The sequence below is a fragment of the Aquarana catesbeiana genome, linkage group LG02, assembly GCF_042186555.1.
Source record: "Aquarana catesbeiana isolate 2022-GZ linkage group LG02, ASM4218655v1, whole genome shotgun sequence".
NCBI classification, from domain to species: Eukaryota; Metazoa; Chordata; class Amphibia; order Anura; family Ranidae; genus Aquarana; species Aquarana catesbeiana.
In genome coordinates, this window is record NC_133325.1 from 544,115,667 (window position 1) to 544,187,755 (window position 72,089).

Genomic DNA, 72,089 nt, shown 5'->3' on the forward strand with positions numbered 1-72,089 from the left:
CAAATTAATATTTATCTAAGAATTACTTTTTTGTTTATCAGTACCGAGATAGTCCACCACAAACTTTATGGGTTAAAGTATATGTTTGGCCAGCTTCAGCAACTGTCCTCATGCTTTTCCCCCTCCCCTTCTCCTATATAATTTATGGATGATGGTACTATTTTATGCCTGGGTTTAGGCCTTGTTACTTGAGGCTATACTCAAAAATTCCCCAGTCAGGAGGTTGATAATAAACATTACCTTCTGTTTTTCAGAAGCGAATGCAGCGGGTCGCATTTGGAAATATATGCAACACTGGTTAAGAAAACCTCTGTAATGGCGGCGATCTCCATTAAACTTGGGTGGGTGAGGTATATGTGCATTAGCATCATCTCGGGAGCATAGTTCCAGCAATTGTTTTTGCAGAGCACAGATCTCTTCGTGTTGCTTTTTCACCACACTTTCCAGTCCGGCAAGTTTTTCTTGGTAAGTGACACCGAACTCCTGCATCTCTGCAATTTGCTGCCTGAAAGGAGCCACAGCATTTGCTATAGTGGCCTCCATGTTTTAGACCAGGTTATTCTGTCACGATCATGCGTCAAGCTCGAAGACCAGTTGCTCTAGCAGCTGCAGGACTACCACCGACCAGGAGGATAGATACACAGGCAGTCACCTCGGAAAAGGGTTTTTACAATTTTTAATTCTATTCTGAATAAACAATGCTAAAAATACAAAACGAATTCAAAAAACGAATTGGTCCATTGACACCATATTGGACCAATTCGTTTTTGGAATTTGTTTCGTATCTTGGGCATTCCTTTTGTAGATTATGGATTTTGGGAGGGACCCCATGCAATTTAAAAAAAAATAAATAAATAAAAAGTTGACATGGGGTTCCCCTTAAAATCCACATCAGACCCGAAGGGCCTAGTATGGATAAGAGGGTGATCCCACAGTTTTTTTTTTCTGAATTTTTATTTGGCGGCAACTCTATGAACTCTGTTTACATTCAGCTGTCAGCAGGAAAACCCGCTGATGAGTCATGGGTTTTTAGGGATGCTGCGGCTGACTTCCTGGTGGAAGAAGAAGAAATAAAATGAAACTAAATTAATTTTAACTAAATTCATTACTATTGTAATTCGGAGATTTGGATACAACCGACTCTCCAAGTAACCAAAAATTTGTCTAAATTTAGATTCAGACCGAAACAAATTGCAGATGCTGCCTAGCTGTAGCATCTGCCGGGCTGTGGCCTGTTCCAGTGCTGTCCGGCAGCCCTCAGTGACAGGCAGCACACAGAATCTGGGTTGAGGGCTCACTTGAGCTGGCTGTGAAGTGTGTTCTGCAGCGGCCTGTTGCTGTGCTGTCCCGCAAAAAGCGCACCACAGCACAGCAGATGCGAAGGGGAGGTCTTTAAAACAGACCCAGAAGCCGGAACAGGAACTGGATGAGGGCAACAATAAAGCCTGTGTAACCGCCCCCCCCCAGTAAATTATTCATTTGGTTTCTGCCATTTCTCCCTGGTGGGTGAGCAGTGATGTGTGAAAACTGCATACTACAGCCCTGAGTTCCCAGCCAACCCCAGGCATTGGGACACGGGGCTAATAATTCCCAATGAGCAATACGAGACCCAGGGCTTTTTGGGGGACTACACGGGGCTATACCCTAGGTCAGCCCCCTACCCCTCCTGTTGCTGTTGTTGATAAATTTAACCACTTTAAGACTGGGCCTCTTTTTCAGACTCGGTGTTTACAAGTTAAAAATATTTTTTTTTGCTAGAAAATTACTTAGAACCCCCAAACATTATACATTTTTTTCCTAGATAATAAAATCTCCATTTTTTTTAGATAATAAAATGGCGGTCATTACAATACTTTCTGTCACACCGTATCGTGTCACTACCGACAGCTCCGGTAAGCGACGGAGGGCACTGGATCGCGGCGGGAGGGGGGCCCTCTCCCGTTGCCGATAAAAGTGATTTTGCAGCGAATCCGCGGCAAAGACCACTTTTATCTTGTACCGGACTGCCGGCCGAACATGGGGATACCGGGGTTGTGGCAGCTAGCTGCTGCCATAACAACGATATCCGTCCTCAAAGTAGGGATGTACATCGGCGTGCGACGATCCGGAAGTGGTTAAATAGCTTTTAGATAAGGTTCTTAGCACACACAACATACAGGGACATTGAAAATAGTAGTGACATAAACACACACACTTTGAACTGGATAGTGCATCCAGTTCAAAGTGTGTGTGTTTATGTCACTACTACATAGTGTTTATGTCACTACAGCATTGTAGTTTCATAGTTGGTAAGGTTGAATAGACACCAGTGCGGTGTCTATTCAACCTTACCAACTATGAAACTACAATGCTGCACATGTAGCATGTGGTCTTGTCTCAGCAGAAAGTCTCCTCTGCAGCAGCACATGTCTCTCAGGCTCACTCCTCCAGCAGTGGAACCAACAGCAACAACTCAACCTCTGTATACAACAGCACAGTATGCACAGTGGCCAATCTTTTACTCCATAAGGCCCAGAGCAGTATACACAGGCTTTCAGGTTAACAGCTGTCTGTATGTAGTCTTGGGCTGACTAGCATACAACCCAGTCTAGCTCTTTGCTCTCCTGAGCACACAAGGAAACTCTTACCAGGCTATGTGTAGCAGCATTCTCTGAGTCCTGTATGCAGACTCGCTGGGCTCCCAGTGCTCTCTTCCCAGATTCCAGAGCTCTCTTCTAAATCCCAGAGCATTCCTCCCAGATTCCAGAGCTTTCTCCCAGCACCCAGAGCTCTCCATCCCGATTCCAAAGCACTCTTTTAGACCCCCAAGCTTTCCCCCATAGCCACGTGGGTCCCCACTTTTCTCCTTGGCAGGGTTAAAAGTGGCCATCAGCAAATCCAGGTCCTCCTGGCTATTTGGTAGGGGTGGGTCCTGATCCTTGCCTGCACTAACAGACAATCGGTGCTCAATCCTTCCTTTTCACCCCTGTGGTTGCCATTCAAGCATACTGCAGTGATTATTCTCTGTCATTGTTACTGGACTAGATTTAAGGAACCCAAAAAAGGACGTTAATCTGATATTCACCAAATATTCACAACAGGTGAATCTTCCTGATGCATATGTTTGCCATTTCTCTGCATATTATGAAAAAAAATATATTAAGGGTATTTTTAAAAACAAATTGCCAAATGAAGACCCCATATGTGAAAATCATTTTTCCAAACTGTTAAAAGTTATTGTTGAGTAAACTGGTGCATACCAAAACATCACAATTTAGACTAGTCGCCAAGGTTTTGATCACCGTGGGACTTAAAGGGGTTAACCCATTCACTGCCACCAACATCAAGGGTTACAGCTGCACAGGACCAATTGTAGCTGGCCAGCTTAGTAACACTTACGTCAGCTCCATTCCCTTCCACTATAAGTTCATGGAAGCTTTAGTGACAGTTCACTTATAGCAGAAGTGGCCCTTTGATCTTGCTTGATGTGGTCTCTAGATTTGACAGCCCTGCAGTGTGTCCTTTACTTTGTTGCCTGTCCCTGATCCTCCCAGATGTGTGCCTGCAATCTGTTTGCCTCCACAGCTGGCTGTTTCCTGTGTGCCCTTCGGTCCTCAACCTCGGCTAAGCCCCCCTCCCCACCGGTATAAATAGCAGGGTAGCAGGTAGAGGATTAAACCATAAGCACACAGTGGGGAGGATCAGAACTGTTTGGGATGGCAACAAGTATTGGTAAGTATTTCTCATATATTCACCTATCCCCTGACTTTCTTTTGGGTATGAACATGGGGAGTAATCATTATTGAGCAATATGGTGTTCATTCATAAATAAATAACATGTATACTATCCTCTCCCTTTTGTGAATGAACATGGAATGTTTACTAGTAAGTGCAGGAAGGCAGAAAAAATATAAACTAATACAGTAAATAACAAAAGGATAAACAAAACAGCATCCTCACATACACATAACATACATATACATGTGCACTACACACTAAAGCCCCATCCACACCAGCAGGCAGACATGGTGCTCTGTGTCAGCATGCTGCAGTGTGTCGTTACAACCCATCACAGTGCTTTCATTTTTCATTTTCTTTAAAGTGCAATCATTCAACCTGTAACGCATTGCCACTCATTGTAATGCACCGCAATGCAAAAAAAGTATACCTGCATCATTTTATTGCGATACAAACCAATGCAGCACACACCATCATGGGCGTTACCACAAAATGTAAGTGTGCCAACCTCCATGTTTTTAGCATACGTTGCTTGATTACAGATTTGTGTAACTTTAATTTTCACAAATCTGCAAAAAAAGGTACAACTTCAAATGTACAAATAAACTTGTTTTGATTAACATTTGGGACAGAGTGACAGCTTTCAGGGTCGCTGCTGAAAGTAAACATAAGGACTCTAGTTGATGTCATTTACCACATATGGTCATGTCCATATTTGGTCAATAACGTCACCTGGGATATTCCGGTTTTCCTAGTTTTAGCTGTAGTGAAGCAATTTGTATTATTTTTTTGCAGATAATGTTCAAGACCCAAAAAGTCCATAACCTGATCCTGTGTTTTCAATTTATTTACACATGTGCACTATAAATAACACTATGAACAAAAGGTTAGATAAAATATATTTAATAAAAATACAACCCCTTCTCCTTTTAAATAAACAAACATTTACATGTAAACATATTATATTACAATATAAAAAAAAATTATAAAAAGTCTCTCAATCAATAAACAACTCTGAAAATAAATTCTGTGTCCAGCACAGAAAAAAAAATTGTATTCTCCCACAGCAGATCAACTCCTGTTCTACACAAGGCACTAAAGCCACAGCATTTTCTATACCAGTTTGGATTAGTAAATTACTTGTTTTGCACTTTCCTCCATTTCCTATGCCTGCAAATGGTGGGTTTATTATTGGTACCCAGAACAATGCATTATGCACAGAGCAACACAGATCTACCTCCTCATTTCTAACTCTATATTTAATGCTATAATAGAGCTATATTTTCTGCAACATACAGTCTTGACACAATGTCAAATATATATATATATATATATATATATATATATATATATATATATATATATATATATATATATATATATATATATATATATATATATATATATATATATATATATATATATATATATATAATTTCTTTCTTAAATAAGAGCTGAAAAAAGTACCAATTAGAATCCAGTAAATCGGCAGCTGATCACCATTTCACATTTCATTGGTTAATCGCTGTGAAAATGAAGAGCGATACTTGATGATTGGCAACTATATTTAATTACACTTTGCACATTACTCTTTGGGCTTAATCTAATAAAGAGTAGGGAATGTTCATGTTGCTCAGGGGTCTCAAAGCTTTTAAAAACAATAGGGCCGGTTCACTGTCTGTCAGATAAATAGAGGGCTGGACTGTGGCCAGTAGTAGTAAAAAAAAAAGCCTGTTAGTGGAATAAAAAAAAAATGCCCCAGTGTCAGTGAAAAAATGCCTTTGGATATCAGTGTCGGTGGAATTAAAAAAAAAAAAAAAAGGTTCCTGTGTTGGCGGTCAATGAGAATAAAATCGGGATTTGGAAACTCCCCCCACATTGCCAAATTGGAGAGGCCAGACTTAACGTAATGCATAAAGTGAAGCAATGTGCAATCATGTGCAGGATGAAGTAAACATTGCTCAGCTACATGAACATTATCTGCTTCTTTAGTAAATCATCCCCTCTAACATATTAGGCCTTTGACGTTCTGTAGAAATACAGCTTCCACTATGGAATATGGTAGCTTACTACAATTTAATATTTCTCTGGAGGGTAAGAGACACAAACCTAGGGAATAACAGAGGTCCTTAGGTAAGATCATTTAAAGTGGAACTGAACTAAAAAAAGTGAAGATTTACTATGGTATAGGGAACATTTAGAAATGTTAATTGTGCCTAAGCAGTACTTTAAAAAATATCTTTTGTTTGGGTTTCCCCTTGAAAAATAGCAGTGTAAATTTAGTAAATGAGGGTGCCAGGGCATTCCTGTGTCAAAACTAAAATAACTGTATATCTGCAGTGGGCGATCCAAAGCACTGCTGCCTCTGACTGCTAGTTTTAGGAGATTTGGTGTAAGATCTGGTGATGTCATTACTGTTCTGCTCACCGTTCTCTTTGCTGGGGGCTCTGACATAAGGAAGCAAAACCTCGCCTTTAATAAGATGGCCACCTGCACACAGACACATTATGAAACAAGGCAAGTCAATAGGGGTGGGGGGGGGGGGGGGGGATCAGCAGCTGGGAAACCAAATTTTGGTGATCAGTCCTTTGTCCTCTGTCAACCTTGTTTTTGTGCACAGCTTCTAGAGTTCAGTTCCTCTTTAAATCCATTACCATAATAAACAAAAAAAAATTCTCTATCTCAGTGCATCTTATCCAGAAGATACAGAAAGATAGTATGCCAGTCAGGCTTTGCATCCCCACCAACTTCAAGTTCTATAAGATTCTCACTTGTTTAGTGCTTATGTGGGCGCACAGTATAAGATACAGGTCAAGCAACAGAATAAACTGCCTACTTTACTCACATATTACCCAGGTAATGGGGGAAAATGGACTTCTGTTACTTCAGAGGCTTTATATTTAAAAACAAAGCAAAACAAATTGCTTTTCACAAATTGTGTATACATATAAGGACTGACATTTCTCTTGAAATACTGATGTATATAATGTTCTCTTTCTCATACAGAACAGTATCTGTTTCTTTTCCTGTAGATATCTGACAACCCCTATCCATCATAGAGGTGATATCAGCAGTAAAAGAAGTACATAAGAAAGCAAATAATTTGCTGCATAATGAAAAGCAGGCTGGAAGATGTGGTAGCCATTGGAAAATGGCTAATAATATAACAATAATACTAATAAAACCACAAACATATTATATATATCCTATTAAAACGTTCTCATGTGCATCTTTAAGAAAACATAATTCCTTCTGCTTCTATGATTTCAGTTACAGGTTATAAAACCAACAGGTGTCATTCAATTTTTTTGTCTGAGCAATCTGCTTCTTCTCAAATTACAAAAAAAAAAAAAAAAATGTGGTATTTACAGAAATATGACCAGCATTATGGGCCGCAATAGTATTTCTTGGGTAAACTCTCCGCTATATACATAACATTCTCCAGAAAATTAGTTTACTTGATACTGTCTTACTTTTCCAAGCAATTCCTCTGTGAAGCTTTTCACAATACATGTCATAGCATGTCAACGGGAAAAGTTTACCAATAAAATATACACAACTGCATAGCAGATACTTTTCACAGGAGAATGATAGTTCCCTCGGCCGAAGGTTATTTCTTAGCTGTAAGCCTGTCACAGGAAGAAAGGCTGCCTTAGGCTTTGTGTGAAGCAGGGTGCGTCTCCTTTACATGTATTAACCTCGTAGACGACAAGACAACCAAAGCATAATATACCACACGGCAACAGGAATTTGCAAGTTCACTCCTCATGTGCCATCTGGACAAAACGGGCTCTGGCGGTGAACAACCTCTAGGAAATCCTTCCTTGAACAGTCAGATCTGTCCTCTGTAGAAAAAAACAATGGTCAATGGCTGAAAGTGTTAATCTAAATTGTGTTTACTCAGCCAGCACTACCTGGAACTAGACATTCTTCACACAACTTTTGTGAGGGAGGTTGCAACACTCTCTGGGTTAATTCAGTTTATGCTGCAATATGAACTGATCTTTAATATTCAATGTCTACAGTCTTCAAAAACATGTTGTATACCATTTCTGTGCAGACATCATACACCTTTAGGGCTTTCACACAAGCAACAGTCTCTACCACCCTTTGAAAAGCTGTTTTTTTGTATTTTTTTTTTTAGTTAGTTTGATGGGGAATTTCGTACTGAAATATGTGTGCGACCATGAGCCAAGTGTTTGGCCTGCAGTTGCAGTGTGGTCTCAATGACCCCACAGCCACCTGTTAAATTTGCAGTGACTGCAAAACAAAGTGCTGTGGTCAAGGAACGTGTACCATCCATAATGTTAGGATTTAGTCAGGTGGTTGAGGAGGGAAGGTGGTAAAAATGCAGCTCAACCCCCTGTTTTAACCATCTCATTGCTGCCAATGTGATATGCCTTTGCAGGTCAGTTGTAAAACCACAGCACTGGGATTGATGTCCTTCACTGCAGATGTTGGTTCTGGTAGCATTGGTGTTTATAATCTCCAATAAAGTCAGCAGAGCAAACATCAACAGCCTTATTCAATAAAAAAAGTGCAAGGATCAAGCGAAGAACCCCTATGGCCACTAACATAAATTTTCTTTACTAAATAAGCTGAAAATATTGAGCAGCTTCTGTATGTATGGTAAGGAGAGAGAATCACTTAGGTAACTTTGCAGCTATTGATGTTCACACCAGGACCACATAGGAAAGGATTTTTAAAAGTCATTTTTAAATACATGATGTCAGCATTTTTCTCTATTCAAAAAAAGGGAGATCAAGGGGCTTCTGCCACAAGTCACCTATTTTTCAGAAGAGCACGGCATGACCATGGATGTCAATTTTTAACACCTTGGGGCAGATTTAAAAAAGGAGAGGGGATATTGAATCTGTTATGCTATGCAGTATTTGTCAAAACTGGAGTCTGTATTTTGCAGCCAATTCATAAAATCCTATCTACAATGTTGGGCCTGTGGCATCTCACTAAGTTCTCCCTGCCTATAGCACTGCAGAGAGAACTCCATTGACATTCACGTGACTGGGCTCTTCTCCTGGCAATTTTTTTTACAACTCCAATCCATTTTTTATTGTTCTTCAGAGACTTTGAATTCCCGGAGCAGCAGTATGCAATAAATATTTGCACTGTATTTGCAAATATGAATATAGAGATACTTTAAACCTTGTTATAAACCATGTAGCTTTGTTCTAAACCCCTTACAGATACTGCTGCTGAGGAAATACACAGCTATGGTAAAACCAGTGTTTTTTTAAGCAGGCCATAGACGGAGCAACTTTCTTCCTGCAACCAAGGGGAAACCGTCCCCACCCGGAGAACACAGTGATTACTGCTAGCGGCTATATTAGCTGCTACCAATACAAAGAAAGACCCATGCCACATCCAAAAATTCTAGTAGAAAAGAAAGAGGGGGTTACAGGGATATACCCTGCTAGTACTGGACTTTAAGGGTATGACATGAAACAAGAATCATAATAAAAGCTATATTTTATTTACATTTAAAATTCGAAAGAGATTTAGGAAATTACATTATGATATAAAAACCATCAAAAAATGTACTGTAATATGATACAATGAATCTTTTAAAACCTTCTATTACAATTATATCATATAAGCTTGAGGTGTACAGGTAGCTTAAGCCTCCAAGGGTCAACGCGTTTTGCCTAATTGCGTAGCTACTGCAAGAACCATAGGTTGAGTAATATATTCTGCATAGTATGACATGAATACAAATTAATATTAACATAATTAATTTCATATTGCATTTAAAGTTATTTTGTTAGTTCAAAACTTAATCAGATATAGCCCTATAGCGACATATGGAGGCATCAGAACGTCTGTGGGGCGGACACAGGGGTTATAGCTCCTTATGAATAACCTAAGGCATGTGGATCAATATTAGCCAAGACAACCCTAATAAAGGATACATAGATAGATGAGTGCACTTGTACTATGGCCAAAGGATGCCACAATGTGGGGTCCCAACCATGAGGGACCCCACACTGTGGCATCCTTTGGCCATAGTACAAGGTATATATGGTATTATTTTGATGGAGTATACCTGTTATTGGGTTACCCATATGATATATCGTTTCAGACATTTTCATGTTACGATCATATAGGAGCTTGGCTCTCCCAAATATTGTGTGTGGACTATCCCATCTGCTCAGACGGTGGTGGTGGCCGACTGTATTAAGACTATATACGACTCTTAATTTGATTGATACGTTCTTGCATAAACTTTGGTATGTGGTAACAGATTATTGAGCCACTATACTGAGTGACAAAATGTAAATGATAGAGATAGAGATGATAGAGATAGAGATGATAGAGATAGAGATGATAGAGATAGAGATGATAGAGATAGAGATGATAGAGATAGAGATGATAGAGATAGAGATGATAGAGATAGAGATGATAGAGATAGAGATAGAGATGATAGAGATGATAGAGATAGAGATAGGGATAGAGATAGAGATAGTTCATTTTAGTGTATGACTGCGAGATACTTTCCCGAAGAAGCAGGCTATGTCCCGTGAAACGCAACCTGTGTTTCATGCCACAGCGAGTCTCTCATCCCCCCATAGCCACCCCCTGTACTTGGAGGTAGTGGGAGCCATCAAAGATTAAAACATCCCTAGTGAGTATATGCTCCCTAATGATTTTATGCTCCAACATTATGTCTATGCTTGGGCCCAGGACCTTTTCGGTACCCCTTGTGCCCATCTGTAGGCTACCCTACAAAAACTGCCCTGAAACTTTCCTTTTCACAAGCACTTACTAGCAACCTTCCTAAACCTGTTCAATCCCATACTTTGAATTTAGCACCTAAAGCCAACACTACACACATCTTCACAGATGGAAAAGGGTGACGATTTTTTAGGACAACTAGCTACACCCACAAACACACAAGAGAACAAGAAACTAACAGGGAACCTAGACCCGTTTGTGGTCAAGGTGACCCCGAACACCTAGGTCTTAACATCATTATTCTATCATCCAACCCATTCACTCCAGCAGAGTATGAGCTCTTGAGTCTAGGCTTAACGTTCTGTCCCACACAAAAAATAGACAATTGTGAAATGATAAAAGGCATTAACCTCTTTGCACGCAAACTCACAATCGAAATAAAAACAACAAGGCTATGTTAGATCAGTGGAAAAGCTCCACAACTAAAAGATTTTCATGCATTGCGGGATTTCATGGAACTTCTGGATGAAAATGAGGGCACTCTTTCAGAACAGACCACATCCAACTCTCAGGATTTAACTGACATTATTAATATTATTATTATACAGGATTTATATAGGGCCAACAGTTTGTGCAGCACTTTACAACATGACATACGACCTTTATCTCCTCCCCCCGAATCAGGACCAAAAGAAATTGGACATGTTTCCACCGTTACAAACAAACCCAAATTTGTGGGTGTTTGACTCAAGTCTGTAAATAAATCACAGAAATTTAGAATAAAAGCTATTCTACCAGTAACTTAACGCAAGCACAAAAGGAGGTGTACGCTCACTAAACAAAGAGATAGTCATTAAGCCCTCAGATAAAGGGGGGAAATAATGGAAAAAGACCAATATGTGTTTTCAGATTCTGCGAAACCAAGATTGGTATCGCAAGATTCCGGTTAGTATGGTAGAAAAATTTCAAAAAGAATTCGGGCAGGTCCTGATAGATGCATATCATCAGGATATTATTAATAAAGATCTTTACAAATCAATCCTGGTTAAATATATTAAAATACCTGTTTTATACTCTACTGAAGACGCATAAAAATCAAACTCAACCCCCAGGTAGACCTATAATATCAGGAATTGGATCCCATACCGAATTGGCAAGCCGTCTGGTTGATGGTTATCTACGTCCCCACGTGATGTCATTACCATCATATATTCAAGACACCCCAGATTTGTTGAAACACCTGAAGGGTGTAATTCTCCCTTTGGAAACCCTACTGGTGGTCATTGACTTCAAAGTCTTATATAGCAGCATACCCCACTCAACAGGAATTAAAATCATAAGTGAATTTCTAAGGGAAAGAAGAAATGATTCATGGAGATAGTCAGTTTACCCTTACAATGTTGGAGCATATACTCACTAGGGATGTTTTCATCTTTGAAGGCTACCACTACTTCCAGGTACAGGGGGTGGCTGGCTATGGTGTTGTGCCCCCACCTATGACAACCTGTACCTGGGGGGGTGAGAGTGGTCCTTATTTACAAATGATACATTCTTGAAATTTTGGGACTCTATACTGCTGTGGCTAAGACATATTGACGATGTCATCCTATTTTGGACAGGTACAGAGGGAAAGTTTAACCCCTTTCCGACCGCCACATGCCGATATACATCGGCAGAATGGCACAGGTGGGCAAAATGGCGCACCCGTACATCCCTTCGTGTAAGCTGCCTAGCGGGCTTGCGCCACGTGAGCATGCCCATGGACTTCAGGTCCACGATCGCAGCAAGGAGAGGCAGAACGAGAAATGCCTATGTAAACAAGTCATTTCCCTGTTCTGCCTAGTGCCATGACAGGGATCTACTGCTCCCTGTCATCGGGAGCAGTGATCTCTGTCATGTCCTAGGTAGTCCATCCCCCCCTACAGTTAGAACACACTGAGGCAACACAGTTAACTCCTTGATCTCCCCCTAGTGTTTAACCCCTTTCCTGCCAGTGACATTAGTACAGTAATCAATGGCTATTTTTAGATCTGATCACTGTATAAATGTCAATGGTCCCAAAATAGTGTCAAAAGTGTCCGATCTGTCCACCGCAATCCTGCTAAAAATCGCAGATCAATGCCATTAGTATTAAAAAAAAAATAAAACTAATAAAAATGCCATAAATCTATTCCCTATTTTGAAGACGCTATAACTTTTGCGCAAACCAATCAATATACGCTGACTGCGATTTTTTTCACCAAAAATATGTAATAGAATATAAATCGGCCTAAACTGAGGAAGAAATTTGTTTTTTATATATTTTTGTGGGATATTTATTATAGTAAGAAGTAAATAATATTGCCTTTTTTCCAAAATTGTCGGTCTTTTTTTGTTTATAGGGCAAAAGATTAAAAAGGTGATCAAATACCACCAAAAGAATGCTCCATTTGTAAGGAAAAAAGGACGTCAATTTTGTTTGGGTACAGCGTCGCACGACCGCGCAGTTGTCAGTTAAAGTGGCGCAGTGCTGTATCGTAAAAAATGGCCTGGTCATTAAGGGCGCAAATCCTTCCGGGGCTGAAGTGGTTAAGGAGTTCATGATGGCCCTTTGATGACAAAGATTTTAACTTAAAATGCACCATGGATTTTCATCCACGGGTAGTGAAATTTTTGGAAATTCAGATTACAAAACAGAATGATGGCTCCCTTGATACAGCACTCTATCGAAAGCCTACAGCAGAAAACACTCAGCTTCACGTGGAGAGTTTCCATCCAAAACCATTAATACGCAGCATCCCGTTTAGCCAATATCTCATACTTCGGAGAATATGCTCTAATGAAAGTGATTTTGTCTCCCAGGCTAATGCTCTGGGAAATAGATTGCTTCAAAGTGGATATTCCAGAAGCTGTCTTAAAAAAAGCCTTTAACAAATTTAAAAAAACTATCTAGGGAAGAAGTACTATTTAAAAAGAAAGAAAAAACAATCTGATGTGGTCCGTCTGATTTCCTCATTTAACAAACAGCACGGGCAGGTGAAACACATTCTCCAAAAACATTGGTATCTCCTAACTAATGATCCTATCTTAAATAAGAACTCCAGAGACAACCATGATGTGACTTATCGCAGAAGACCCTCAGGGATAGAGTAACGAGAAGCCAATTTGAACATACACAAGTGTCTGAATTCAATGACGACATCCGTGGTACTTGAAAATGTGGAAGTCGTGAGTTCTGTCCATGGATCTTCCAAAATCAAACACTATCTCCCCTATGGTAAACTCCATGCAGTCCCTCACCATGTCAACTGCCAGACTATTGGCATTGTATATATCATAGTTTGTGTTTGTGGAGCCTTTTATATAGGCAAGACAAAACGTCCCTTTGGGCGCAGAATCAAAGATCATACATACTATATAACCACCAATAAGCTCCCCACACCTATTGGCAGACATGTTAACATTACCCATAAATGGGATACAAGTGTCATTAAGTTTGCTGCGTTAGAACGCATTATACCAGACCCCAGGAGGGAGATGTTGACAAGAGGATTTTGCAACGTGAAACCAGGTGGATACACCTTATACATGCAATGGTGCCATTAAGTTTAAATGAAGTTATCAGCTTCAAACCTTGTCATATCCTCACCCTGGAGGCTGTGCTGGCTACTACATTAGTTAAATTAAGACATGCCGCTGACACGATGATACTGTATTACTTTATATCATTATTATGATGTAATACCCCATTGACATTGGTGCATATAATATACCCATAATAGATTCAGTGTCAAGTAAAATACACAAAATGTGGTTTGATCCATTATGATGCATGCTTATTGTCTGCAGATTACCTATATACTTTGTTATATGCTTCAAAATTAGAGCTTCGGCTTTATGGAGGCAGATGGAGACATTGTAGTCAGTTTGGGCAGACACCTGTTCCCCAGAACTCCACTGTGGGAGTGCTTGTTGAGCCTTCCCCTCCAGCGAACCTCGGTGCTTACTCCACCTCGAGCACCTAGCAGGCTTTGGGTCGTTTGCCGCCCCATTGGGCGAGGGAATGCAAGCCTCCGGATCGTGACGGCTCCCCTGCGAATCCGCTTATGCGCATGTGCGGGTGTAAATGGGGACGTCATCTTCCGGATTTTCGGCTGGATGTTCACACAGTGTTCGCGGGGGCTTATATAAGTTCCTCTACATGTGGTCCTACCTCGCTGGTGGCATCATTGTATGCATCTTGTGGGGGGACACACAGTAAGTAACCTTTGATCTTCTGGATACCATCTTTCTTTATTGACTAATCTCTTTATGTATACCATATCCTTCAGGTGGTTGGCTATTGCTTCATAACCAATGGATGTCTCAGGCTGCATTCACACTTCAGCGACTTGAATCGCAGACAGATTTGCAGCAAATCTGCCCACGATTTGAAAGTGCTGATGTGTGTATGGCAAAGTGAAGGACTCGCATTTGAGAGGTCATTGATTTACATTACACCTCAAATCGCAATTAGCGGCAACACGCATCGCGGGAAGCATGCTGCCGGAAAGTAGCTCCTGAACTGAGTTTTTTGGGCGACATGCCTTCCACAATGTGTGTTGCCGCAAAAGCAGCATGATTTATCGCGGCAGACCCACGCTATGATTTGAGATGTCATTCAAATCAATGGCATCTCAAATGCGAGTCCCGCGATTTGCCATTCACACATTGGCGCTTTCAAATCGCGGGTACACATATATATATATATATATATATATATATATATATATATATATATATATATATATATATATATCTATATCTATCTCTAGATTCATGGGTATTTATCTGGTACATAGCCCTCCTTTGGGTGTTTAAACACTATATAACAACTATATACATCAAAGGAAAATCCTGGGAGTCATACATCGAAAACCACCTGTTTAAAAGTATGTATTCATATTCACCCTGAAGTAAATCTATTGGGTCCTTGGTCCTTTAGACTACTGAGATATAGATTATATATATATATATATATATATATATATATATATATATATATATATATATATATATATATATATATATATATATATATATATATATATATATATATATATATATATATTTTCAGTGCACTCATCTATGTATTCTTTATTAGGGCTGACTTGGCTCATATTGATCCACATGCCTTAGGTTATTCATAAGGCACTATAACCACAGACGTTGTGATGCCTCTAATATTTCGCCATATGTCGCCGTAAGTGCTGTATCTGATTACTTTTTGAACTAACATAATAACTTTAAATACAATGTGAAATTAATTATGCTATTATTTTGTATTCATGTCATACTATGCAGAATATGATACGCAACCGATGGGTCTCGAAGAAGCTACGCAATTCAGCAAAACGCACTAACCCTTGGAGGATTTAGCTACCTGTACACCTCAAGCTTACATAAGTGTAATAGAAGGTGTAAGGTTTATTGTATCATATTACAGCACATTTTTTGATGTTTTTATATCATAATGTAATTTCCTAAAGCTCTTTTGAATTTTAAATGTTGTAAATAAAACTAAACCTTTTATTATAATGATTCTTGTTTCATGTCATGCCATTAAATTCCAGTACTAGCAGGGTATATCCCTGCAACCCCCCTCTCTCTCTTTAGCCGCTAGTAATAATAACATGTAAAATCCAACAGGCTGATTGTACCCACTTTGATCGAGCGATCAACTTGGGTTCATTCAGCCTGCCCATACATGTTCCCTGCTGAACTGGCCGAGATTTGAACCATCTATGGCAAGCTTTAGAGAATGATCCCCACTGATGGATAAACAGTGATAATAGCAGCATAATGACAAAATGGGACAACATGTCAATACTGCAAATAAAGCTTTTTTATGTATGTTAACAAATAGGACTTACCTCTACATTTATACCTAAACAGTCTCAGGTTCACACTGCAGGAGCTAGGGGCCTAAAAATAAGAAGGCATATTGGCGTTGTTAAAAAGAGTAATGCGTGGCAAAAAGAATGTACATGTAGTAATACCTTTCAAACAAATAAATGAAATAGAAAATTCACTTACCTCAGTTCATGCAACTCTTGTACTTGTTCTCTATTCAGCTGTCGTATTAGACGCTGTATGAAAAAAAATAAAAAATAAATAAAATATATATATATATATATATATATATATATATATATATATATATATATATATATATATATATATATATATTTGCAAATTCTTTAGTAAGATTCTACAAACAAGTGGTAAACAAAATATTAATTTGTATGGTTGGAGAACACCAAAGGCAAAGAATTAATGAAGATTTTGATTTTTTTTTTATGTTTATTTTGTCTTTATTGGGGAGTTTTTCCCTCAATACCTGCCATGATGAGGAAACATAAAACATGACAGTTGTTCAAACTTTTCCCTCCCCTTTTTAAAACTAAAAATATGTTTTGGTGGGTTCTTGTGCTTTAACTGTACTACAGTGCAGAAAGCATATTACTGTAATAAAAAGGCGATGAATGTACAACGTAGAGACACATCTCACTGTCACACACAGTGGAGCTCATATTCCAGGGGCAACGTACACTGCAGTGATGGGGTGACACCCAATGCATGTATAATCATGTTCTCTACATATTTATTATATGAACTAGGAAGCTAATGTGAATTTGAGCCATGTTTTAACCCCCCCCCCCCGCAGATGGGTTTTATATGACAGTCACAATGCTTCACTCATGACCACGGCAAAAACTACCACACAGGACGCGACCCCTTCATGTGTACGGGGAAGCTCTGCAAATGCCCTGAACGCAGCTATGGCACACATTTGTAAAAAAAGAGGTTAAAGCAGGTGGTGAGTGGGTGTCACATTGGGGGTGATTTACTAAGGGCAAATAGACTGTGCACTTTGCAAAGTGCAGTTGCACCAGAGCTTAGTAAATGGGCATAAGCTCTGCTGACTTATATCATCCAATCGTGTGCAAGCAAAAATGCATTTTTTTAAATTTTCCTTGCAAGTGATTGGACATTCTTTGCAAAAGTGAAGTTTTACCTCATTTACTAAGCTCTGGAGTAACTGCACTTTGCAAAGGGCACAGTCTATTTTCCTTTAGTAAATCAACTCCATTGTCTCCTCACCGCCTGTAAATCGCCTCCAAATCTAATTGCCAATCACTCTTCAGAGGAGCAGTAGATTTAGACGCAAGTCTACATCTACCCTAAGAAAAATAACAGATAGCGAAAGTTATCTGTTCTCTAGGGCTTACATCACCAAAAATATGTTAAAAAGTATGATCACGAAGCCTATGGCAGCTAGGCTGTTTATTTAGCAAACAGCACAAAACTATGATAAACATCTCTCTAAGATAATATGCTCCCACACGTTCTGCTGCGCATAAGATGATGCGGGTAATTCAAAAGTGATTCAATGTAAAGGCTTAATTACACAGGCGAACAGTCCCCTGAAGTGGCTGAGCTGTGTTTAGGTGGGCCATAGAAAGTAAATAGGAACACATTGACTGTACGGACTTGTATGCACAGCCAGGTGTGACAGACGCACAGGGACAGGTCTGGATGCACATGCTCTGCGTCGGGGCCCATGCACCCATCCCTGCGTATCTGTCAAACTTGGCTGTGTGGGTGACTCTGGACAACCGGTGCACTCTGTTTCTATGGGCCACCTGCATGCAGCTCAGAGGTGAAAAAAGTAAACAAACGGCTCTGCCTGCTGCACAGGAATGAGTGCCCATATGAATGACCCCCAAAGCTGAGAAAAAAATAAACATTTCATAAAAAAGATAAGTATATATTGAATTAAAAATTGCAACATTCTTCTGTTAAAATAAAATAAAAAGTAAAATTTGCTACATATACGTTGTGAGCTAGAAGAAAACGTTTAGACAGTTTAAGGGAACAATCAAACACAAATCACCTAGACTGACTGTATGACAGTCCTTACCCCCACTGATTTTAACCGCTCTAATACTTAAAGCAGAGTTCGGCCTTGTGGAAATTTTTTTTAGACCAGCAGCTACAAATAGTGTAGCTGCTGACTTTTACTATATGGACACATACCAGTTCAGGGAGCCCGTGATATCAGCACCCCAGACGATCTTCAGATCAACTGTTGGATGCTGCCGCCGCCATTCCAAGTAAGGGAACCTGGCAGTTAAGCCTTTCGGCTTCACGCCAGGTTCCCTACTGCTCATGCGCAAAGCCACAGTCCGGTCTCCTAGAAGTGGGGAAGGGGACCTTTCAAAAACAGATCCCCTTTCCCCGCTCCCCCCTAAAAGGTGCCAAATGTGACACCGGAGGGGGGGGGGGGGAGCAATTAAGTGGAAGTTCCACTTTTGGGTTGAACTCCACTTTACGTTCTGCCCAAGCTAGGTATATGTATTTGATTCTCCAGTTTTTTCAAATATCTGCATATACTGCAACCAGGTTTCAGCTTTCACTGCACTTTTCAAAGCATACATTATGGTTGGCTGCTAGGGGTAACTGAATACAGCATCATTACACGCAAGGAAAGTATTTGCAGACTAACTCCTTAAAGGGCCACAGAACTCTAGAACCACTAGTAACTTTTTCTATGCAGGCATCATGTTTACCTGGTCCTTCACTCCATGAAATGCTCTTTATCAGTGATAATTCCACAGATATTTATCATTAAAAACACCAAAGGCTATGCAATCAAATGCAAAAAAATCTACACTATAGAAACCTCACAACCAGATTATGCTTTGTAGAGTCCAAAAAACAAATTACCATCAACTGTGGAGGGTGTGTTTCTGCTATACGGAAAGTATTCAGACCCCCTTAAATTTTTCACTCTTTGTTATATTGCAGCCATTTGCTAAAATCATTTAAGTTCATTTTTTTCCCCTCAATGTACACACAGCACCCCATATTGACAGAAAAACACAGAATTGTTGACATTTTTGCAGATTAAAAAAGAAAAACTGAAATATCACATGGTCCTAAGTATTCAGACCCTTTGCTGTGACACTCATATATTTAACTCAGGTGCTGTCCATTTCTTCTGGTCATCCTTGAGATGGTTCTACACCTTCATTTGAGTCCAGCTGTGTTTGATTATACTGATTGGACTTGATTAGGAAAGCCACACACCTGTCTATACAAGACCTTACAGCTCACAGTGCATGTCAGAGCAAATGAGAATCATGAGGTCAAAAGGAACTGCCTGAGGAGCTCAGAGACAGAACTGTAGCAAGGCACAGATCTGGCCAAGGTTACAAAAACATTTTTGCTGCCCTTAAGGTTCCTAAGAGCATAGTGGCCTCAATAATCCTTAAATGGAAGATGTTTGGGATGACCAGAACCCTTCCTAGAGCTGGCCGTCCGGCCAAACTAAGCTATCGGGGGAGAAGAGCCTTGGTGAGAGAGGTAAAGAACCCAAAGATCACTGTGGCTGACTGAGCTCCAGAGATGCAGTCGGGAGATAGGAGAAAGTTGTAGAAAGTCAACCATCACTGCAGCCCTCTACCAATCGGGGCTTTATGGCAGAGTGGCCCGACGGAAGCCTCTCCTCAGTGCAAGACACATGAAAGCCTGCATGGAGTTTGCTAAAAAAACACCTGAAGGACTCCAAGATGGTGAGAAATAAGATTCTTTGGTCTGATAAGACCAAGATAGAACTTTTTGGCCTTAATTCTAAGTGGTATGTGTGGAGAAAACCAGGAACTGCTCATCCCCTGTTCGATACAGTTCCAACAGTGAAGCATGGTGGTGGCAGCATCATGCTGTGGGGGTGTTTTTCAGCTGCAGGGACAGGACGACTGGTTGCAATTGAGGGAAAGATGAATGCAGCCAAGTACAGTGATATCCTGGACGAAAACCTTCTCCAGAGTGTTCAGGACCCCAGACTGGGCCAAAGGTTTACCTTCCAACAAGACAATGACCCTAAGCACGCAGCTAAAATAACGAAGGAGTGGCTTCACAACAACTTGGCTGTCCACCAACGTTTACCATCCAACCTGACAGAACTGGAGAAGATCTGCAAGGAGGAATGGCAGAGGATCCCCAAATCCAGGCATGAAAAACTTGTTGCATCTTTCCCAAAAAGACTCATGGCTGTATTAGATCAAAAGGGTGCTTCTACTAAATACTGAGCAAAGGGTCTGAATACTTAGGACCATGTGCTATTTCAGTTTTTCTTTTTTAATAAATCTGCAAAAATGTCAACAATTCTGTGGTTTTCTGTCAATATGGGGTGCTGTGTGTACATTAATGAGGAAAAAAAATGAACTTAAATGATTTTAGAAAATGGCTGCAATATAACAAAGAGTGAAAAATTAAAGGGGGTCTGAATACTTTCCGTCCCCACTGTACTTGATATTTTATGTGATCTTTCATGTCTTCATACTGCACAGTTATTGGTAATTGTTGTTGGTCTGTTAGGTAAAATCTGACTGTTTGTGGTATTCTTTGTATATATGTTTACTATGTAGTAACTGCTAATATGGAGAGTATGTGAAGCCAAAACTTTTTTTTTAATCTTATGCCGCGTACACACGATCGGTTTTCTCGTTGGAAAAAGATATGACGGCTTTTCCGACAGGATTCCGCTCAAGTCTGCCTTGCATACACACGGTCACGCAAAAGTTCACTGAAATTATGACCGTCAAGAACGCGGTGACGTACAATACTACGACAAGCTGTGAAAATGAAGTTCAATGCTTCCGAGCATGCGTCAAATTGTTTCAGAGCATGCGTAGGGATTTTGCGCAACAGAATTGCCACAGACGATCGCATTTTTGGATAGGAACTTTTCCCCGACGGAAAAATTGAGAGCATGCTCTCAATCTTTTGCTGGCTGGAATTCCGCCAGCAAAAGACAGATGGAGCATACACAGTCGCATTTTCCGATGAAAAACTCTCATCTGTCTTTTACGGGCTGAAATTCCGATCGTGTGTACGTGGCATTAGAGTAGAGTAGGAATGGTTTAAACCCCTCTCGGGTTGTTTAATATGCCTGTGTCGTGCTGGGCAAACTGTCCACTTCCTGTATAGGAGACAATCAGAAAATGAGAGAAAAATCCCTCCAAATTTAATGAAATTCCCAACTTAGAGTGCTTTTATAGGAACACGTGTCCCAGCTGGAGGATTTCCACCCCACTTCTTGCTCTGTGACAACTCCTAAAAGGTTGGATTTCCCATCTTTCTGTGACACTGGTCACCATAACAAATACACAGGTGAATCTCCCCAGTGGGGATCTGACAGGGGCTTTCCAGCTATATCCAAAAAACAAATTTGCTTTTTTATACAGTTTAATAAGCGGAAGCACAAAGTTTAGCAGATCTTGCCCTGCAACAATGTAGCTGCATTTAAGATAAAATTGTTGAACCCTCTGAGTATTTAAAATATTCCTTTCAAGTATGGTGTACATAAAAAAAAATAAATAAAAATGCCCATTGTCACTCACCCGATATCGATACACGGAATACAGAAGTCCACACAGAAACAATATTGCCAGAATGCTTGGAATCATGACCAGGAATAAGTTGCTGTTCTGTCTTCCATGGTGACGCTGTTCTGTTTCAAGGATAGGGAGTGGATTAGAGCCATGAACAGGACCAGCACCTCTATTTGCCCTGTCCTCAGATATAAAAGCAGCTAAATTTTGCTCTAGTTGCTGATTGTTGTATGTGTACCCTCCCTCATGTGCTATTAACTTTGGATGTAAAGAAGCCTCTGAAGGTAGTGACTGGACTCCAGAGACAGGGGGAGGCATTTTAGTATCAGAGCTGGCAGGCTTAGTTGTTACCACAGCAGGGAAAATGTAAGAGGCAGCCCAGCCAAGGTTTCTGATCTCATTTTTCTGTTGCATAGCTTGAAGAGATTTAACGGTAGGAGGGATGCTTGAGGTTAGTTGAAGCAGCATTGTAGTACGGTCATCACTCATCAGAACTGGTTGAGGATGTGTTGATACATATACTTTTAAAGTCTTATCCACATTTTCAACAGAGCGTCGCACTTTGGTTACAGTGCTTGATGACTCTACGGTGGGCTCCGTGCTGGGCTCATAATATTTCTGAAAGTTTGACACTGAACTCTGTGAAACAATATTGAGTTCTGTCGTTTCCACTAACTCACCAACAACGGGTTCTGTGACAGAAGTTACCGGTAATTCTCCTGTTTGCTGAGAAAAATCTTTGTTCAGAACTGTGTTAGTAGTAGACAATGTTTCAGCATGTGAGCCATCAGTTTTTAAACTTGCCATGTTGAAATGCTCAGGATATGTCCTAGTTTGAGACAAACTCGTGGTGTATGCTGATTCAGTGATACCATTATTAAATTCCATGCCACTGAATGAAATGTCCATTTTGGTACGTGGAGACTCTGGGCCTGAGACCAGACGATCTGTGGTGGCAGCATGCAAGTGATCCATGATGGTGGTTAAAGTCTGTACTTCAGTTGGTGGACTTGTTAGGATGACTGATGACAGTTCTAAACTCTCTGAGGAGCTCTGTTGAGGATTTTCTAAATCAGTGCCACTCGTATACTCTGTAATGGAAACTGTACTGAAGGGGATGATGGATGCATATGGGCTGCTCTTAATTTCTGACAAGTTGCTTAGGGATTTTTGAGTAGATGTAGCAGAAGCAATGGGTGTTGTTGGGGAAGGACAAGCACACTGAGGACCTGCAAGATTCAAAGAAAGAGGTAGAGGCTTTGATAAAGCCCTGGTCTGTACAAATACTATAGAGATGTTAAAGTGGTACTGAGTTTGTTAATGTGACACAACAGACATGTTAGCAGCCTTGGGTAAGTTATGATGAGATCAAAGACATGTTAAAAGAAGCAGTGGATTTGTTAATGGTGCTAGGTGCAAGTCAAACATTTGGGGCCTTATTTACTAAAGTGTGAAGTACAGCAAAGTGCATTGAAATTAAGTTATGCTGGGCAGAATGTATAGTTTATGTAGGAAGTCAAATGCTTTCATTTCAATTCAGATTGCATTTTAGATGTGTTGTAGACGAGCTGACTCTTACCAACTTCTAAGCTACCTCTGCGTTCCCACTGGTGTGTATGGGGAGTAAAGCAGTTATGAGGCAAACACATGTCTGTGTACAATACCTAGAAATGTGTGTACTTTTTCAACATCCAATTGATTGTAGAGGAATTTTTAAAAATGTAAGTTGCTTCTTTTTTACCTTGGATTGGATGTTTGAAGTGAACACGTTTTAGCTCACTTTACATTTTAGGAAATCCAGCAAAGGATCGCTTAAGCTTACTGTACTTCAAGTTTTAGTAAATCAGACCCAAAGACCAACATCCAATATTCAATCTTGTATCATGTTTTAACACTTAAGCTGAAAACAGTATTGGTAAGCATAGCTCTTGATGGTATTATCAATCTTACCTTTTGCCGAATGGTCATATTCTTCCTTGCACATCCGATACTCCTCAAAACAGTTAACTTCAGATTCTAAATTTGCGGTAAAATCTCGAAAAATCACAAATGACGTTTTTATTCTTTCCAAAAGCTGGACAGGGTTCAAATCAATGTTACGTGAACAGGATACTAGGTCTTCCTAGTAAATTAAATAAACAGAGAAATTTTATTTTAATTACTAAATAATAGTTGCAAGGCACACATTTTCATGTTTCATTTTCAACGTGAAATATACAAAGCTAAGAAATATTAACATACAAGCTGTTCACCATGAATTTGTTTAGGATATACTTGTGTCGCTCCTTTTAGAACGGTTCCATAGTACAGAAGGGAGGCGACTTGTCAGGCGGCTAGGTCGCCTGACAAGTCGGCCCTGTGTGAACCGGCAGTTAGTACAACAGAATTTTTTTGTAACCTTGGCCAGATATGTGCCTTGCCACAATTCTGTCTCTAAGCTCTTCAGGCAGTTCCTTTGACCTCATGATTCTCATTCTCTTATATAGACAGGTGTGTGGCTTTCCCAATCAAGTCCAATCAGTATAATCAAACACAGCTGGACTCAAATGAAGGTGTAGAACCATCTCAAGGATGATCAGAAGAAATGGACAGCACCTGAGTTAAATATATGAGTGTCACAGCAAAGGGTCTGAATACTTAGGACCATGTGATATTTCAGTTTTTCTTTTTTAATAAATTTGCAAAAATTTCAACAATTCAGTGTTTTTCTGTCAATATGGGGTGCTGTGTGTACATTAATGAGGAAAAAAAATGAACTTAAATGATTTTAGCAAATGGCTGCAATATAACAAAGAGTGAAAAATTTAAGGGGATCTGAATACTTTCCATCCCCACTGTATATACACACTAATATATATATATATATATATATATATATATATATATATATATATATATATATATATATATATATGTTTGGGGGTTTCAAGTAATTTTTTTTAGCAAAAAATATTGATTTTAACTTAAGAAGTGTCAGAAGAAGATTTAGACTTTAAGTGGTTAAACTTCCTGCATTTACACTTTGTTTAAAACTTGGCAGATTGGTTATTTGTTTACACAGAGAAGTTTATCCTTTTGATCTAAGAAGGAAGTTAGTTGTAATGTTTCAAGTTCTAAACTTGGCAGAATGCCCTGATGCTTTCTTTTGACAGCTGAGTGAGCAGATAATCTCTCCACTTGTTTATATGAAAGAATCGGCAAACTCAGCAGGACAGATCGTCAGAGGGGGTGAATCGAGATCACGATTTTTTAACGATTAATTGTGCAGCTCTAGTTCCAAGTAATTTTCTACCAAAAATACAGATTTTAACTTTGTAAGAAAAAGGTTTAGTCTTTAAGTGGTTAAACTTCCCTCATCTACAGCAGAAGTTCATTCTTTGATCTAAGAACAAAAAGTAACAATGTTTATAGTTATCTACCAGCACTGACAATGTTGTGATAAACTTGGCAGGCTGCCCATTTTTTTCTTTTGACAGCTAAGTGAGCAGAGAACTCTCTACACTTGTTACAATGAATCTGGAAATTCTGATTCTGAGATTAATTGTGCAGTTCTACTCTGGAGTCTATATTACTTTTAATACAAGAAAGTATTTTGCTAGCTTTAGAAACTTGGCATTGCATGCTATTAAGTCCATGATATACTAGAACACCCAGATCCTTCTCCATTATTTAGCATGCGTTTAGATTTCAGTGCATAACTTAACATTTATCAACTTTAAACTGTCACACACAGTTGTCCAAATAGTGCATTGAAGCAGAAGTAAACTCTAAATCAACATTGATTATTTTTAATCTTTATGCTGCTAGCATTAGTAATTAGATAGGAAGGTACAGTATATTTTTTAATCTTTATGCTGCTAGCATTAGTAATTAGATAGGAAGGTACAGTATATTATATTTACTTGTTTCAACCTTTTTTTTTTTTTTTTCCCCATTTCTTCAGTTGCTTCCTGGTTTCTGACCTAGGCCGAAATTATGTCATATATCACAAGAGTCCTCATGGGCATTATTTTTTTTCTTTCAAATGCAAGAGGGGAGGAGAGACTTCTGCGTGCATGCCAGTGCTAAAGGCAGATGGATTTTAGGAACTAAGTGCTACATGAATCATCTGTCCTTACTCAAGATGGCTGTGGCTAGAAATGCTGGGTGGGGCAGACAGTACAGTTACAATCTAATTCAATACTGGAGGAATCAGAGGGCCCTGCCCACTAGAGCTTACAATCTAGAAGGGAGGGTCAAGTGATACTAAAGGTAATAACTGTGGGGGGCGATCTGATGGAGAAAATAAATGTTGTAAGGTGGGGGCAGAATAGGCTTCTCTGAAGAGAAGGGTTTTGCAGGGATCATCTAAAAAGCACATAGCTCTATCATCTATAAACATAGAAATTGTACCTTTAATCCCCATCTCTATATTGTTTATAAATAAGTTAAAAATTAAGGGTCCCAACTCCCAACACTGAACCTTGGGGTTCACCACAAATAACCTTTTCTAAGCAATATGGAAAGAACTTTACCTGTCTTAGGTCATCATTCTCATCTATACATTCCTGAAATCTTTGATCGTATAGGTCATTTAGCCTCTTAGTATAATTATAACTTTGTGAATTCGGTTTAAATTCAAGTTTTTCCAAAAGAGTAGAAAGCTGACTGATAACTCCTCTCTTGTAGCAATAGTCTCCCTAAAAGAAAGAAGCATGTAAAAATGTAATTACAAACTCCATCCAAATTCTGTATGTGGGTTTGTACACTGCCCCTGTACTGACACAGTATTCCAACAAAATCCCCAAAAAGTTTTCCCGCCTTCTGGTAAGATTGGCCTGAACACTAGATTATTCGATCCGCAAAGAGAAAGGTTAGTTTGAATAGTCCTGTGTGGTCACTGAATATATGACAAATAAAATAAATAGAAATCCATTATATAAAGCTGAACCTCACCAGAAATACCTGATCTTTACTTGAACAGAAGTGAAACTGTGCTCTGTCCATGTAGGCATTAAAATAAATGTGCTGCTTTGCCCTGCATTGGCAAAGCAAAGGTTCAGTAAAAGAGTAACATAAGAGTATAAAGGAAATGTGAACTGTAAGTATTTAATTGAATACTGAAGAGACCATTGATCACTCCCACCGTAAGACTGAGAGATCATCCACAGAACTAGGTGTGTCCTAATTTCAAAAACACGGATACAGTTTGACAAAACAAAATGTTTTTTAGGGCTTGATCACACTAGTGGTTGGGGGGGGGGGGGGGGGGGGGCTGGGGGCAGTAAAACCCTGTGGCTAAGCCGTGCTTCTACCAATCCCCAAACGCTACCCCCCTTTACCTGCAGTGGTCGGGTTTTACAGTGAGCAGCAGTAAATATATGTGCAGGACAACACATATCAAACTATAACACAAACGATGCAGCGCTTAAAGAATTAATACATACCATATACTTGATAGAATATGCAAAGGTTAACAATAAATCATAAATAGTGTAAGGAAAGTCGATAACCCCTTCCCACCAACGGTACACATATAAGCGGCCTTACTGGACTGGGCTATTTTCTGTGGAGCTGCATACCTCTCTTTGCGATACCAAAACAGATGACTCCTACAATGCTTTTCACAATCGCGCATGCGTGGTGATGTCACAACTTCCAGCTCCGCCCTACATGTTTCGTCTCACATGATGTCATCAGGAGCACGAGTATTGTAGGACTCGTAGTCTGTTTGGTGCCAATTGCTGTATCTCACTGAGGATTTTACACTATGGGAGCTTGGTGCTCTTTGTTTCTGTCTTCCCGGAGCATCGGCCTGCTCGGGGACTTGTGAGCAGGGAGTGACAGAGGATTCTTGTGTGCTGCAGTTTGATGACTATCATACACAAATGCGATGTCACATGTCATTTGGTAAGCTTATATGGGTGATGTTTACAGTGAATGTCACAACTTTCTTAGCACTGTTTTGCACTATTTATGATTTACTGTTTATCTTTGAATATTCTATTAAGTATACAGGTTTTACATATGCCGCAGTAGGAATTATTTGCTTGCATTGAAAAAGCTACAAAAAGGCTGTGTTAGACCTGCAAAGGTCGATCCATCTGGTAAGAGGCAAATCCTCTTGTGTGCAGTGGAGCACAGTGTATTTATATAGGATCACAAATATATTCACGAGGAATCACCTCTAAATGACTGTTGGGAATTTATGATCACACTATCTTGTGTATGGGACTTTTTTCATTTATTTAAACCATGGACTCACAGTTTAATTATTTCACTCTGAAAAAAAAAAACTTTATAATTGATGCTATCAACGATTTTTTAGCACTGTTGTTTTGGATAAGCGCATATACTTTCTATACAAGGAATTATACCCCGTTTTTTTTTTTTGCAGGCATAGAGCCCGCTGAATGCAACCATTCAAGTTAATGGGCCACTCTGCAAACTCCACGTAACTTCATGCAACACAATTGCGGCTCGCTAGTGTGGTGATCAAGGGGTTACAGCATGTGGTGAATACAATGCCTTCTCACCTCCTGTCCAATGCTCTCTGAAGAGTGATCCGAAGTGAAGCGATCTTCAGAGAGCAAAGCTTGTGTGAGCATGGCTATGCTTCAGCAAATTTTTGGATTTACATCAGTTAAAAAAAAAACAAAAAAACCAAAAAAAAACCAAAAAAAAAAAAAACAGTATTCCCAAATAAGCGGGGTTTATGATCAGGGTGAGTGGACTTTAGTATACTGTCTACACTGGGCAGTCATAATGTGGTCCACTACATCTTTAGGAAAGCAGTCTATTTGTGTTACAATGCAGAACATTTTGCCTATGCAGACAATATGTACATTTTTAAAAATACTTTGAGAACTGAGCTTTGTCAAACTCACCACTATTTTGTTGTCCATTAATTTCATTTTCACAGAGCAAGGCATTTCTAACTGGGCATCAATCTGTAACAGAAAGAGAACAGTTACAATCAAGAGTATTATGTCACTATCACATACATAGTGATATTTACAACCACTGTCGCTTGGTTAAAAAAGTAACACAGCTCCTCTAGCAAAAGAAGAGGCTTTATGTTTTCATGTCCTATTACCCATTCCTTTGATTTTCACTTTGTTTTAAGAGTTGTGGCCGCCTGAAGAATCTTTACATTCAACACTTTTATTCAACACATCCTCTACTGTGCGCTGTGGTTAGTTCCACTAACCCCTTTGTCACAACTGTGTCCTATAAAGACATAGGGTGTGGCAGAAGAGGGGCGGCTGGATGGAGGTTGTTGTTCTGCATGAGAGCCAAGACTGGAGGAATAAGCAGGGGGATAGGCAAGTATAAAGCCTCTTTATGTCAGGTGTTGATTTGTGACAATTTTAACCTCTTGTTGACCTCATGCCGCAAGAAAGGTGGATTTTATAACCCAGCTGTGGCATGAGGCTCCGTGCTGAGAGCACGCCTCACTGCATGCTCCCAGCACACTGTCCGAGCTGTCACTGACAGCTGTCATTCAAGGCTTCTGATCGGAAGCCAGTGGGATGGACACAGCGGTCAGATACAGAAGCCGTGTTAAAGGGTTAAACAAATGAGTATAGTAAATGTGCTTAGTGATATGTGATCAAATTTATAACATTACAGTAATAAATCAAATAAAACATGACATAACAGTGATCAAAGTGATAAGTCAATGCAAGAAATAGCAAATAAAGTTTAATTTGGGTCACTCTTTCTTGAAAAACAGCATCAATGTGAGCACCACCCTGTGGTGAAAAATAGTGTTTATTTCACTCAATCCAGTAAATCTTCCAAAGTATGTGAAGAACCTGCTCCCACAGTAGAAAACATCCACTGACCCCCCAAAGGTGTCTTCTGACCTTTAATATGGGTAAAATAACAATGTTTGTCACACTAAGGCACTCCCAGGTGTAAGCAGGGATACTGATGTAGGAAAGTCAACCATTGATGTAGGAAATGTGACCATTCACAATAATTAAATTGTTGTAAATGTTGACAGCATTCAACCGATATATTGTATGGATAGGAAGTGGGGGAAATGGTGAGGGGATGATGTTGCTGGTTTAGAACATTAAAATAATTAAAAAATTACATAAAAATTAATTAACTGGTGTAAACAGACCAAGATGTGAGAGTCCATATATCCTGGGGAAGGAGCACGCAGGAGGAAGGAGCATGCATGCTCCGAACGTGAACTTTTCCTCCTGCGCCCTCCACATCAAGCCTGGGACACCGGAAGCCACCGGCGCCGCTGAGCTCCATAGAACCATGCTGTACTGAAGCCGCCCTGGACGCCTGTGATAGCTTCGCTTGCTACGAACGATGTGCCCACAAACCACTGCTGTCCAGTGAGTGCAAATATTTGTGATTAAAAATTGCTTTTCCAACTACTACACTCAGATTGGCACTGCTCTTCTGTTCCTCACCTTCAATATGGACCTTCTCAACAAAGGTCAAACACGCGTGTTAAAAAACATCAACATTCAGATAAGTATCAGGCCTTGTATAACTATGGCTTACCCTCTAAGATTGGTGGCTCCTGCTCTGTGACAAGGAGGGAAGTTTGGTCTTATGATGCTGTTGTAAGTGCTGTACTAAGATGTAAGATATATCTCTAAACCTCATCATGCTGAAAAAATGACCTAAGCTATAAACATATTTGTTTTGAAATATGTTCTCAATTGTATTATCTTGCATTTCAGAGTGGTACTTTATCCCTGATGAAGATACATAAAATGTAAAGATTTGAAACGTGTTGGAAATTCCAGTCCACGGAATAAGCCGATAATCAAGGATCTATGGTTGTACAGTGTAAACTAGTTTGGGGAGTAGCACTTGATATTTTCGCTCACATCAGTGTAGTCTCTGCTTGTTTTTCATATTTTTTGTTACTGTGAATATGTTTGGTAACAGATTTTAATCAAGATGGATTTTATGAACTTGTAATAAAGCACATTTTTATATGAATGCAAAAATTATGTTTTGCTCATGGTTGCCTTCAAAATACCATTAGAAGATAATAATGCAAATATGACTGTAACAGGGATGGTGGCAACCATACAACCTTTGCTAAGATGACTTCTCTTTGGTAGTATCATGATTCTTCCAAATCACCCAGAGTTTCAGCCCAACTCAATTATCACTCAAAGGCCAGCTTCATGAATCAAACAGCCGGACTAACCCAAGGGAATAAATCCCCAATTTTAACTCAAAGGGAAAGCAGAAAAATCCATAGTGTTCTCTGTATACATTTTAATAACATATATGAAATAAAACAATAAAGATTTGACAGGGGATCTAATCCCTCTTCCCTTTGCTAAAAAGTTTTGCCTTTAGTTATACCTTAGGACTGTTTTGAGCAGTTCTTGCAGAGATCTGTAGCAGCTACCAATCTTATCTCTTCCTATCTGCAGCCAGCTATGGACTTCCTGCCACAATTAGCTGCAAGACACGTCTATACAGCTACAAATCGCTGCTGTGCCATTTTCATTAGCAGCTGCGTTGACTGACATGAGCAGCTACAGACGCCAGTAATTCTGTATCCAACTATACTAAAAGGTCATTTCTATGTGACAGAGCTACAAATTACTACAATTACTGTGACAATGACATTTTATACTTTTTTTTCCTTACCATCTCATCCAGGTAATTTAGATGTTGATCTGTAATAGGAGATAAACACTTCTTCTCAGCCTGGGCACATGTGGCCAAATATATAAAAATAAGAGTCACACACAAGTAAGCCTGGTATAAATGCAGAAAAAGAATTTAAAGATTAGCTGACATGGGTGGGAGGAATCTGTAAGAGAACTTTTATCAATAAAGATGATTTCCACACAGCAAAAGTTTACAAATTCATGCCTGACATAAAACTGTATATCTAAAGCTAGCCATACCTATGTTTCCTCTATACACGTCATACAGAACAGATAGATGAATCTCCAGCTGCGGCTATCGTATTCTGACAGCCACCACTGGCTGTCAAAATATTTAAACAGACACTGCATCAGGTTGGATGCAGCTGCTATTCGGCTGACAATTTTTGACTTGGTTCCTTGGATTTTTCAACTGAAGGATGTCAGGCAGAAGAGTGGTGGCAGGGCCACCCATGTGGCAAATTTTGGTTCAAAACAGATGTTTTCTTTTTTTTTTTGCTGTCTGTCCCATTGGGAAGACCTTCCTTTTGATTCCTGTCCTGTAGACACAACGGAAAGTGAAAGCATGTCTTTTCTGACGGAGTACCCTCTTACAAAAGTTATCACCAGAACAAGTATCCCCATTGAACAATTTTCCCTCTATTGCTGTTCAAGTGACAAATCAATATTTGGGATTTTCAGCAGTCAGAAGGACAAATAGAGAGAGTGGGGACACAGCAATAAAAATGTGGTAAGAGTACAACCCCTCACTACTCTTTAGTAATGTATCACACAGAGTGAACTAGAGCTGCACGATTATTAAAGAATCAGACCACGATTCTACCCCCTACCCCCTCACGATCTTAACACAGAATTTTGCCGATTCAGTGCAGAAAGTTGTCTGCTCACAGCTGACAAAAAAAAAAAAAAAAAACACAAGCAGCCTGCCAAATTTAGCTTAAGCCTTAGATGGAGATAAAGAGAAATATTGTAACAATTTAGTTCTTTAGATCAAAGGAATGAACTTCGTTCTGTAAATGAAGTCAAATTAACCACTTAAAAGACAAAACCTTTTTCTGACACTTGCTTACAAATTAAAAACAGTATTTTTGTTTTACTAGAAAATTACTTAGAACACCCAAACATTGTATATATATATATTTTTTTTAGCAGAGACCCTAGAGAATGAAATGGCGGTTGTTGCAATATTTTCTGTCACACTATTTGCGCAGTAGTCTTTTGAACTTAATTTTTTTTGTAAAAAATACACTTTAAATTAATTTAGAAAAAGAAAAACAGTAAAATTGAACCTTTTTTTTGTATAATGTGAAAGATGATGGAATGCCGCGAGAATCGTGACCTTTATTCTAAGGTCCCTTTCACACTGAGGAGTTGCAAAACCGCGATAAAGACGCCTAGCACTAGTGTTGCTCTATCATGACCAGAGAGTGCACCCTGATAAGTTCCGAAATTACACTCAGATGAGCATCGCAACGCAAGTCCCAACCCCAGTCCCCATAGTCCCAAACCCCTAACCCCAACCCCAGTCCCCATAGTCCCAACCTCCTAATCCCAGTCCCCATAGTCCCAACCCTAATCCCAGTTCCCATAGTCCCAAACCCCTAATCCCAGTCCCCAACCCTAATCCCAGTCCCCATAGTCCCAAACCCCCAACCCTAATCCCAGTCCCCATAGTCCCAAACCCCCAACCCTAATCCCAGTCCCCATAGTCCCAAACCCCTAATCCCAGTTCCCATAGCCCCAACCCCCTAACCCTAATCCCAGTCCCCATAGTCCCAAACCCCTAATCCCAGTTCCCATAGCCCCAACCCCCTAACCCTAATCCCAGTCCCAAACCCCTAATCCCAACCCCCTAATCCCAGTCCCCATAGTCCCAAACCCCTAATCCAAAACCTAATTCCAGTCCCCTTAGTCCCAAAGCCCCAACCCTAGTCCCCAACCCCTAATCCCAGTCCCCATTGTCCCAAACCCCTAATCCCAAAGCCCCAGCCCTAACCCCAGAAACCCCTAATCCCACTCCCCATAGTCCCAAACCCCTAATCCAAAACCTAATTCCAGTCCCCTTAGTCCTAAAGCCCCAACCCCTAATCCCAGTCCCCTTAGTCCCAAAGCCCCAACCCTAGTCCCAAACCCCTAATCCCAGTTCCCATAGCCCCAACCCCCTAACCCTAATCCCAGTCCCAAACCCCTAATCCCAACCCCCTAATCCCAGTCCCCATAGTCCCAAACCCCTAATCCAAAACCTAATTCCAGTCCCCTTAGTCCCAAAGCCCCAACCCTAGTCCCCAACCCCTAATCCCAGTCCCCATTGTCCCAAACCCCTAATCCCAAAGCCCCAGCCCTAACCCCAGAAACCCCTAATCCCACTCCCCATAGTCCCAAACCCCTAATCCAAAACCTAATTCCAGTCCCCTTAGTCCTAAAGCCCCAACCCCTAATCCCAGTCCCCTTAGTCCCAAAGCCCCAACCCTAGTCCCAAACCCCTAATCCCAGTTCCCATAGCCCAAACCCCTATCCCAGTCCCCATAGTCCCAAACCCCTAATCCCAGTCCCCATAGTCCCAAAGCCCCAACCCTAATCCCAGTCCCCTTAGTCCCAAACCCTAATCCCAGTCCCCATAGTCCCAACCCTAATCCCAGTTCTCCTAATCCCAGTCCCCTTAGTCCAAAGCCCCAACCCTAATCCCAGTCCCCATAGCCCCAAACCCCTAATCCCAGTCCCCATAGCCCCAAACCCCTAATCCCAGTCCCCATAGTCCTACAGCCTCAACCCTAATCCCAGTCACCATAGTCCCAAAGCCCCAACCCTAATCCCCATAGTCCCAAACCACTGTCCCCTTAATGTCAAAGCCACAACCCTAGTCCCCATATTCCCAAACCCCTAATCCCAATAGTCCCAAACCCCTAATCCCAGTCCCCATAGTCCCAAACCCCTAACCCTAATCCCAGTCCCCATAGTCCCAACCCTAATCCCAGTTCTCCTAATCCCAGTCCCCTTAGTCCAAAGCCCCAACCCTAATCTCAGTCCCCATAGCCCCAAACCCCTAATCCCAGTCCCCATAGTCCTACAGCCTCAACCCTAATCCCAGTCACCATAGTCCCAAAGCCCCAACCCTAATCCCCATAGTCCCAAACCACTGTCCCCTTAATGTCAAAGCCACAACCCTAGTCCCCATATTCCCAAACCCCTAATCCCAATAGTCCCAAACCCCTAATCCCAGTCCCCATAGTCCCAACCCTAATCCCAAACCCCTAATCCCAGTCCCCATAGTCCCAACCCTAATCCCAGTCCCCATATTCCCAAACTCCTAATCCCAGTCCCCATAGTCCCAAACCCCTAATCCCAGTCCCCAATTCCCATAGTCCCAAACTCCTAACCCCAACCCTAATCTCAGACCCCATAGTCCCAAACCCCTAATCCCCATAGTCCCAAACTCCTAATCCCAACCCCCCAACCCTAATCCCAGTCCCCATAATCCCAAACTAACCCCAACCCTAGTCCCAAACTCCTAATCCCAGTCCCCATAGTCCCAAACCCCTAATCCCAACCCTAATCCCAGTCCCCATAGTCCCAAACCCCCAACCCTAATCCCAGACCCCATAGTCCCAAACCCCTAATCCCAGTCCCCACAGTCCCAAACCCCTAATCCCAGTCCCCACAGTCCCAAACCCCTACTTAATTCCATAATGATAATTTAATGTAATTATAAAATTATGTACCTAATGTATAATGTAATGTAATTATAAATTAAATATAAATGACTCACAAAAATATTAACAAGTGAATTAATTATAACATGCCTGTAGTTTATTGATACATCAAATACGAGAGTAGAAGGCTTTAATATACAGACAATTCAAAAGAATATGTATTCAGAAATATAATTAAGCCTATAAATAGCATTTATTAGAAGGGTGCACCAGCAGGACTCAAAAAGTAGTCCGCAAATGCATCCCCAATTGTGAAACCCACTCTCGGAAAACAAACATGAAGGAAATCAGCTGGTTCCATATTGTGCGCCAATGTGTCTTCAAAATTTACACCATCTCTCTCCCGTACCAAATTATGTAACACACATGATGCCTTTATTACTTTACATGCATTTTCCACGTTTAGGTTTAAGAAAAATTTGCCATTTGTTAGCTAGTATACCGAAAGCACATTCACCTAGTCTTCGTGCCCGACACTGTAATTGAATATTCTCTTTCGGGTATCAAGATTTCTCAATGAGTAGGGCTTCATTAGATGTTCATGGATAGCAAACATGTCATCAGCTTCAAAAACAAACAGAATATCAAGACCCTCTGTTCCGGGCAATGGTCGGTTTTCAGGCAAATCAAGTTGATTAGAAGCAAGACGCTTTCTGAATTTAGATTTCTGGAAAACAGTGGAGTCTGCACTGCTCCCAAATGATCCTATATCAACATAAATGAATTTATAGTCTGCATCTACCAGAGCCATCAAAACAACTGAAAAATACTTCTTGTAATTAAAGTAATGACTTCCACTATGGCATGGTTTTATTAACCTAATATGTTTGCCATCTATTGCTCCTAGACAGTTAGGAAAGTTAGTCTTGCTCAAGAACCGCTGGGCAACATCTTCCCATTTCTCTTTATTTAGAATTGGCATGAATGTATTTTTCAGATTCCAGATTGCATCACATGTTTGCTTTACAATTTCACTATTCCAATTCAAAATTCATAATGCAGTGATGTGCAAGTATTTCCTGTGGCAAGATATCTGTAAAAAGAAAACAATTCATTTTATCTTTCAGTGCGAATGATCAAGATACTCTGGAAACCTATGAGAGACCATTTTAGAAGAGAATTACTAAAACAGCAAAATGTTAGAAGTGGATCTAGCGGTAAATCGGGGAGAATGTATTGTCATTTCTCAGAGCTACAATTTTTGAAGCCTGTGATGCAGCAGAGACAATAAGTATACTTTTATACATTGTTTAAAAAGGTTTGTTTAAAAGAAATGTATAGAAATAAATAGCAATAATCGTGTAGCATTGTCTAATCATTTATATTTTCTTTAGAACAGAAAGCAATTTCAGTATGGATACAGAGGAAGAGGAGCTGAACCAAACCCAAGAAAACGAACATATCAACGAGCCACAAGCTTTTGATGAGGAAGATGAAGGAAATACTACAGACAGACAATACACCGGAGCCACCAATACGAAAGGGAATCAATAGAGCCAAACCAAAATTACAGCAGACTCAGGAGTTTGATGTGAAAAATCTGATTGCCTCCCAAAAAAAAAAAAAAAAAAAAAAAAAAAAAAAAAAAGGGATTCTGGTGAGATTAGTTCTTTCACCAGAAGTTTAATCCCACAAATTGAAAAAGTGGATCAGGGATTACAATGCGATCTCCGAATAGACATTATGAGACTTATTCAATCCCATCAGCAAAGATCATGTCCACAAGTGTCCGCTCCCAGCCGTACAAACATCTCAACCCACACCACCATGGTGGATATGGGAATCAAATGCCAGAAATATCTTACCAAAATCGGGGCTTGTTCTATCATCCTTCATGTGGACCTAAAGTGATGTCCATGCCCCCCCCAATACAATTCTAGATTACAGGCTGGGCCATACGAAATGCCCCTCAATTACTGTTCCCCAATTCAACATCCTCCTCCTCCTACCCCTCGAGAGGATTCACACCCTCTCCCGTTTTATCAAGACCTATAATTAGATATAGGTTACACTAAAATTTATATATTTTTGGAATAAAGTTTTCTTAAAAGTTTGTTAATTAAGTTTGTTAATCAAGTTTTAATAAAAGGTTCTTGTCATAGTTTGTTTCTATATATTGATTATTTGAAAGAAAAATTTATATAATAAAGTTTTTATATTTAGAATGAATAGTTTTACAAACTTCTAATATATTTTGGAGTTATGTATATTGTGCAATAACATTTTATGCATATGTGCAATTACAAAAAAGCAATACATATAATAAATGTTCATAGTTGTTCAAAAAATGTTCATAGTTGTTCAAAAAATGTTCATAGTTGTTCAAAAAATGTTGAGTTCATGTATTCTGAATTTACATAGAAATGCGTTAATTCATAATATAGATTACCTCAGCGTTAGACGTAATTGTTCACATGGTGTTTTTGCATACCTGGTATTGGTATCCTGTCTCAACAAGGCAGGTGTCAACAGATCAAGAAGATTGTCAAATCTATTGAAAGAAAAAGATTTATTGTTAAAATGGTTGTTAGGGACCATAAGGACTGGGATTAGGGGTTGGGGACTGGGATTAGATTTAGGAGTTTGGGACTATGGGGACTGGGATTAGGGGTTTGGGACTATGGGGACTGGGATTAGGAGTTTGGGATTAGGGACTATGGGGACTGGGATTAGGGTTGGGATTAGGAGTTTGGGACTATGGGGACTGGGATTAGGGTAAAGAGTAGCGGGATTGGGACTAGGGACTAGATTGGGATTTTAACTTACTTTTCTCGGTTTGTTGCTTTCTTGTTAAGGAACGCCAGTTTTGAATATGAAGGTCAGCCACTGCATTCCATCCAGCCCATTTCTTTAATCTGTTGGCATACCAATCATGTTTTTTATCCCACAGTTCTGGGTGACTCCTCATTGTATCAACGAATTCTTCAGGTTCTAAAGAGCCAGAGGGTCTTTCTGTTCTGCAGACTTCCTCAGCTGTAGGCTGCATCTCCATATCCTGCTCCATCATTTTAGTCTGTCTCTCTCAGGTCTCCTCTCCACTTCTCAACCGAATTTCCTGGTATCCCAGCATCCTCCACTGTACTGCAGTCATGTGACCTTCCCACAGCTTATGGGCGGTTTTCAGACGGTTTTACAGCAGTTCCCATTCATTTTTATGGATATCGTTGTTTTCACAGCGCTATTTAAAGCGCCCAAAACATGCTCCAAAGATGCTGCTTGCAGGAGTTTTGTCAACGCACAGCCAGCGCAACGACTCAGTGTGAAAGGTTACATTGAGATACATGGGAGGCGTTTTTCAGGCGCTATTTTGAGCGTTAAAACGCCTGAAAAACTCCTCAGTGTGAAAGGGGCCTAAGCAAAAAAAAAAAATTGTGATTCTCATTTTGGCCAGAATCGTACAGCTCTAGAGTGAACAGAGATCATCTGTTCATAACGGACCATGACAAATGTTTAGTAAATGTTATTGTATTTGCATAATATAGATTGGGTACAATCTCACACTAGAAATCTGTAAATGTATATATATCCAAGTCACAGTAGGTACTAGGTCACTGGTAACATGTGTACACTGTTCTGATGCAGCAGTGTACATGAATAGTTTCACTTCAAAAAACAAAAATTAAAAAAGGACAACTACGATGATTACCAGGTGAAAATTAAGCAAAACATGAAAAACAAGAAAACAAAGGAAGTCATCACACCAAGGACTAGTAAAGCTGAAATATATTACATTTTTGGTTTGGGGTTTAGATACACATTAAAGTGTAGCTAAACCCAAGAACAAAAAATTGATAGCATTGCAGCTTACCAGTTCTTAGATGTGGTGGCTGCATTCATTTTCTTCTGCCATACGTTTTCCATTATTTTATCCTGGTAATCCTGCATTTAACTCACTTCCTGCCCTAAGGTGACAACTGAGCACCATTGTCCCCCTAAGACAGGAAGTTAGGACTACATAACACCTTCCTCTTTTCTCCATAACAGGGGAAGTGTTTTATAGTCCACAGAGATTGTAGGGAACAATGCTTATAACAATCCAGGGGCAGAGAGGACAGGAGCTTATCAGATTTCTGGCTGGATGAACAGATCTCTTTTTTTTTTCACACTTGTTGAACAGATATAATAAAACGCTTTCAATGGTTTACTTACCAGAACCCCAACTCTTGTTCAGTTATGGATAGAGTAAAACTGACCATAAATGGATCAAAATTCAGTCAGTTCAGCAGGGACTGCATTTGTGAGAAGTTGATCTAATGATTCATGTCTCATGAATGGGCTTGTTAGAAAATTTGTGTTCGAACAGCGCTGCAGCCAATCAGTGAATTCTGACAGCGGAGGCATCTCTGCTGTCAAAATACTAACATAGCGGGGAGGATTCCTCTATCCACCTGAAATGTGCAGATGGTGGAATCTGTTCAGTTTGTTTCTATCAGCCCGCTGACTGAACAAAACAAACTGAGCAAAGTATGGCCTGCATAACCTACGGCCTGCAGAAGAGCTCCTGTTAGTTTGGTGTTTGCTTTCTATTTCCTACTGAGGCAATGTCTCTTTCACCAGTGAAGCAATCCTATTCATACCACACTTTTGAAAACAATATTCCAGATTTCAGTGATCAAGTCAAGTCTATATAGTGGGTTGACCCAGTCCGTGGAGCAGAACAATACAATAATATTATTAGTAGTAACGGTAATGCTGTAAATGAGTTCTTAGTACTGATATGAATGAGTCTAATGATCTCCATCATGTATCATTCATCAATCTCTATGATCACTGCTGTATATAAAGTATGTGGTATTGGCTCGGTGTGATCTCTACCGAGTGCAGTCAGGTACCATTTGAAGTACACCCGAGTCATTTGTGTGTGACCAGGTACATATATACATTATTTGTACGTATGTGTGTGATCAGGTACATATACATACATGAAGTGCATGGGTCATCCTTCATGTACTGTATGTGATCAGGTACATATACACATTATATGTACGTATATGATCAGGTACATATACATACATGGAGTACACAGGTAATTCTTTGTGTGTGATCAGGTACATATAAACAATATATGTACTGTATGTGATCAGGTACATATACACACACACGTACTGTATGTGATCAGGTACATATACACACACACACACACACACACACACTTGTACTGTATGTGATCAGGTACATATACACATTATATGTACGTATATGATCAGGTACATATACATACATGGAGTACACAGGTAATTCTTTGTGTGTGATCAGGTACATATAAACATTATATGTACTGTATGTGATCAGGTACATATACACACACACACACACTTGTACTGTATATGATCAGGTACATATACACACACTTGTACTGTATGTGATCAGGTACATATACACATTATATGTACTGTATGTGATCAGGTACATATCCACATTATATGTACTATATGTGATCAGGTAAATATCCACATTATATGTACTATATGTGATCAGGTACATATCCATACATGAAATACTACGGGTCATCCTTCATGTACTGTATGTGATCAGGTACACATTATATTATATATATATATATATATATATATATATATATATATATATATATATATATATATATATATATACACACACACACACACACACACACACATGAAATCCATGGGTCATCCTTCGTGTACTGTATGTGATCAGGTACTTATACATAGATGGAGTACACAGGTCATTCTTCGTGTGTAATAAAGTACATATACATACATGAAGTACATGTGCTCCACATTTCTGCCTCTGCTTCCTTATTGCTCTGTGTGATTAATCACATATTTCTATGGACGATAGTAGGTAAGCAGCCATGCCGAGTCTTACCATTGCTGGATCCAGTTGTTGTAGAGTGTGCTGGGTGTGGGCTCCCTGGAGATCGGATAGTCCAGTGATAATGACAGCTGTGGTGTCCAGGAGCGGAGCGGTAGGTGTCGATTGTGTGCAGAGTCCGATCTCTTGGAAGCAGCGTACGCTCCGATCACTCCCGTGTCCCTCCCGTGTCTTCCCCGCGCTCAGCGCTCTTCTATATAAAAAAGTCCGGTCCCCCTCGCTCCTCCCACTGGTCATGTGGTTTATGGTAAAAGTCCCTACCGTAATCACTGGCATCAAGCCAGACAGTTGCAAATCAGTAGTCTTGCTATTGGATAAGTTTTTTGGTAGAATATTCAACACAGAAAAACTAATATAACATAATGTAAAATAATGATTACACAGAGCTGTCACACATACATCACCCTCTCTAACATTTACAATACGGTATGATTTTATTGTGGAAATTTAAAGATACAGAGCCCCAAATTCCAACACATTGGTTACACAGTGACATTTTTCCAATACTTCTAAATGGGTCAAAAACAAATTCTCCCATTGGACCAAAACGTTTACAATGCAGATGTGTCATACACACCCCCTCTATGATATCTTACAGTACGGTATGATTTTACTGTGGAAATTTAAAGATCCAGAGCCCCAAATATCAACCCATTTGTGAAAAACTGACATTTTTTCACTTCTAAATGGGTTGAAAATAAAAATCTCCCATTGGACCAATACATTTACAATGCAAATGTGTCATACACACACCCCTCTATGATATCTTACAAATTTTTACACTTAAACCCCTCATGCACACAGGGCGTTTTAACAGCTTCTTTTAGCAGCATCAGAGTTTTTATTTTGCAGCTTAAATGTTATTCTATGACCTCATGCACATACAGGCTTTTAGGAGCTGTAAGTTGCATAGGCATTTTCAAGCTGCAAAAAAAACCCCAGGGCCGTTCTGAGGACCAGCGTTAGAGCTGTAAAAATGTCTGACACTGGTAAAAGCTGCTAAATTCGGCTTAACACTGGATACAGCTGCATTAAGCCTCGCCAAGCATTTTTTTGACATGTCAAAATCAATGGTCCCCTATGAGATCTCATTAATTTGAATAGAAGTCGCACCAGAAATCGGATCATGATGACCCAACTTGCGGTGCGGCTTGTGCGCTGAGGATTCTGAAGGGGAACCCTCGCCAAAATTTAAAAAAAAAACAAAAAAAAAAAAACAAAAAACGTTTCTGGGGTACCCCCTACGGTCTAAACCATACTTATCTGAGCACGCAGCCCGGCAGGTCATGGGGGGGGGGGGCGCGAGTGCCTTCCCCCGAACAACACCAGGCCACATGCCCTGAACATGGGGGGGGTGAGTGGCTGCGCCCCTCCACCCCAAAGCACTTTGTTCCCATGTTGATGGGGACAAAGGCCTCTTCCCGATAACCCTGGCTGGTGGTTCTTGGGGTCTGCGGGTGGGGGGGCTTATCGAAATCTGGAAGCTCCTTTAACAAAGGGGGACCCCAGATCCCGGCCCCCCATCCTAGGTGAATGAGTTTGGGGTACATTGTACCCCTACCTATTCACCCCAAAAAAAAAGAGTCAAAATTAAAAAAACAGTACTAAGGTTTTTGACAAAGTAATTTATTGAAGCAGCTCTGGCGTCTCTTCTCCTTCTCATTTATTCTCCCTTTGGAGATGGCTTCATCCTCCGGTTCGTCTCCCTCCACTGATGTCTTATTCCGCTGCCGGTTCTCCTCTCTCTGCTGTCTTCTGCCTCTGCTGCCTTCTTCCTCCAATGTTCTCTCCCGCTGTAATGCTAGGTCTGCCGTGTCATTGCTTATATAGCCATGGGGCGGGGCCACACGGTGACATCATCCGGAGGCCTCGCCCCCTTGTGAAACCGCCTCATAATGCCCAGGTGGTGATGACACAAGGGGGTGGGGCCTCAAGATGACTTCACCGTGTGGCCCCGCCCCATGGCTATATAAGTAATGGCACACGGCAGCTGTAGCATTACAGCGGGAGAGAGCGTTGAGAGAACATTGGAGGAAGAAGGCAGTGGAGAGCAAAGAACCAGCAGAGAGAGAAGACAGCTGAGAGAGGAGAAACAGCAGCAGAAGAAGACATCAGCGGAGGGAGAAGAACCAGAGGATGACGACATCGCCAGAGGAAGAAGAAATCAGAAGGAAGAGGCCCCCTTCCCACAGACCCCGCCAACCAACAGCCAGGGTTGTCGGGAAGAGCCCCTCCTCCCACTCAACATGGGAACAGAGTGCTTCGGGGTGGGGCGCAGGCCCCCCCTGCCCCAAAGCACCACCCACCCCCAAATGTTGAGGGCATGTGCCCTAGTATGGTCCAGGATGGGGTTTGGGCACTCGATCCTTTCCCCTTTTCCTGACCTGCCAGGCTGTGTGCTCGGATAAGGTTCTGATATGGATTTTGGGGGGCCCCACGCCATTTTTTGGCGTGGGGGTTCCCCTTAAAATCCATACCAGACTGAAGGGACTGGTATGGTCTTGGGGGTAACCCCACGCCAGTTTTTGTTTGGCGAGGGTTTATCATGATCCATCTTCTGGTGCGACTTCTATTCAAATCAATGGGCTTTCATAGGGAACCATTGATTTTGAATAGAGGCAGAGGAACGCTGCTAAAATCTAGCATGGCTAAACGTGCATTAACACCAATGTATGAAGCTACTAAAAGTATGTTTTTACAGCCACTTATTCCTGGCATGGTTTTTCTAAATGCCCTGTGTGCATGAGGCCCAAGTCTAATGGTTTTATGCCCCCCATAAACAGGGAGTGGATTGCTCCAGGATGATGTGGCTAAACTTATTTTATCTGTTGATTTTCTGTAGAATTGGCTGATATACTGCTACGAACATTTTTCAGTACCCTTTGTTTTTCTTGCCTTTTTTTTTATTTAATTTTTCTACATTTTTCTATACCAGTGTTAATTTTGACCACAAATTTTCATTTAAATTTAGTTTTAATAGTAGATTTAATCAACTAAAATGTAATGACCAAGATTACATACTTTTAGGTTTGCCACTGATCCAGGTTTGACCCAGACAGTCCGGGTTTGGAGTCGGGAGCCTGAAACCCGGACACCTGACTTAGCAGAGACCAGGCGGCAGCCTTTAATGAACCCAGTGTGGCAAGTCATTGCGAAACCGCAGGGCAGCCTGTGACTGGTGCTGGTGCACAGGGCACACAGTCCATGACCCCCTTTGGGCTGGAGCCAGTCCGGAGGGGTCGCCGAGTGTGTGCCTTGTGTGCTAGCACTGTGCACACACCTGTTACGGGCAGCCCTGCAGTTACGAAATGACCGAACACACTGAATTCATATCAGTGCGGCCGTTCATTAAAGGTTGCCATCCGGTTCCAGTTGAGTCGGGTTTCAGGGCACTCGAGTCCAAAGCCGGGCTGTTGGGGGAAAACCCAGAAGGGTGGAAACCCTACAGGTATGTAATTTCGGTGATTAAATTTTAGTTGATCATATAGCTCAGCACATGGGGCGTGACCGGATGTGGGAGTGAGAGGGTATGTGATCTCCTCTCCCCCAGCTCTAACTAGCAAGCATACAGCTGAGGAAATGCTAGCCGACCTGGCAGCAGGAGAAAGCAGCCGACTTCAGCCCTAGAGACAGACACCTTCACCAGCACAAGTACATACCTAGTCCCGGTGAGAGTGGAGTCCCGGAGGACAGCGGAGAGCGTGACAGGGGGGGAGGCATGAGAGGTCTCCCAGACCTGCCAGCGCTCGGCGAGAAAACTGGCTTTAAGAGCAACAACAGCGCCGGTGTGAGGGACGGAGCGAACGCTTGGTGAGAGGAACCAGAGAGGGAGCGTGAAAAGCTCCCATTTGAGACATCAGCAGCTGAGTAACGAATTGGCCTCAGCAACTGGGGCTGAGGGGAGTGAAGCGGTGAGCAGTTGTTAAGAACATAAGGTAATGCTGAAAACCAACAGACATGTGTGAAGACGTCTGATGCAGGTGAAAGTTTTTCCTATTTGTCTCGAATCGCATTTCTGCCACATATGCTTATTTAAGCTTAGCCCATAACAGAAGAAACATAAATATAAATTTATTGCACTCTCACTTGGAACCTTCTCTGAGCTGATCTACTGCTTAGCGGTTGTTATTAAAGACTCTATACATATAAAATTCATAAGGTAACGTTGGAGATTGACTATCATGTGTGAAGACGTCTGATGCAGGTGAAAGCTCTTCCTACTGTTTTCAACCTACATATCTGCCATATATGTTTGTTTATCCTGAATATATAGCTGAAACTAATAGAAACTTTCAGCTGGAACTGGGACTGAGCTGAATCCATTGCTGCCTTTCTTTATTTAACCCTTGCCGTCAAAGACATTATATCTGCTATTCAGAAAGATGCAATTCTAGTCCCGGGTGTGAGACAGAAGGGGAGCAAGCTGGGGAGGCCAACTAAACCAAACAGCAATAGTACAAATCAATATAGAGGAATGGTGTTTAAAAGCTGGCTATTATGACTAAAGTGGCAATTTAAAGTGCAGTATTTCACCGCCTACTATTTAATCTCAGGCTCAGTTGAGTGGGATGACATTGTAAACTCTGGACATATGTAAAGGGACAGCGTTTCCCCTTTTGTTTTTGGTTTGTTTTGTCGTTCTTTTTGAGCCCAACAGGAATTAACAGGGTGAAATAACAAGTGATGATACAACACTGGGCAATGCTTTGAAACAATGTGTAAACTGGTTAATCCTTAAAGGAGAAGAAGAAAGGAGGAAAACAACATGGTGGGGAAACGAGCTGCTGAGGAGAAAGTAAACCAGCCACAACAAGAAGGATCCCAAGTCACACGCTCTACAAAAAATCAGACAAATCAAGCAAAAGCTGCAGCAGCAACTAAGCTAGAGCGATTTGCTAGGACATCTTTCACCAGCTAAATCTACACAACTAACCCACACAGTTCCATCAGGGACTAGGAAATGTTCAAGCAGCGGACCAGTGTCGGTGGTGCCAAGCCCGACGACTGCCTTGCATATAAAAGGAACAAGAAGCAGGGAAAGTGGATACATCAAGCGGTGACAGAGCAACTAGAAAGCTCTCTAACATAACAGAGGCAGATATGGAGGGAGAACAAAGGGGAAGAGCAGAAGAACCCACAATGAGGGACCTCCTATATGTGATAACCGCATGCAAGGAATTGCAGGGGTGGATACCCAATTGAAAGGCATAAAGGAGGAAATCGCAGTGATAGGCGGCAAGCTGAAGGAGATGGAGGAAAGAACAACGGCTTTAGAAGAAAGATTAAGTGCAGTAGAAGACACGTTAACTCCACTCAAACAGGATGTCATTGAGATGAAAAAACGCATAAAAGAACAAGCAGCCAAAATGGACGAATTAGAAAATAGAAATCGAAGAAACAACGCAAGAATAATTGGCATGCATGAGCAGAGTGAGGGGTCTAACCCCATAGAGTTCTTGGAGGAATGGGCCAAAGAAATATTTGGGGCTGCGACTTTTTCTCCTTTTTTTGGCATTGAGCGTGCATGCCGAATCCCCTCTAGACCTCGTCAGGGAAAAGAATATCCAAGGCCCAGAATCATAAAATTGTTCAACTTTAGAGATAAAATATCGTTGCTCCAGAAGGCAAGAGAAATGAGAGAGATTCTATACAAGGGGGCCAAAATTTTATTATTTCAGGACCTTTCTCCAGAGCTACAAAAGCGCCGAGCGGCATACATACCAATCAGCAAACAAGACGGACTATGCACTGCTATACCCAGCCCGATTGAGAGTGACTAATATAAATGGTATACGCTTTTTTGATTCCCCACAGAGTGTTGAAGAGTGGTTGAAGGACAACGGGAAAACAGCACGGAATACAGAAGATGAGAGATCAGAGACTATTTAGACTTTTTTTTTTTTTTTTTTTTATTATATAGGGGTAGTGGGAAGGAAAGGGGAAGAAAAGGGATCACAGATAATAATTAATTAAAAAATAAAAATTAAATAAATGTTTAGTGTTGGCAAGTGAAACACGGATTAGGAGGGGGATTCGAATGTAATAAAATAGTGGAAGATTGATATGTTAATTAGATTAAAATGGGGCTGATATGAGTATTTACCTTCACAAACACAAAAGTCATCGCACAGGAGTGGCACTAAAAAAGGTTGGAGAGGGGGGAGGGGGGAGGTAAGTCCCCATAGAACAGGGGGATACAGAGATGTATGGTATGGAAAAGATGGGAGGGAGTATGTTGGGGAGTGAATATAGGTGGGAGGTCAAGATACAAGCCCCTAGGGTAGGCCCAGTTCGGCGGGAAGGGAGGGGGGGAGAAGAAGGGTGGGAAGGTTTGGGAGGGAGTGGGGTAGGGTAGGCACGAGAAGGGGTGGATTTATGCAATTAAGAAAGGGAAGTTATCACAAGTATAAGTTTTGCCACAAATATTTTTTGTATCACACAACTGACAAATGGGGGGAAAAAATAAAGTTATGTAGAAATGTATTGTATGCTGGCAGGGTCCTTGGAATGGTTAAAACCCAGAAGGCCAACGGTGTTATGATTTACTATTTATGTAGCTGTTTTCGATTCTATGAGTGCAGAAAATAGAGAGCTATCATGTATGAGTAAAGGGGGGGAAAAAAAGGGTATTTTATTAATGACATGCAGGGCTGGACTGGGACAAAAATTTGGCCCTGGACTTCATCCAGACCGGCCCACTTTAATTTTGCAAACACACACAAAAACAGTATATAAACTATACGCAATTGCGCAAAAAACTTACTAATCAGTTATCGTGACCAGTGGCATTAAATTATTCATCAATTACCGTGACCAGTGACATTAAATTACTAATCAGTTATCGTGACCAGTGGCATTAAATTATCCATCAATTACCATGACCAGTGGCATTAAATTATTCATCAATTACCATGACCAGTGACATTAAATTACTAATCAGTTATCGTGACCAGTGGCATTAAATTATTCATCAATTACCGTGACCAGTGACATTAAATTACTCATCAATTACCATGACCAGTGACATTAAATAATTGACCAGTGGCATTAAATTAATAATTGACCAGTGGCATTAAATTAATAATTGACCAGTGGCATTAAATTAATTGACCAGTGGCATTAAATTAATAATTGACCAGTGGCATTAAATTATTCATCAGTTACCGTGGACAGCGGGATTAAATTAATAATTGACCAGTGGCATTAAATTAATATTAATGCCACTGTAGCATTAATATTAATTTAATGCCACAGGTCAATTATTAATTTAATGCCACTGGCCATGGTAACTGATGAATAATTTAACCATGACCAGTGGCAGTACATTTATACAGTACAGATTTACCCCTCCCCCCCTCCATGCTGCATATTCAGTTACTTACTATTACTAATTACTATTATTAGTAGTAAAGTTATTACTAAAGTGCTGCTTACTTGAATGATGACACTATAGACTTGGTCTCTGTCACTGTATTTGCTGGTGGCTGCCTGCAACTTGGTCTGGTATTATGGTTCCGATCCGATTCAGAAATTCCGAATCCTCCTCCTCGGCCTCGGCTCCTCTAGGTTGCAGTCTTGCAGGCAGCAGGCTTGCTTTGCTACGCCCTGGCTCCGCCTCCTCCTATGTCCCCGGGCTGCCTCCGCCCTCCGTCCGTGAGTGACGTCACGGTGCCGGGACAAAGAGGCCGCCCAAATGGCTATATTGTTAGGGGGAGTGCCTGGGGGAGTGATAATGCCTGTCACTGTGTTTGTGTGACGCGGCCGGCGCCGCCCGCCGAGTGCAGGAGCGGAGCCGCCCGGCGACGCTCGGACGGAGAGAGACAGTGACACTGACAGTCAGAGTCATTGGTGTAGTGGCCCGCTGCCAATCGGCCCACCGGGAAACTCCCGGTAGTCCCGATGGCCAGCACAGGCCTGATGACATGGAATGTAAGGGGGCTGGGGGATAGGGATAAGAGAAGTGCAATGTTTAAATATTTTGATAAAATGAAACCCCAGATAATTTGTTTGCAAGAAACACATATGCGGCCTGATTCTGTACATTTATTGCGCTCAAGGAGATACCCGATACAGTTTCATTCTGTGCATACCTCATATTCAAGGGGGGTTAGTATTGTGATCTCCTCGGATATCGCCTTTGAGTGCTTGCAACAGAGAGTGGATAAGGAGGGAAAGTTTGTTTTTCTACTATGTAAGCTTAATGGACTAACGTGTATAATAGCTTCCATATACATTCCTCCGCCTTTTTCAGCAGTTCCCCTTGGGTGCCTATCGCAGTTCATGGCTCTGCATCCGGGGGTCCCGGTGTTAGCAGTAGGAGACTACAATAATATCTTGGATAATTCCCTGGACAGAATGTCTTTGACATCCAAAAATATGAGACATACCTCTGGAAAGACGGCTTTTGCCGCCCTCCTCAAGGAATTGGGACTTAGGGATGTATGGAGGGAGAGACATGACAAGAATAGATGTTACTCCTGTTACTCTGCAACACATGATGGTTTCTCACGTATTGATTTGGACCTGGGGAATGAGTCACTTTTTCAGTGGGTAGAGGACTCTGCATATGAGCCGCGCCTTCTGTCTGACCACTCCCCATTTTGAGTACGGCTGGGAATTATTGGTACCTCGAGACAACCACTGTGGAAAATGAACCCATATTGGTTGACTCTGCTTCCACAGGCAGATAGAACAGGAGAGGTTTTACGGGAATTTTTACAATTAAATGGGGGCTCAGCCAGTAAAGCGGTAGTCTGGGATACGCTCAAAGCATTCTTGAGGGGTTGCCTCGTTAAAGAAATTGCGGGAGTTAAATCCCGATCCAGAGAGTGGGAAACCAGGGTACGGGAAGAACTGAAAGAAAGGAAGCAGGCCTTAATAATTGACCCATCACAATCCAATCAAGAGCTATGGAGAGAGGCGCAGGCAGTACACAATGCGGTATGGCTATCTGCAGCAGAGAAGAGAAGATATTTTCAGCAACAAAGTTATTTCGAAGAGGGGGAAAATACTGGCCGCCTATTAGCTCTAATAGCTAGAGAGCAACGGGAATCTACAAATATACTAGCTATAGGGACTGAAACTGGAGAGAAGTTAACTCTCAGCTCAGACATAGTAAATAGTTTTCAGCAGTTCTACAGGGATTTGTACTCTAGTAAAACCAGGTATAAACCATCGGACTTGGAACAGTTCCTACAAACCTGTCCTTTTCCGTGGTTAACGGAGGAGGAGAGGGAAACTCTGAATTCCCCAATTTCACTGGCGGAATTAAAGGAAGCATTAGAGGGGGCAATGCGTCATAAATCCCCAGGCCCAGATGGAATACCGGTAGAGGTATACTCCCATTATAGGGAGGTCCTCTTACCGTCATTGTTGCAGACAATAGAGGAGGCTGGGGAAGTGGGGAGGTTACCAGATAGTATGCAAGAAGCAATAATTACAGTTCTTTTGAAACCAGGAAAAGATAGACCTCTAATGGATTCATACCGTCCAATTTCGTTATTGAATGCAGACGTTAAGTTGCTGGCCAGTGTTTTGGCTAAGAGGCTTTCTCAGGTAATTGGCAAACTGGTTCATTGTGACCAGTCTGGCTTTATACCAACGCGCTCTACGTCTGATAATATAAAGGAGGTTATACATGAATTTGCAGATGCCAGTGGACAATCCGGGGGGTAGGGCCATTCTGTCACTTGACGCGACTAAGGCGTTTGACAGTGTGGAGTGGCCCTACCTCATGGAAATACTGGAAAGATTCAGAGTGGGAGGTAAATTCATATCCTGGGTAAGAGTACTGTATTCCAAACCTAGAGCCAGGTTGAGCATTAATGGGATCCTCTCCCCCCCCCATTTGGATTATATAGGGGGACTAGACAGGGCTGCCCGCTGTCTCCATTACTGTTCGCCTTGGCGATTGAACCCCTGGTTATACTGATCCGGAACTCACCTGAGGTAGTGGGGTTCCGCAGATTTCAGAGAGAGGAAAAAATATCTTTATATGCAGATGATGCACTTATATATCTAGGGGATATGTCCTCTTCTTTGCGGGCAGTGATGGAGATAGTGGGAAACTTTGGCAGCTTTTCGGGCTATGCAATTAATTGGTCGAAATCAACTATAATGCCATTAGATCAGACAAGGGAGGGACTCCCAGGGGGGGGCTGAACAAATTGCTATTGTTAACTGCTTTAAATATTTTGGAGTGATGGTGTCCCCAGAGCCAGCCGAGTATCTTTGACTGAATTTGAGGCCATTGCTCACCAGACAGAAAGAAAAATGTAACAGTTGGTGTAGGCTCCCATTGTCAGTCGTAGGGCGGGCAAATCTAGTAAAGATGATCTGGGCCCCACAGCAATTGTATATCCTCCACAATTCACCAATATGGATTTCAAAGAAGTGGTTCAGTCTAATAGACACATTAACGAGAGAATTGATATGGGAAAAAAAAGGTGCCTAGAATTAGCTTGGAAACACTGCAATATGAAAAAGATAAAGGAGGGCTGTCAATACCCCACCCCAGGTTATATTTCTTGGCATCACAGTTGCAACAAATGGCAGGATGGGGTAGAGTGAGAAATGAGGACCCTATATGTAGATTGGTGACCATCTCAGAACCCACATTGGTGGCGGCCTCCCATTTAGAAATGGATCTACCAAGTATGAAGGGATTAGAACCTATTAGTTCTCTTTTTAAAAGGGTTTGGGGGGAAACTCGGAAAATATTGAAAATAACGGGCGTGCTCCCATTCACACCAATATGGCATAATAAAAGATATACTGAGGTTCAGGAGTTGCGAGGTTTCTCACACTGGAAGGAAAGGGGGATTTGGTTCTTCTCACAAATCTATGAGGGGGACGTATTAAAGTCATATGAACAACTATGTAGGGAATTCCATTTGCACCCTAGGGGCTTCTACCAATATCTTCAAATCCGCCATGCACTACAGGCACAACAAACAACCCACTCCTTAGGAGTAAAAACAGTCCCAATACTGAATGAAGTTTTGAAAGCAGACACAAGGAAAGGACTAATAACAAAAATATACAGGGAATTATTGATTAGGACCCAAGATCATACATCATTAAAGTGTCGGAAAAAATGGGTAGAGGATGTAGGCGAGATAAACGATAATCAGTGGGAAGCGGCACTCAAAGCCATCCCAGTGGTCTCGTTATCTGCATCACAGGGCCTACAGGACACCAGTGCAACTCCACAGGTGGGGAGGTAGGGATTCTTCTGCGTGCCCCAAGTGCGGAGTGCACAGGGGGGACTTTATTCACCTAATGTGGAGGTGCCCAAAGCTGCATAGGTACTGGGAAGAGGTATCCAGACGCATTTCTGGGTTGGCGCAAATCCATACTCCCTTGAATCCGACGGTTTATTTGCTTGGCGCCATTGAGGCAAAAATGTTCCCTGGAGGAAAGTATCTTATGATAACTAGATTGATGTATTTAGCTAGAAAACTTATCGCAAGATACTGGATGGCTCCTACGGTGCCCACTGGGAAGCAATGGATCTCATATGTAAACTCCCTCCTTCCAAGAGAAAGACTGGCCTACAACCGTAGAAACGACAAGGGGAAATTTGACAAAATATGGCAACCCTGCTTGAGGGAGGCGGAAGTGGCCCCCCATCAACTGGTAGTGGAAAAGCTCCGAAAAGACCAGAGGGAATTGCGTAGAAAGGAAAGAACAGGCAAAAAAAATAGTCGGAAAAGGAAGAAGCAAAAGGAAGGGAAAGGAAAGGGGAGAAGGAGGAGTAAGATAGCGAGTGGACCCAAGGGGTGCTAACTACACAACAAAGAATAGGTTGGGGGGGAAGCCAGCGGCAAATGAGGGAGTGGCAATGAAAATAAAATAAAGCAACCCTAAAGCGATGATTGACAGGTAGATGTGAGGGTGGGAGGGGGGAAGGCTTGGGGCGGGCAAGGGATAAGATATGATATTGAGAATATAATAGAGAATTTGTATAATTTTATAGAAATTGTATTATATATTATGTATAACTGTTTTATGAAGTGTATGTATTAAATTAAAATAAAATTTTTTTCTGATAAAAAAAAAAAAAATTTTAGTTGATTAAATCTACTTTAAAATCTACTAGATTTAGTCGACTAAAATCTTATGTTATTTAGTCTACTAAAACTAGACTAAAACAATTCAGATGACTAAAACGAAATGGCATTTTAGTCAAAACTAAAACTAGATCAAAACTGGTATTGAAAAATGTAAAAAAAATTAAAAAACAGGCAAGAAAAACAAAGGGTAACATTTTCGTAGCAGTAAAATCAGCCAATTCTACAGAAATTCAACAGACAGAATAAGTTCAGCCACATCATCCCTGAACCATCCACTCCCTTTTTAGGGGGGGGCATAAAACCTTTATGCCCTGTACACACGATCGGACATTGATCGGACATTCCGACAACAAAATCCATCTTTTTTTCCCCTGACGGATGTTGAGTCAAACATGTCTTGCATACACACGGTCGCGCAAAGTTGTTGGAATTTCCGAACGTCAAGAACGCGGTCACGTACGATGAGACTATAAAAGGGCAGTTCAATGCCAAGCGCGGCACCCTTTGGGCTCCTTTTGCTAATCTCATGTTAGTAAAAGTTTGGTGAGAAACGATTCACGCTTTTTCAGACTTGTGGTTTTCAGTTAGTTTTTCTGCTGTTCAGTTTGTGCTTGTGGGTTTGTTTCTGGTCTTCAGTGCGTGCAGCGAGTTCCCATTGATTTATCATTGTGTTTTTGTCCGTTTTTTACCGATTTTCAGGTCGCTCTTCACAGGCCTTGCTGTTCTTCAGTGCGTTCTGTTACTTCGTTCTGAGCACTTTGCCCAGCGGTGGGACTTTCCCAGCTGCGTAGGGGCAATTGATGGGAAACACGTCCACATAGTCCCACCCCCCAACTCGGGGTCATACTATTACAACTACAAGGGGTTAATAGTATTGTGATGTTGGCGGTGGTGTCGGCTACTTACGAGTTCCTGTATGTGGATGTGGGGAAGAATGGCCGGATGTCAGATGGTGGAGTCATCGCCCAGACGGAGTTCTACAGGCGTCTCCAGAATGGCAACTTGGGCTTGCCACCTTCAGAAGACAATGCGGAAGGACTCCCATTCGTCTTCGTTGCGGATGAAGCGTTTGTGCTGGGGGACCATCTTATGCGGCCATTCCCTAAGAGGACCCTCACCCCGGACCAGAGGGTTTTTAATTACCGGCTGGCCAGAGCCAGAAGAGTGGTGGAGAACACGTTTGGAATAATGGCCAGCCGGTTCTGCCCATTTCTTACACCGATACACATGGCGGAATATAAAGTCAATTACATCATCCTGTCTTGCTGTGCTCTCCACAACTTTTTAAAGGAGAAATTCTTTGAACTATGCTGGCTCAGTTGGGCCTGAGGCCGGAATTAATCCTAATGAACCAACCCTGACGGCGCTTGAAACTGGCCGTCCTGGCTTGCCCCCCGAGAGTGCCCGCAAGGTCCATATAAGATACAAGGAATACTTTGCGGGTAGGGGGCCATCGATATGGCAGACAATGTATGAGACATTTTTTAAATAAAAATATATTTCAAACTGAACAAATATTTGCTTTGATTAACTGCTTGGCTTCCTTTTAGCTGTCTCCTCGGTTATCTTTTATTAATGTTCTAATTTTTTGGCCTTTCTTCAACAGTGCAAACGAAATTTCGTTGACACGAGGTGACAATCTCTTCTTCGGCTAACTATTATTATTATGTTGTGGGTCTGCTACACACACACCTTGATTTTTTTTTGTTAATGTATGTAATGCTTTACTGACAAAAATATTAATAATTTTCAACACCATGACCGAAATTTGGGGAGTCCTGAAAATGGTATGATTGTGTAAAATTAGAAAGCACGGTGGGTGTTATTTACTAAAGGAAAATACACTTTGCACTACAAGTGCACTTGAGACTGCACTGAAACTGCACTTGCCTTTAGTAAATAACCCCCATTGTCACTGAAAACAACAACTTTACTCCAAAAACTGCTTTTGAGCATTGAAAGAAGAAGCCACACATTGTTGATTATCAATCTTTTTAATCAAAGCACAATCACATGTGCGTTTCTAAAAGGGTTTTTGAACAAACCAACATGTTTGTTGTATAACATTTTTTTAGGTCACATTAATAAGTAGAAATTGCCTTTTAAGGTAAAACAGGCATGTTTAAAACCATAAAAAAAAATACACAACTCTGGAACTTACAAAGTTCAACTTATAGAAAGTGAAGGCAATATCAGACATGAGTATTTCTAAACGGTGTTTGAAATTGCGTTCAGATGGGGTGATGTCACCCCTGGAAAAGCCAAATTTTGAAGATGCACACAAATTGCCTAATGTCAACATGTGCTAGCTGCCATCATGGGGGATCAAGGGACGTGTTTTGGGGGTGCAACCCCTTCCTCTCAGTTACTTTATTATTGAGGAAGTGGTTGCACCCACAAAACGTGTACATTGATCTCCCATGAGGTTGGACTTGATGGACTTTTTTCAACCTCACCCACTATGTGATGGCAGCTACCACATGTTGACACTGTGTGAATCTTCATAATTTGGCTTTTCTATAATATGTCAAAAGTCAGTCATAAAAACAAAAAATAAACCTGCAATGAGTTAGGGATTTCTGGGTGTTTTATATTCTACCTAAAACATCAATGATGTTCTTCATTTTGATCTGAACATCATTGACGTTTTTCTTTAGGGTTTCTAAATCCCTATTACACCCCATTATCTCCCTGATGAGGATCTGGGCACTTTCACTTGTGAAATGACATTCCTCTTCCACAACATCACGATCACCTAAAAACAAAACAAAAAAAAAAAAAAAAAACACAAAAACACACCATGTATTATAAATATGCAGGCATCCATCTCTTACCTGAAGATGTGGTCGCAGACACTCACCTGTTGTGGTGACAATTTCTACAACGTCTCCCCCCTCCTCTGGTTGGGTTTGGGGGGGATTTCCCCTTCTTCCTGAGGCGGGGGGTCCCTGGTCTCCTCTGATAAGTGGTGTCCTCCGAGTCTTATAAATATAAATACACATGTTTTGCATTCTTGCACACGTGTTTGATTTGTTTTTTGATTTTTAATGTGATTATTTATTGTGATATATGAATTTTCAGCACGGGTACTTTATTGATGCACTTTATTTAAGATTTTGCCATTTTGTACACCCACATATTAATAGTATTAGATTTGAATTTTATTTATTTATATGATAGATTTTATGCGCGAAATCCCTCTATCCTTATGTCCTCCGAGTCTTTTCTCTCCTATGTGAAAAAAAAAAATACGTATACTTAGCACACAGATATTTGAGGCCAGAAATAGGAATATGAAACATTGCTTGGAAGTGGGGTACAATTGTCTCTTTTGGCAGAGTTCCAAGCTGAAGAAATATTTTTGTCCTTTGTAAAGCTTGAATACTTACCTGTTTTGTGCAAGCTTCAAAGATGGAGACATCCCTATAGTATACACTGGAGCTCCTGTGTGGGCCCCCTAATAAAAAGGGTGTTCTTGTGTCCCACACTAGTGCTCCTGTGTCCAGATGTGTAAACAGCTGCTGAGTGTCCTCTCCTTACACAGAATCCAGTTTGCATTTCATTCTGGTTACAAAACAATATAGACAACCAACTAATTTTAAGATAAGTAGGCCAGAAAAAATGTATTGAACTGCATCTGGCCAAAACATGGTGTTTTAGTGGCCGAACGAACAATGTACGAACAAGGTTTCCTACGAATGAATAATGTGTCCATGAACATGAAAGTTGCCATTTTAAACAGTAAAGAAAAGCACATGGAGCAGCACGAACGTAATAAAAAGAAAGAATAGGAACACAGGACAACTACTTACTTTTTGCAGCACTCTCCTGATCGTGCTCCCTTAATTTGAGGTCCGACCACCGTTTCCTGAGTTGATCCTTGGATTGCCATACCCCAAAATTCCTGTGCAGACTCTTCACAACTTTCGCCATGATCTTGGCCTTTCTGACATTTGGGTTTGGGTAAGGTCCATACTTCCCGTCATAGTCGGCCCTCTTCAATATGTCCACATCTCAACAAAGGACATTTGATGCCTTAAATCTTCTCCGGGATCGTGACGTTCCTGGCTCCGGGCTTTCCTCCTCGTTGCTGCTATTATCATGCACCTGCTCTGTCTCCGCCATGTGCTCTTCCCCACTGCACCGAACGAGAAGGGGCGGGAAATAGACTAGAAAGAACGTCAGGGGCGGGTGGAGTTTCACACATGCGTAGTGTATATAAAGCATAACACGCGTGCGTCGTAAGTACGATCTGTGAGCAGAGGAAGGAGTATCGGAAGCGCCGATCATGATAACGAAGGTACCATTTTAACTTGGGCCTATACTGCTTATAGATTGAGGCCTATATTGGGCCAAGATTAGGAGACTTTAGCCTGACATTAGGGTTTGTCTTGTGTTGTGTCTTGCAGGATTTCCAGAGATCAGGAGCTGAAGATGACATTTAAGTACCCAGGCTGTGGTACTATGACAGACTGCATTTTCTGGCAGGTCAGACTGAACCCAGGCCAGCACTCTCCAATCTTCCTTCCACACTTCCTTCCCCCACAGCTGAGGCTTATGACGTCCAACCTGGGCCTTCCAGGCAGCAACATGTGGAGGAGCCCACAGTATAGAATTCTTCAAAATATTTCTGTCTGTCAAATTAATGATGTTAAATATATGTTAGTTTGGATTACTAATTTCTGATTTCACAAAGCGTTTTACATATCAATAGACAGTAGTGGCCACAAATGTTTAGGACAAGAATGAAAAATGCTGGGCTCAGAAAGATAGTCTTTTCTATTTATTAACATTCAATTTGCAACAGTCATGAGCTGAAAATTGTGTGTGGATTGATGAACCAAAAACTAAAATGATGTCCCTTTTTCATACACAGGAAAGTCTCAGCAAGGAGGTGGAGGGGGTAAGTGGCAGCCAGGAGGTGGCCAGGCCCAGTAGCCTGCCCGATACCCAGGTCCCTCCCCTCCGCCTTCAACCAAAAGGTGACAGGAAGAGGAGTAACGTGAAGGAGGCAGCAATTGGCCTATTTATGAAGACTACTGCGGTCCTCAGAACCCCCCATAGTGTTCAAGAGGACTTTGCCTATATTACAGCCTGCAAAATGCTGCAAATGGAGGAGGGCCAACGCCTAATATGTGAGTATCTCATCTTACAAGCCCTAAATAAGGGGTTGAGGGGCCATCTCACAAGCCAAAGCCACGTTTGTGAGTTCAACCATGGTCCTCCTCCTTCTCCTCCAGGTCCTCCTCCTCCTGCCACACCTCCAACACCAGAGCCACAGCCTGGAAGGAAGCGTCTAAGGAAGACCAGAGAGTGATGACCTGGGTTCAGTCTGGTCTGACAAAAGATGCAGGCTCTTGTATGACCACAGCCTGGGGACATGTATGTCATCTGCTGCTGTTCATGATCTCTTGGACTTCTGGACCAGATTGTACTCTCTTATATATGGACTCCTCAGGCCACCGATTTTGCATTAAAATAGTTGATGTGTGACCTGGGGGCCAAAGGCTTCGCCAATTTCAGCAGTTTCTCCAGGGTTGCCTTCCCTCTTTCTTTGGTTATGACCCCTTAATAAAAGGTATTTTTTTTTTCAATTATACTCGCCTATGTGTTTTTCTTCAAAAAGGACAGTTTCTTTGTGAGGAGGCAGGTACATTTCAAAAATACAATGTGAAATTAACAAAAGACACCAACACCAAACAATCTCCTTGAGATTAAATAATACAAGATAATAATGGTGTTGTGGTAACTTGACACACACAAAAAAAAAAAAAAAAAAAAAACACAACAGGAGATCAGGACTTAAACTAAAAATACAAAAAAAAAGAAATTAGGGAGATGTGACAAATAAAAATATTATATTTATGATATCACGATAAATAATAAAGAAAGAAGTTTGTGAGAAGTCTGTGTGAATATGAGCAGCAAAACAACGTCATTCTTCTTGCATTATAAAGAAGAAGAGTGTGCGCTGCATTAAACAAATTAAAACATTGCAGCGTGACGAAAGTGCTATATCCATTACGAACGCTAATTTTACCAAACCGAGCAGTTCCGTCTCGGAATTTATTCTGAGCATGCATGGCACTTTGTGCGTCGGAATTGGCAACACACGGTCGGAATTTACGCGAACGGATTTTGTTGTTGGAAAATTTTATAGCCTGCTCTCAAACTTTGTGTGTCAGAAATTCCGATAAAAAAAGTCCGATGGAGCCCACACACGGTCGGAATTTCCGACAACAAGCACATTTTCCGTCGGAAAATCCGACCGTGTGTACAGGGCATTAGACTTATGTTGCTCCAATGGGCGATTTTATTTATAACTTTTGAAAAGTGTTGCTTTTATAACCAATGGGTTGGTATTTGGGGCTCTGTATCTTTAAATTTCCACAGTAAAATCATACTGTATTGTAAGATATCATAGAGGGGTGTGTGTATGACACATTTGCATTGTAAACGTATTGGTCCAATGGGAGATTTTGTTTTAGACCTATTTAGAAGTATTGGAAAAATGTCACTGTGTAACCAATGTGTTGGAATTTGGGGCTCTGTATCTTTAACTTTCCACAGTAAAATCATACCGTATTGTAAGATATAGGGGGGGGGGGGGGGTGTATGACCATCTGCATTGTAAAAGTATTGGTCCAATGGGAGATCTTGTTTCTGACTCATTTTGAAGTATTGCAAAAATGTCAGCTTGAAGCCAATAGGTTGATGTTTGGGGCTCTGTAGATTTAAATTTCAACAGTAAAATCATACCATTTTGTAAGATATCATAGAGGGGGGTGTGTATGACACATCTGCATTGTAAACGTATTGGTCCAATGGCAGATTTTGGTTCTGACTCATTTAGAAATATTGGAAAAATGTCACTATGTAACCAATGGGTGGGTATTTGGGGCTCTGTATCTTTAATTTTCCACAGCAAAATCATACTGTACTGTAAGATATCATAGAGGGGGTGTGTATGACACAACTGCATTGTAAAACGTATTGGTCCAATGGGAGAATTTGTTTTTGACCCATTTAGAAATATTGGAAAAATGTCACTGTATAACCAATGGGTTGGAATTTGGGGCTCTGTATCTTTAAATTTGCACAATAAAATCATACCTTATTGTAAATGTTAGAGGGTGATGTGTTTGTGACGACTCTGTTTAATCATTATTTCATATATTACATTATGTAATATTTAGTTTTTCTGTGTTGAAAATTCTACCCAAAAAACTTGTCTGATAGCAAGACCACTGATTTGCAACTGTCTGATGGTTTGACTCCAGTCCGGAATCAGTGTTGCCAACCTACCAGATTGAAATTTACTGACACAACACCCAAAATTTATTGGCACAGTCAACTTTTTACTGCCATATCCAAAAGTTACAAAATGACAGTTTTAAGTGCAAATTTCAGTATTTAGGCTACAAACAAGTACAATATGCAATTAGCAATGTGATTTAAGGTAGATATTAAGACAAAAACATATTTCTTATTTTATTTTCAATATAGTAAGTAGCTCAGGGACAGGAATCGAGGGGGCAAGAAATTAGAATAGGCGGCACACACACACATTAAATTGACTCTCAAAATGACACTGACAGCTGTGTGCAGCAGCAAAGATGATGATGGCACCTCACCAACATGACACGCAGTGGCATCGCCTTTAGGTGGAATTACACGGGGGGAGGGGAGGGTTACATTAGGGGGATTACACAGGGGGGAGAGCTGTGCTGATGCCTTCCTTCCCGTTCCACAGACCTGCACATAAGGCTCCAGCTGCTCTGTTCCCTTGCACTATAAGGTCACGTGACACACTGCCGCCACAGTCCGAGCACACTGTAGCAGGCACTTGGATGGTCTCGGCCAAGCGTCACAGCCATATTTTTTACTGGCAACATTTTTCTTTCACTGGCATTTACTGAAGTACAGAAGATAAGTGCCCATTTTTTACTGGCTGACAGTAAAAATAATGGCAGTTGGCAACACTGTCCAGAATCCAGGCAGCCGTAGTCTGTATCTGTCACAGAGAGGATCTCTGAGGAGAGGGATGGTGTGTATTGGGAGAGTGGGGAGCTCTACAGTGTGGCCCCTCACTTCTGCCTCAACAACTTTTCTTCCTTCTGTCACCTGATATATACAGTAAATTGTAAATGGGTAAGGAGGAGTCTTCAACTAATAAATATTCTAGGCTCTGTTCACACCTATGCGAGTTGAGAGTACATCCATTTTTGTGCAGGCAGCCTATTCATAGCTGTGAAAACAGTGGAAAAAAAGTGCATGACTTTTCATTTTTATAAATGTGTCGCACTAAAACACGTGCTACTTTATTGCCATGCATTCTGGCACATCATTTTGGATTACCAAGGTGTGTTGGGGTTCATTAGGAATCAATGGCACCGCCGCACATTTGCAAAAGGGAAGGGTGGGAATGTGCAATTCTGCATGGCCTCCTGCATTGCACAAATGGGAAACTAGCCTAAAGTGATTGTAAACCCTCACCTTGTAAAAAAAAAACAAAAAAAAAAACATTCAGTTTAAAATAGGGACCGAATGTTTTTTTTTGGTGCCAAAACCGATACCGAAACAGTACCGATACCGAAAGTGACTATTTAAAAAAAATACTTTTATACAGGAGATGGTCAGAGACTGCGGACGTGGTCCAGGAGATGGTCAGAGACTGCGGACGTGGTCCAGGAGATGATCAGAGACTGCGGACGTGGTCCAGGAGATGATCAGAGACTGCGGACGTGGTCCAGGAGATGATCAGAGACTGCGGACGTGGTCCAGGAGATGATCAGAGACTGCGGACGTGGTCCAGGAGATGATCAGAGACTGCGGACGTGGTCCAGGAGATGATCAGAGACTGCGGACGTGGTCCAGGAGATGATCAGAGACTGCGGACGTGGTCCAGGAGATGATCAGAGACTGCGGACGTGGTCCAGGAGATGATCAGAGACTGCGGACGTGGTCCAGGAGATGATCAGAGACTGCGGACGTGGTCCAGGAGATGATCAGAGACTGCGGACGTGGTCCAGGAGATGATCAGAGACTGCGGACGTGGTCCAGGAGATGATCAGAGACTGCGGACGTGGTCCAGGAGATGATCAGAGACTGCGGACGTGGTCCAGGAGATGATCAGAGACTGCGGACGTGGTCCAGGAGATGATCAGAGACTGCGGACGTGGTCCAGGAGATGATCAGAGACTGCAGACGTGGTCCAGGAGATGATCAGAGACTGCAGACGTGGTCCAGGAGATGATCAGAGACTGCAGACGTGGTCCAGGAGATGATCAGAGACTGCAGACGTGGTCCAGGAGATGATCAGAGACTGCAGACGTGGTCCAGGAGATGATCAGAGACTGCAGACGTGGTCCAGGAGATGATCAGAGACTGCAGACGTGGTCCAGGAGATGATCAGAGACTGCAGACGTGGTCCAGGAGATGATCAGAGACTGCAGACGTGGTCCAGGAGATAATCAGAGACTGCAGACGTGGTCCAGGAGATGATCAGAGACTGCGGACGTAGTCCAGGAGGTGATCAGAGACTGCGGACGTGGTCCAGGAGATGATCAGAGACTGCGGACGTGGTCCAGGAGATGATCAGAGACTGTTGACATGGTACAGGAGATGGTCAGAGACTGCAGACATGCTAGAGGAGATCAATGCAGCCTCACCAGTGCCCATCATATGCAGCCTCACTGTGCCCAGCAGCCTACCAGTGCCCGTCATGCAGCCTGCTTGTGCCTCACCAGTGCATATAAACATACACATATAAAACCCTCACCTTGTAAAAAAAACAAAAAAAAAACAAAAAAAACAAACATTCAGTTTAAAATAGAGATGCAAAAACCCGGATGGATTTTTAGGTGCTGAAACCGATACCGAAAATGAAAAATACACTAGGCCGAAAACCGAAACAGTACCGATACCGAAAGTGACGGTTTTAAAATAATATTTTTATACAGGAGATGGTCAGAGACTGGGGACGTGGTACAGGAGATGGTCAGAGACTGGGGACGTGGTACAGGAGATGGTCAGAGACTGGGGACGTGGTACAGGAGATGGTCAGAGACTGGGGACGTGGTACAGGAGATGGTCAGAGACTGGGGACCAACAGGAGATCAATGCAGCCTCACCAGTGCCCATCATATGCAGCCTCACTGTGCACAGCAGCCTACCAGTGCCCGTCATTCAGCCTGCCTGTGCCTCACCAGTGCACATAAACATACACATAAAAAACACACACACACACACACACACACACACACACACACACATACATATATATATATATATATATAAATAAATATAAATACACACACACACAAATAAACACACACATACACACACGTACAAACATATATAGACAGCCTTTTTAAAAATTGGCAGCTGCAGCTCTCTACCTTCAATCTTCATGCCGGGTACTGCACTGTAGGGGGAGGCAGAGAGCATAGCACACACTGCTAGACACCTCTCCCATGCTTTCACTTTCAGAGTAAACAGCGTGACCGAGCTCCTACACAGCCGATTCACTCATCGGCTGAGGATCCATATGCAGCCACCGCTCGGGGAGAGGGGGGCGTTACACGGAGACCCCACGAGCCGCCTGCAGCATGGGCGAGGAGGGAGGGGAGGAGCAGAGAGTAAGGACGGGCGCTCCAGTACGACACCCCCGTGATGGGCGGCACCAGGGGCGCCCAGCAGGCCCCGCCCTATTTTTGGCGCCATTATCGGTGTGAATTCTCTTTCGGCAAATTGCCGAAAAAGGCCATTTTCGGCCGATGTGTTTCGGCGCTTGAAATTTCGGTGCATGCCTAGTTTGAAATAGAAATAAAAGGCAAAATATTTGTGTATAGATAAAAAAAAAAAAAAAAAAAAACACATTATAAATATTTTTTTTTTTTTTATATAAGTGATCACATTCCCTCTGTTCTCAGTTGCATAAGAGCTGGGGGAGGAGAAGCAGCAGCACACTGATCTTCTCAGTGAAAATCTGCACAGCAGGGGCGTCAGGACAAGTCTGGTCATTGGAGGAGAGTACACTGAGTTCCTGCTTAGTGTGGTCAGTTTTCGATAGGACAGCAGAGGACTAGCAGGTACACCAGGGATTTCATATAATAAGGGAAGAAATACAAAGAGCACAAGATACTTTCTCATAAAAGTACATGGTACAGCAGGCACATAATTTGAAATGTTGGGGTAACAAACACTTTAAAAGGCATAGTTCACCTGTACCAAAAAAAATCTGCCTATGCAGGTGAAGGACACCTGTAAATAAAAACAAACTGTGCAGCTCTGGCCAAATTGAGATTGCATCACCCCGTCCTGCCTTTTTGCCGAGACTCCGAGCTCTAATGCCGCGTACACACGAGCGGACTTTACGGCAGACTTTGCCCAGCGGACGGGATTTCGTCAGACAATTCGATCGTGTGTGGGCTCCAGCGGACTTTGTTTTCTCAAAAGTTGGATGGACTTAGATTTGAAACATGTTTTAAATCAATCCGTTGAAATCGAGTCCGGTCGAAAAGTCCGCTCGTCTGTATGCTAGTTTGAGGGACAAAAAGCCACGCTAGGGCAGCTATTGGCTACTGGCTATGAACTTCCTTGTTTTAGTCCGGTCGTACGTGATCACGTACGAATATGACGGACTTTGGTGGATTGTGTGTAGGCAACTCCGTTTATTCAGAAAGTCCGTCGTAAAGACCGCCAAAAAGTCCGCCGGGCAAAGTCTGCCGTAAAGTCCGACCGTGTGTACGCGGCATTACCGTTCACCTCCAGCATCACAGGAGTGAGCTCTTTCGCCGATTTAAACTCCCTCACATGTTCATTCTCCCCCCACGGCGCAGTAGCTCTGAGCTCATTGTTTGTGAGCTTGCTTCTGTGATGGTGGATGGTGATGGAGGTGAACAGTAAGCATTAACAATCTCTTAGTAACATCCTAGCAACGAGGCAGGATAGGATGATGCGATGCAATGGGAGTTTTCCAGCCAGTCTTCGGAAGGTATGTAAATGGCCTACACCTATAGCAAGAGTATCATCCTACTTTAGTCAAAGCTGCACAGTTTGTTTTTAACTACAAGTGCCCCTTATCTGCACAGGCAGTTTTGTGGTAAAAGTGAACTGTAATGGTTCAGTACAGTACAATAAGTCTTTTTTGTACTGAACACATTTAGACCATGGGGGAATTCAATAAAACCTTTACACCACTTTTCTGGCAGGATGGCCCCTTTAAAGGTCCTGTACCAGATTCAAAAAGCCTTTGCCGACAGTTTTTATTGTATTACCAGAGCATGTGGCAGATTCAGATACTCCTTACTTGCCTTCACTTACCTCCCCAGCATGCTATGCTGGGCCCATATCCACCTAGTCTAGTCACTTAATGTATTTTGTCAGCTCCATAGTAAAAGGGCAGTTAAATACCAACCGTGCCACCCTTTGGGCTCCTTTTGCTAATCTCATGTTAGTAAAAGTTTGGTGAGAGACGATTTGCGCTTTTCAGACTCATGGTTTTCAGATCGTTTTTCTGCTGTTCAGTTTGTGCTTGTGGGTTTGTATCTGGTCTTCAGTGCGTGTAGTGAGTTCGCATTGATTTATCAGTGTGTTCTTGTCCGCTCGTTGCTGATTTTCAGGTCGCTCTTCACAGGTCTTGCTGTTCTTCAGTGCGTTCTGTTACTTCGTTCTGACCAACTGACCGTTTTGAAGCCATGTTGCGTGTACGTACTCATCATAGAGTTCGTGCTGTTCGGGGGATTGGTGTTGGGGTTCTTACTTTGACACAAGTCCAGTCCATGAATAGGGTGGGGAGGAGTTCATGGACCAAGAATTGGTTGATCCAATGTGACCAATTCTGTCACATGCCTTTGCTCCGTGAGATCCGTGAGAATAATCCTGATGATTTCAGGAACTTTCTCAGGATGACGGACCCCGTTTTTCACCGTCTGTTGGCTTTGCTGACCCCTTATATCAGCAGGCAGGATACCTGCATGCGGCAAGCCATTACTCCGGAGCAGAGGCTAGTCGCCACCTTGTGGTACTTTGTGACAGGGAGAAGCCTGCAGGGCCTCAAGTTCTCAACAGGCATCTCCCCCCAGGCTCTGGGGATCATTATCCCAGAGACCTGTTCTGCTATCATCCAGGTCCTGCAGAAGGACTATATTAAAGGTAAGATTTTTATCCTTTAACATCACATTTTATTGTATTTAATGTTTGCTAATGTAATGAATTTCTTTCATCATTCCCTAATTACCACGATTGCAATATGCTGTGAAGGTCCCCTTTGTCCTCCTGCATGCTGGAATTTTTGAAAGTTTGTTTTTTGTCCTTCATGCATATTTGCCTTCACTTACCTCCCCAGCATGCTATGCTGGGCCCATATCCACCTAGTCTAGTCACTTAATGTATTTTGTCAGCTCCATAGTAGTGCTTTACCTTAAAATGTTTAAAAATGTTATTTGTGTCCTTAAATTCAGGCAGAGTGCCAGAGGCTTTTTTGGGGGGTCCCAAAATTATTTGGAACCCTCCCTCCCCCCAACCGCTAACTCAGCTGATACCAATCCTCTATCTGCTGACTTTGACAAACCCATACACACTATACCTATCTCTTTTGTGGTCATATTTATGGATGAATTCCCCAAAGTATGTGGTGTAAGGGCCTGCCTGAATACTTTCAAATGGTACTGTTTAAAGTTTTTGTATCCTATTAGTATCTTGATAGGTACTAGCAGAATGTAAAAATGTGCTTCAATTTGGACAGTGTGTATTTATATATTTGCAGGGCTTTTTTTCCAGGGGGAACTTGGTGGAACTCAGTTCCACCACCTCTGGCTCAGAGCCTTTGGTGCCTGCTCACCACAATCACTTGTAAACACAGAAGTCCAGTTTCTGTGTTTACAAGTGACAGCGCTGTACTCTGTGTGCAACCCCCATGAACTCTGCACTCTGTATGTACTGCAATCCTGGTATTTAATACCAGTTTAAGACCCTCCTACTGTTTGTGAAATATGACCACACCCACTATTTGATGTGATTTGGAGGGTGTGTGTGTGTGTGTGTGTGGGGGGGGGGGGTCGTGGTTGAGTTCTAGCACCTATTTGAGAAAAAAAGCCCTGTATATTTGTATTATGACAATTCTTACCTTTCCAGTGGGCTGCCAATAGTGTAAGTAAGGAGGGACTGGCCAAAGTAATACACATTATTATGTATGCATTCATCTCTCAATCAAGTGGAGAGGGTTACCTGTCCAAAACATACTTCCCCCCTAAAATTTTTACAATAGGCCAACAGGGGGTGAGGGATCTGATAGGTGGACCTTATACTTTTGTCTTTAAATACTCCCTAAAATAAATGTTATAATGATTTTGGCCAAGAATATTTGTGTCTAATATGCTTTCAATGTTTCTGTGAAAAATTACTAAATTTTTTTTTCTTGTTTGACTCCACAGTTTCCTTCCATGCCACAGGAATGGCAGACTGTGGCCTCCCACTTTGCCCAGCGGAGGGACTTTCCCAACTGCGGAGGGGCAATTGATGGGAAACACGTCCACATCGTCCCACCCCCCCAACTCAGGGTAATACTATTACAACTACAAGGGGTTAAATAGTATTGTGATGTTGGCGGTGGTGTCGGCTACTTATGGGTTCCTGTATGTGGACATGGGGAAGAATATCCGGATGTCGGATGGTGGAGTCATCGCCCAGACCGAGTTCTACAGGCATCTCCAGAATGGCAGCGGAAGGACTCCCATTCGTCTTCGTTGAGGATGAAGCGTTTGCGCTGGTGGACCATCTTATGCGGCCATTCCCTATGAGGACCCTCACCGCAGACCATGGGGTTTTTAATTACCGGCTGGCCAGAGCCAGAAAAGTGGTGGAGAACATCTGGTTCCGCCTCTTTCTTACACCGATACACATGGCGGAATATGAACTCAATCAAATCATCCTGTCTTGCTGTGTTCTCCACAACTTTAAGGAGAAATTCTGTGAACTATGCTGCCTCAGTTGGGCCTGAGGCCGGAATTCTGAATGAATCAACCCTGACGGCGCTTGAAACTGTCCTAGCTTGCCCCCCACGAGTGCCCGCGAGGTCCGTTTAAGATACCTTGAATACTTTGCGGGTAGGGGGGCCATCGATATGGCAGACAATGTCTGAGATATTTTTTAAATAAAAATATATTTGAAACTGAACAAATATTTACTTTGATTTACTGCTTGGCTTTCTTTTAGCTGTCTCCTCGGTTATCTTTTAATGGTATTATTTTTTGGGCCTTTTTCTTAAATAGTGCAAACCAAATTTCTTTGAGACATGAGGTGACAATCTCTTCTTCGGCTAACTATTATGTTGTGGATCTGCTTCACACACACCTTGTTTTTGTTGTTAATGTATGTAATGCATTACTGACAAAAATATTCATCATTTTCAGCACCATGACCGAAATTTGGGAAGTCCTGAAAATGGCATGATTGTGTAAAATTATAAAGCACGGTTGGGTGTTATTTACTAAAGGAAAATCCACTTTGCACTACAAGTACACTTGAGACTGCATTGAAATCGCACTTGTAGTGCAAAGTGGATTTGCCTTTAGTAAATAACACCCATTGTCACGGAAAAAAAAACAACTTTACTCCAAAAAATAGGATTTTTTTATAAATCCTTTCCTTGGATTACATCACGGGACACAGAGACTCATAGTAATTACTAAGTGGGTTATATCTCACCTTCAGGTGCTGGACACTGGTGTAATTAGACAGGAAGTTTCCTCCCTATATAACCCCTCCCCTACAGGGAATACCTCCGTTTTTGTAGCAAAGCAATAAGTGTCCCACAAAAGGGGCGGGAGCTCTGTGTCCCGTAAAGTACTACAAGAAAAGGATTTTACAGGTAAGCTGTTATAAAAAAATCCTATTTTCTTTATCGTACATCACGGGACACAGAGACTCATAGTAATTACTAAGTGGGATGTCCTAAAGCAATGCCTACTGAGGGGAGAGAGACACAAATAAACGCAGACCGCCATCAGACGTGAGGACCTATACTGCTGCCTGCAGTACACTGCGCCAAAAGCGGTATCCTCTTGCCGTCTTACATTCACCTGTTAGAAATTAGTGAACATATGTATAGACGACCAAGTGGTGGCCTTGTAAATTTGAGTCATAAAGGCTTGGTAACGCACCACCCATGAAGCGCTTACTGCCCTGGTAAAGTGCACTCTAAGAAGAAAACATTTTCTTCAAACCACAAGCCTGAATAATAACTTGACGAATCTGCATTAAAACAACAGTTGAGTTTGATGCTATCTGCCCTATCTTGGGACCTTCAGGTAGCGCCACAAACATTAATTTTCCATATCTTAGCAGTCGCTTCAGATAGGCCTTGACTGCTCTCACTACAACGAGAGATTGCAACCATTTTAATAGCTGATTTGAACACTGCCCGCCCATTCTTAGGGTCCTCTGACAGCACAATGTCAGATTCCCGTATCTTGAAACATTCAGATATACCTTTAACCGTTCTCACTATATTGAGAGGAATTAATAGCTTTCCTTCCGCAGTACAAGGTTCTGGTAAAAGGAAGGTAGGAAACGTGTTGATTCAAACTGACAGCTAGATCCTTTTAGAAAAAAGGCTGGGTGAGGATTTAACATCACCTTATCCTTAAGATTAATTAAGTATGGCACTATACAAAGAAAGCTGCCAACACTGAAACTCTTGCGGAGGCTACTGCAATGGAGAACACCTATTCTCCTGTTAGGAGGATCAAAATGAATTTGATGCATCGGCCCAAGGAGCTGTCCTTGTACGCCGACAAAACTAGACTCAACCCTATGGCACAAGTACGACCCAACTGGCGGATTTATACGCGTTGTCCCTTGTATAAAAAGGCATGTGAAGCAATCGGCCTTTGAAAAACAATGACAAAGGCCGAGATCTGACCCTTGATGGTATTCAAGGCTAGCTTAATTTTTACCCCCAACTGTAGGAAGGCAAGAATTCTACCTGACATACGTCCGAGGATGCCATCTTTTGGTTTCACACCTCCAGACCCTATAATAAAAATGGTCCTAGAGGCCCGCTTTCTTGCATTAATCAGGGCAGTTACCACTGAACCTGAAAGCTCCGATTCTTTAACATATGGGCTTTAATAGACAGACCGTTAAATTTAGCGATTTAAGGCCGGATGGAATACCGGCCCTTTGTGAAAGCAAGTCTGGACTAGATGGAAGAGTCCACGGTTTCGCTACTGCCAACCTTACAATCTCTACATACCAGGATCTTCTGGGCCATGCCGGGCTAGTAGTATTACCGGCTTCCCTTCCACTTTGATCCTGCGTAGAAGCTGCTGAAGCAGTTGAACTGGGGATAACGTATGAATCAGTGAAAACACTGATTCCACGGGGTCACTAACGCATCTGTCCCATATGCGAGTGGATCCTTAGCCCTTGACACAAAGCTGTCCAACTTCTTGTTGAACCTGGATGCCCAAAATTCTTATCTGGGTAGAAAAAAGTCGGGGTGCAGAGGCCATTCTCCCGGGAACAATTGTTGACGGCTCCAGAGAGCAGGCTGTCAATTCTCCATTTCACGATATGAAGATTATCGATAGGCAAGGTACAAGCTCCTCTACCCAAACCAGAACATGGCCTTCCCTCTGGCTGCGTGGCTTCTAGTGCCTCCTTGGTAACTGAAGTAAATTACTGATGTGGCATTGTTGGATTGTACCTTGACAGAACAATCCTGTAATCTAAACGCCTAGGCCATTAAGCCAGACGTGCCATCGGAAGCTCTAGAATGTTGACAGTCAAGGCTCTCTGAGCTTGACCACTTCCCCTGGTCAGTGGTCTCCTTCAGGACTGGTCTCCATCCCTAGAGGCCAGCCTTTGTAGCCACCACCTCCCAGGTAATCAGCATGAAGGATCTTCCCTTCTGCCATCTTGCTGAGGTTCCGGCGTATTCCCGGGACCAGACCCTTTGGATAATGCCTAGGTTAGGATCTACTTGTTCCAGGCAGACAGAATAATGTTTATAGCAGCCTTGAACGAAACTGAGCATAGGGATACTGCTTTGAATGAAGCCATCTTCCCTAGCACATTAGCAAAGGTAAATGTAAGGAACTCTAAATTGCCTTGACCCCTTTGAGTCCCAAACACTCCAAGCTCCTTACCGACCATAAGAAAGTACCTTTAGACTGGGATCCCAACCCAGGAGTTCCAGATACTTGACCACCTAGGTCCAGCCATGCTACTGACTGATCTTATCAGCAGCAGATTGCCTCGGTATGCCATTTCTGCTATACCCTGGGCCTTTACCCTGGGCATGGTGGCTAACCCGAAGGGCCAGACCACCAACCGGAAGAGGTGCTTTTCCCCTGCGAAGCGTAGACAACCTCTGTAGCCCATGCAAATAAACACATACGCAAATGGCCCATATGTGTATGAGGCAAGTATTAACGCCATATGCCTCTATGGAAGCGTGCGTTCATGGAAGCATAAATTCATACAAATATGTTTTAGGCAAGAACAAGAAAAAAGTGAGCGCTGTATACACGCATACATATAACACGTGTGCTATGGAACAGGCATCTTGCAAGCAAGCATGCGCTTTATGAACGTGTTATGCAACATTACACAACATGTATCCATGCAGACACTTATTCCTATGTGAACATAAGGAATCCTGTATATTTAAGGAAAACTTAAATTAACATGCCTTGTTATGCAACCATGCCAATCTAGGCGATCATGCATCCTTATTTGATTCTGCATTTTTTGTATGATCAAACACTTTATGCATTATAAGCACTACTGTGCGAACAAGTACCCTTGTGACCAAGGACTCTTGTGCGAGCAAGCATTTTTATGCGATTTTAGGCATTTCTGTGCAAACAAGCACTTTAATGTGGCCCAGTGTCCTCATGTAAAACACATGTAAATCCATACCAACAGAAAACATGTATCTTTATGCGATCAACAAGAACATGTTACTTGTTT

General features: G+C 41.8%; 1 protein-coding gene across 1 annotated transcript; it reads right to left on the bottom strand.

The window, feature by feature from the left end:
* Window positions 1-5,314: 5,314 nt before the first annotated feature.
* CSF1 (colony stimulating factor 1) lies at window positions 5,315-41,264 on the bottom strand. The gene is made up of 9 exons (XM_073615884.1): window positions 41,029-41,264; window positions 31,446-31,556; window positions 28,691-28,753; window positions 26,339-26,503; window positions 23,775-23,946; window positions 21,834-23,053; window positions 16,462-16,514; window positions 16,299-16,350; window positions 5,315-7,562 (listed from the first exon to the last, which is right to left on the bottom strand). Exons 1-8 carry the CDS (start codon window positions 41,029-41,031, stop codon window positions 16,329-16,331), a joined length of 1,809 nt encoding a protein of 602 aa, XP_073471985.1. The 5' UTR covers window positions 41,032-41,264; the 3' UTR covers window positions 5,315-7,562; window positions 16,299-16,328.
* Window positions 41,265-72,089: the final 30,825 nt, after the last annotated feature.

Excerpts from the sequence above, each read along its gene's own strand:
- CSF1 (XM_073615884.1), bottom strand. Across the intron at positions 23,947-26,338 it reads AGAATGATGACCTAAGACAG|GAAGACCTAGTATCCTGTTC; the intron begins GTAAAGTTCTTT and ends TTAATTTACTAG. Across the intron at positions 16,351-16,461 it reads CAAGAGTTGCATGAACTGAG|GCCCCTAGCTCCTGCAGTGT; the intron begins GTAAGTGAATTT and ends TCTTATTTTTAG.